The sequence below is a fragment of the Stylophora pistillata genome, chromosome 5, assembly GCF_964205215.1.
Source record: "Stylophora pistillata chromosome 5, jaStyPist1.2, whole genome shotgun sequence".
Classification (NCBI taxonomy): Eukaryota; Metazoa; Cnidaria; class Anthozoa; order Scleractinia; family Pocilloporidae; genus Stylophora; species Stylophora pistillata.
This window is the reverse complement of record NC_142523.1, coordinates 10999518-11060465: the sequence shown is the minus strand read 5'-3', so window position 1 is coordinate 11060465 and position 60948 is coordinate 10999518. Positions and strand designations below refer to the sequence as shown.

Genomic DNA, 60948 nt, shown 5'->3' with positions numbered 1-60948 from the left:
ATTCGTAAAATTTGAGTAGAAATTAATTTTGCCATCGGAAAGAAAAAACGGTCGACATTCTTACAAATTTCCAGACACTTAACTTAGTTACAAGATTTTTAAGAAATGTTTCTGTAGTTACCAGACTAAGTTAATTCCTGCCAATGAATTTTAGATCACCAAGTTTAGTCCTGAACAGTTTTTGTCGTAGTTTAAAATTGGATTTCATTTAGTTATATCTGATAGTTAGACATATTTGATGGTCTGCAAACGTATTGCAAAGCCTTAAGGAAGCATCAGATACATTTTTCGTGACACAACCAAATCCTCCAATCCCTAGGTGATAAATAATGACCAATTTCCTGAAAGACATGGTTGCCATGGCAAACTTAAGAGAGGTCACACCATTCCCTTACATGTCACTAATAACTTAACCAATTTTTGATCGAAGCTCCTTAGATTTCGCAAAGATATTAGAAAAAAAAAACTGATGGGTATGAGCTCTCTTAACCAAAAAAAGGAAACATTTGGGAACTTATTCTCTAAAAGGGCTTTAACAGACTCTGCTAATAAAAAAACAAAAAGAAATGCAAAAGCAACCGTAGAATGCATGCCTAGGTAGTTTTCAAAGTGTTCTGTTACTTTAGTAAAAGCGAAAGTCTCCGCTAAAGTTATCCTAACATACACATTTTTACTGAAATATGGATTTTTTTTTTTTTTTTTTTTTGCGTTTTTCAATTTATTTAGTGTTAGTCTTCAATCAGAACCATATGTTCCTAAAACAACTTCACCACTGCGGAATGGGAATACAAAAATTATCAAACCTTTTCAAAGGTGCTATTGGTAAAATGATAGCCGCAGTTTTATCATTACGACAAGGTTTGTATTAGTGTAAGGTTTGTGAAAGGGCACAAGGGGATTATGGGGGATAGGAGGGAAGTGGACAAAACCATGGGATTCTATCATCGGATATTCCGTTCGGATTAAAAAACTTCGAAAGTTATTGCAATGCTGGTTTTTTGCGTATGTTTCAAATCCGTCTCCTCTCCAAGGAGTAGTAATCTCCGCGATGTTTCCGTATGGCTTTTATAAACCTAAAGATGAGCCAGGATAGCTTTAAGACATAGAGGGGTTGATCAAACACAGACGTTAACGGTACAAAATCCACTGATTTTTTTTCCATTCATTTAGTTACCTTGTATCTATACGGTAGTCTCTCTTCCTTCGAGAGAAACTGTTTGAATGTCGCCACTCCAGCTCTTCCTTATGCTAACGTCTGAAAGACATATGCCATAGCACTGCATGGAATATCCTTCCTGCGCATAATTTGACACATAAATAGCACACGCACGTACATTAAAGATTGCGGCTTGGTAAACTATTATCTTTTTTCTCTTCAGTTCCTGGAATTGAGCAATGTCATTCTTCTCCTGAAATAAATTTCAACTCCAATTCTCAGCGAAGGAAAAGGAACAATTTTCGGTAACGCAAATTTAACCAGTGCTCGTAAATTTAATTGTTATGATATTATAGGAATTATAAGAGTACTTCAGTTCCTAAACGAACCCCGGGATCCCCCCTTTTTTATCTCAAAATTTTCTTTCCTATATGAAAAACAACCAAAAGGTAAAGTTTGACAAAAATCTCAGAGCAGGTTCTATTTCAGAGGAAAGAACTCAGGGACCGGTCATTCTTTATCCCCTGAGGGGGGAGGGGACTGGTTCCTGAATAAGAGATCTAAAACAGAGCAGTTTGACAACTTGCTCAATAGTGATAACAACTTGCCAAATTTTCGCCAATCTTCAAAGAAGCTGAGGCTTCCAAATTTTGGCAAACAATTTTGTTTGTTTAACCATTGAGCTGTCATTTTTCTTCAAAATACTTGGATCAAGTTACGGCGGGAAAAATTACTTTGTTCGCCTAACGCAGGTTAGCTTGTACGATGTCGGGACGAAATAGTTTTTTTCCCGGTCCATCTAACCGTTCTATTGCCATTCCATTCTATTCTATTCTAGGCCTTATGGTGAAACAAAGAACTGCATACCCGGCGTTTGACTGAATATCGATTTATTTCGAGAAAATCGATAACTGAATTTCGCCCAAATGCCACTTTTGAAGCTCAAAATGTCAGACTAATCTCGGAGCGTCGCGCCACAGATTGAAAACACTTGGATCGATAAAAACTACCAAATCTTGAAAAACAACATCAATACATAATTTTTAATCATTCATTTACACAACGTAATTGAATTTATCCGACCCTCTTCTAACAAGATTAAAAATAGGTCAAAAGTAACCCGTTATTTAACTATGCGCTAGACAAATAATCGACTGAAAATCTGCCTTTTGGAAGGCGAAGTGTGATTCTTTTCGATCTCCAAAGGATTTTTTTGGGGAAATGATTCAGTGAAGTTGGAAATGCGCTGATTTGATGATGCCGTCAGTTATTCGAAAATGTACACATTCACACTCAAACTCGATTGTTTCGCATTTTACATCCAATCTACAGCTTATTCAATATAATATCATCTTACCGTCCATACTGCTGTACCACAAAAGGGGATTGCATTCCTGAAATTGTTGCATTGCTCCCATAATAGCGATATAACGAGTTCGGGTTTTGGCCGAGGGTCGAGGGTCGAGGGTCGAGGGTCAAGGGGCGAGGGTCGAGGGTCGAGGGTCGAGGGTCGAGGGTCGAGGGTAAAATGTTGAGGCTCCGAGAAAAATGTTGAGGGTCCATAAAAAACTAAATATCGTCAATTTAAAAAAAAAATGAGATGTCGTGAAGTGTCAGAGGAAACTCAGAAATTACATATGGATAAATTCCTGACATGTTGTAACTTATTGTTTTTGTATACTTCCATGCTTCATTTACCCAGCTTCCACAAATGCACCCGCAACCGCAAATAAATAGATGCCGGCTGATCGAGGTCAAGGTTAACTTTGTGGAGAGCGTGACTAAGCAATTCGTCTATCGAAATATGGTTTTCTCTTAAGCGCCTAAATCTCGCGCTTTCTGGGTTTCCATCCCCCGTGAAGTCATAAGCAAAAAAACTCGAACTGAGGAACAGCAAATAAAAAATTATTTCGCAAACAGTGATGCGCTAATAAAGGGGCTTTTAGCAACGTCTGACAAAAGATTGACTAGAAAAACGTACAAATTTTTGTTGTTTGATTTCAATTTTTTGTCATTTTTATCGATGGTGTGTTTTAACATTTGTTCCCTCTGATCCTGCATAACGTTTTGCACATATCCGAAACTGAAGTTTTTACTGCTGCTGTTACTGTAGTTTTAGTCGAATTTGTCATGATTTCATCTTATACTCGGAGTGTTAAGAATCTTCTTTCTCCTGACATCATAATGACATATCCAGAAATCTGGGACATTTAGAGCCCGCGCACATCAGCGGTAATCTTACAGAAAAAAATGGCGGCCGTAGGCTCTTAGAGAAAGCGTTCGATCATAAATTACAAGGATTTGAATGAAATATCGTGTGTTGTTTTCTTTGACACTGCCAGAAAAAGTAAAGGGAAGTTTTATGAAGTGGATAGGCTCATTGAGAAGAGGAAAGTTGGCCATGTGAGTACATGTCAAAACGAAATGTTTTTTCGATTTATTTGATTTTGTTATTTTTTAGGGATGATCGTGAGATATGTTTGTTCTTTCATTGTCAGAAAGAGGAGTATCTTGTGAAATGGAAAGGTTGGCCACTGCAAGCCTGGAGTTGGGAGCCAGAAGATCACCTCGCACCACCCTTATTACGGTGAATGTTTGCCTTATATAACTGATTGAGTTACTCAATGTCCTTCTTCTCGTCTTTTCTTTCCCTTTTTTCACTGAGTTTACCATGTATAACCGTTGATGTAATACAGAAATAAATGCAGTTTTACCATCCACAAGCTTGTAGTTTTATTTTATTTCAAAATTCAGAACTTATGAAAAGCCTGTCAAGCCGGATAGCTACCGGTTAGAGGTGGCTGTAAGAAACTTCTACCATGCCATGCTAAGAGGTTTGAAAGGGAAGTCTTCCGCCCCTGTAGATGTACAAATTGACTTTGATGTGCAGAGGTATCTATGGAGAGATAGAGGGGTTGTATCTGAACACCCTGGATACAAACTTTACAATAAAGAAGACTTCTTCTGTTTCACCACCCTTCCTGAGAGCTGGTGGTATTACCTTGATCTCCATGGACAGGGTAAAGCTGTGGATTTCCCTTTGAAAATGAAACCCCTTTTAAGCTGGACTCCGGTTCAATACACTAAAGATAATGGAATGCTGAAGCAGGCACCACAAGCACCAGTTGAAAAAGTGATAATACACTTTTGCAAGAAAGCATGCAATATTACAAAATTGTGAAGCTAGTTAATAACAGAATGCAGAGCCACTGTTTTGTTCATCATCAATGCCTCTCCAATTGGCCCAGTTCCAATGAGAGATTGGACATTTCCAAGAGCTTCAATTAGAATTAGTGTATTGTCTTCAACTTTAAAACCCTATCATCAAAAATCAATCATTCGTATTGTCAGAAATAGCTTTCCTGAGAATTTCCCTTAGCTTGTCTTCTCTCCTACATTTCATAGCAATTCCCATTTCTTTGAGTTTGGTTTTTAGCTCAGGGATGGTCATTGTGTCCACATCATCTTCAGTAATTGGTGGTTCATCATCTTGTGTTGAGGCAACACACAGTCGTGGTCTCTTTCTTCTTTGCTCAAAGATGTCAGCTTCCCAGTACTCATCTTTTTTTTTGGTATACTGGTGTGGTTGCCTTTCAACATCTTGAAGATGTTCAATTCTTTTCAGGGCTAGAATTGCCTCTTTGCATGCATCATGCTTGTTGCATTTGTTGTGGTATATGGAGCGTACAGTATCATTAATTTTTTCAACTCCTTGGCCTGTGAATGATTTAAAAGGGGTCTCGTCTCTGATGAATCGGGGTAGGTGGTAAGCCAATATATGAAAGTATGGGGTGACAGAAGCATTTTCATATCCAATGACCTCTCCACCAAGTGATAGATACAATTTTATCCACTCTGTTGCCTGTTTAGAATTAAGTAACAACAAATTAGTTTATGTACAAACCTAGGAATTGTACTATTAATTAAATCCATAACCATGTTAGCAATTACTTGAAAGGAGTTAAAATGAGAGGAAAATTCAACTTACATCCTTACAGAAGGAATCTATGCAATTTTGACTTGGCTTCCAAGCTGATAATGTTTGGTATAGGTTGTCAAAGCCCTATAAAAATATAAGGATTGCCAAAGTTTTTAGTTTGTAATTTATTAACATACATCATTCTCTATAATCGAAAGGACAAATGTATGCAATTTATCATGTGTTTGAAGATAAGAGACAAGCTAAGGTTCTTCAGTATGATGCCACTGTGTCAACCTTAACAAGGTGCCATCGGCCAGAAAACACAAATGCATGCAAAAAACCATAGAGGTGATTAACAGTTGTGGGGTGAGCTTTAGTGTATGGGAGAAGCGTAATGCTGATGGAACATCAAGTGGCTTGTACGATTGGACAAGCATGGTTGGGAATGAGAAGAAAAAAGTGCTCCTAAGCCTTCCCGTGAAGTTCCCACAGATCCTTGATCCAGAACACTGTGATTCAATCACCAAAATATGGAAGGTGCTTTTTTTGTTTGTTTTTCAGCTAATAGCAGTTACATTTTCTCTGGTCTGTCTTTCTTGTCTTTCTCAATTGCATTGTTGAGAATGTTCTTCTCCAATCTATCTGTAAACAGACAGAAAAACACCTCTTCGTTTTCAGTTTTTAAAGTATTTTTCAAACATTTAAGCCAAAATTTCTGTTTCCTTAGAGTGCAGCAAGGACTTACTCTTATCCCCAGATTGTTATTCGTGAGCCAGGGAAAATCTGGGGACAAGGTTAAAAAAGACTACATCCCAGGAACTTTAACATACATGTTGATTCTATATGGATGAAGTACCTGTAACTCGAAGCAGTAAGTGAAGCTCGTCCACCCTTACGTTCTCAATTGGAATTTTTAGCAGAGCAGATCTAATGCATCCATAGTTGTTATTTGATTTATTGGCGAGATCTTTGTTTTCAGCCAGCGTTCTCCTATTCCCATCCATCCAGTAATAGTTTTCTGGCTTAGTTGTGTCCCAGCTGTTGAAATAAACATAATTTGTTATTTTAAACTTTTGTTCAGTTTGTAAGTTTTTGTTTTTACCGGGCATCCTTGTGTATTTTGCAGTATATGCAGGCATAGTCAGCACATGCACTGTTCATCCCAAGAACTAGAAGAAGGAACTAAGCAATATAATTCATAACTGATTAACACTTGATAATTTGTAAATTACAGTACTGCATTCACTTGAATATGTACTGCATTTAGTGCTTATTAAATCTGCAGTTGTGGTAAGTGCTTATTCAGGAGCAGTGTTTATTTTAAGAATGCACTTTTAATACTTGAATGAATACAATACTGTGTGCAGCCCAGGCATGACATCATGTAATTTCCTTGGTTGCATAAGCAATTTAGATTAGTTTTCTTTGCCACTTGAATCTCATCAATTTTAAAAATTTTGTTAAAGGGGTGCAACATGTACTGTTAAGTCCATATAACCTGTTGGAGTGTTTGGGGTGCTTATTTCAATGTATGGCAAGATTTCCATAATTATATAAATTATGTTTTCCCTTACCTTGTAATCACCAGACAAATAGAAGTCCAAAGGTACCTTGTGACCATCCACCTCAATTTCTCCTTCATTAACCAGCTTATTAATTTAAGCAAACAGATCTTTGCAGGAAGCTTTCAGAGTATCATAATCCTCACTTCCAGAAACAATTCCAACTGTGTGATTTCCTGTTAAAATGCATATAGTTTTACATGATTTGTAAAAACATTTATGCTTACTGAAAATTCCATAGCAACAGTTACCTTGCACAGCTTCATTGCAAATAAGTGACTTAGCTTTATGGATTCTGTGCCTAATAAAGTATCTATCTATCTAATGTATCTATCCATCTACCTTTGCAGGACAATACTTTCTCTCCATCAGATAGCAAGGCAAATGAGATAACAATGAAATTTGTTATCCTTGACATTTTAGCACCATCACCAGATATCTTGACTTGTTGTTTTCCAAGGTCACCATTTTCTCTCTAGAAAAGTGGGCAATGTGAGAATGTGCCAAGAGTTACAATTTTGCAGATAATTATGTTTTTGGAGCAAAATGAGAGTTTGTGTGGGAGGGGGGGGGGGGGAAGAAAGACTTGTTATGTGACACTATGCAACATTCATAACTAGTGTTACCAAAGGTAAGTTCCACCAATCTTACTGTTGACAAACCTAAGTCTAGGTACCATGCTTAGGTGTTATAGCAGAGCTGCTGAAGCTATAGCAGGACATACAGAGAGTGGTGGGGATAACAATTGGATAGGCTCCTTTTTTAAGAATTGCTTTTGCAAGATTATTTATTTAAACTATATATACCTTCTTTTTAATTTGCACTCGAAGCTCTTCTTTGAAGCTCATTTGGGCTCCTGCATTTTTTCCTGGTGTCTTTGATATGTGGAAAATCTTGTTCAAGTCACTTCTGCATTGTTTGATCAAATAGCTTCTTGGGGCATCATCTACAATCATTGATACTTCATGGTAAGCTGCATCCCCAACACAAAACTTGTCCATGATGTAAAGAAGGGAGCGCACGTTGTCTTGACCTTCCTGTGATAGATCATGAAATGATGTTCCGTTGTCTTTTCCGTAGCCAAGTTCAGTGGCTTTCCCATCCTTATCTTTGACTTTGACAGATTCCAGTGTTAAGCCAAATGACTCCAAGAACCACAGGGCCATCGAAGCCCTGGTTTTCACTTCTTTTATCTTTCGGTTCCCTTGGCGTTTACCAACCTCGTGTATAGGTCGGCCATGGTTTTTTAAGTTTCCACTGCAGTTAGTGCATATCATAACGTCCTCGAGGAAATCGAGGTATTCTGATAGCTGTTTGTTCTCTTCAACTGCCTTCTCTGATTCATTCTCTAGGTCCTGCATTCTAACCTCAGCACTCTGAAGTTCTTCTAAGAGTTCCTCGCATCGTTTTTCAAGCCCTTGAATTTCCGCTTCCAGATGCTCTTTCTCTTCCTCGCATTTTGCTGCTCTATTTTTTATCACACTGTTGCCATGCTCAAGCTCATGGTGGTACACCTTAATTGACCTTTCCTTCTCAAGAAAATTGGCCCTTGTGGTTCCGCGTAGCCCCTTCCCCTTGCCATATACTTTCGTAGCTACGGCTCTTAGGCAATTTTCCACTCTTTCTGCTTCAGGTTTAATGGAAAAAGGTAAGTGTACAGTGCTCAGATGGAGAAGATCGATGAACGATGCGTCTGCAAATGCATTCTTCAGGTCGCGCCACTTGAGCAATAACTTGTGGGATATTTTTAATAACAAAAATGAACCAGCCGCCCGTTGTTCGAATATATAGTGTATAGGTGATGACTCTTTTGAATTTTGAAGTTTTGTTTGCAGTTCTTCTTTCCACGACAGATTGTCAGACATTGTAGGTTTTGCATATATATTTTTCGCAGATATATATTTTTCGCAGATTTTTCGGTGCCATTCCGCGGGAATGGCACCGGCCGCTGGCCGGTCTCCTTTGTTTTGGGTTTTTAGCGGGCTCATGTTCAAAGCCTGAAACAGCTGCAAAACTCCGGTAAAAAATCAATGCACATGCCCCTACAAAGGCCGCTGTCCACAATGATTGTTATACCAACAAAACAAGGGATAGATGAGCTTTCCAACGATGGATTTTGAAACAAATTTGGAGCACATTTGGCGGAGATATCGCATTTTGAACTCAGCAATATTTAGGGATTTTATCGAGGGATCAGCAGGGAAATTTGTCGATCGGGTTTATGTGCAGTTTTCAACCAGAGCAAGTATACATGAAAATTAGTCTACGAGGACTATACGAGTGCAAGTAAGTTAATTTGTCTTATGTATTTACGATATCCACTTGCACATTTTTGCCATCGTGTCTCCAGCGTCGGCATTCGTAGTTTATTGACTATGATTTCGCTTTATTTCGTTAACTGTCACACAAATCCTTAGAAATTTTGCGGGGCGAATGGTAGATCTTAAACGTTCGCAAGTATACATGAAATTCATTTACTTTATTATGATCTATACATGTTTTTCCTCGTGGTATAATAGCCTACCAAGCTGCAGTTGCACAATTTTACTTTCTGTACGTCTTCAAGAGATATTCGCTTTTCAGTTGCATGTTCCATACAAACGCTTATAAATGTTTACATCCTGATCCGTCTGCCAGATGGCTCGAATTTGATTGCGCAATAGCCAATGTCTCGCATTTCTAGCTATGACTCGGGAATTTCAATCTGATTTAAAACTCTCAGAACTAACCTTCCAAGAAATGAATGCTAGTGAGTAAGAAGATTTAGCATATTGATCTTGGAACTCCGTAGAAGGTTCTTGTTTTTACACCACTTTGATTGGCAAGAGCTTGTCAAGACCCAGGTTTGTTATCACTGGTCGTCAGCATGATGCGCTCCAAGATAGGCACTACAGTTGGAGGTCAGTGGCAAGAACTTTGAGACTTGCCCGACTTGCGAGATGTTCACTAAAAAAAGACTGTCCCCTAGTCTCCTGTGAATACATTCGATTACTTCTTGCTGAGTGTCGTGAAGATGTCGACGGGCCTTGAGATAATGCCAGAAATTCTGTCGAAAAAATCGCCAATGTAGGCAGCGTCCATTATGGCGTCGCCTTTACAACGCGAAATAGGCTCGTGACGCGCGCGTCGGTCTCGTTCCGAAGATTTTCGGAAAAGCCCAGAAAATCGATATTTTTAACCTAGATATAAGAGGCTGTACTTTCAAGTGACATATATATGTTGAAATTTACAACCTGTATTTGTCGCGACGTAAGCTATATATAAGCAATATTCAACCCATTTATCACACAGTACAATATATATTTAGTGATACAACCGATATTTTAGTTTTCAACATTTTTGTCACGCTTGGCGTTCCATAGTCTTCCTCCGTTTCTGGTTTGATATCAGTGTCGACGAGAGAACACGTGCTCTTGCCACTTGTGCTTTTTTTTTTATCAATTTTGGTGGATTGACTTTGCTCCTTATTTCCAGGTTTGTTTGTAATTGTTGTAACTTGCACTTGCCATTAGTTTTAGGGCATTATTCGCTACCTGTGTCTTCGATCTTTGAATTTGGTCAGTGCACGATCTGTCGGCAGCATGGCTTGCAATTTACATTTATTTCAAAATTTCGTTCGACTTGTTCTATTCAGGTTTAAGACACAAAACGACCTTTGTAAGATTATTTCTTCACTTTACATTTTCTACATTTTCTACATTTTCTTTACAATCTTTGTCTTTTGGTCTATATAGATAAAAATGAATAAACAACTGAGGTTCAGAACTCAAGAAGCTGGATTTGAAGTGTGCTACGATCCTCCCAGGGATGGAGACTGTTTTTAGCATGCAGCTACTCGTCAGTTGGGTTCTTGCTGCGAGGCTGCCAAGAACAAAGTGTTTGAATACCTGAAAAGTAATCGTTTGAATGTGAGTCGTGATTAATTTATTGATCCCAATACTGAACATGCGTTTAAATCGTTGTGTATGTATATATGTATATTAAATATTTCTTAGATTGACATACAGCTGCAATTATTGATTGCTTTTATGCAGGCGCGAGGAGACGACCGCAACGAAGACCGATTTTTTATTTGCTGTTCCTCAGTTCGAGTTTTTTCGCTTATGACTTCACGGTGGATGGAAATCCAGAAACTGCGAGATTTAGGCGCTTAAGAGAAAACCATATTTCGATGGACGAATTGCTTAGTCATGCTTTCCACAAAGTGAACCTTGACCTCGATCAGCCAGCATCTATTTATTTGCGGTTGCGGGTGCATTTGTGGAAGCTGTGTAAATGAAGCGTGAAAGTATACATTAATAATAGGTCACATGTCTGGAATTTATCCATATGTAATTTCTGAGTTTCCTCCGACACTTCACGACATTTAATTTCTTTAAAATTTACAATTTTTAGTTTTTTTATGGACCCTCGACATTTTTCTCGGACCCTCGGCATTCTACCCTCGACCCTCGACATTTTACCCTCGACCCTCGACCAAAACCCAAGCTCCGATATAACTTGGCAGGAGAGTGAACACCTCCTGATAATGATTGTTTACAAAGCGTATGTCAAGGTTTCTCTCTTTCCATTTCGTTGAAAAGGAGGCTGTAATTACTTCACGTAAGAGATATTTGTTTAAATATAAGTTTTTAACTAAACCGCGAACCAAATGTTGGTGAAATGTTGCTTGTTTAGAAATATGTTTCTCATGTGCGGAATAACGCTAATCAATTCAAAATTATGGTCCACAGAAATCGACAACTCCGCAAAAATACAACTTTGGACTGTGAAGCACGTGGCTATAGGAACTAAGGTTGAGTGTTACATAAAGGAAACAGGAGCAAACAATTATTTAACTCTGATCCTTATTGAGTTCATATTTTTATTTTGTAAATTATTGTTTAGGTTGATAAAGCTCATTTTGGGACAAAAATTAAAAGACGAAAGATAAACCTAGTTCGGTGATTAAGACCTCTGCTTGCTAGAATACTACTGTATTTTACTGCTGATAAGTTTTCAACTTCCCTGCACTCTTACTAAATTTTCTTCTGTTGACGGTATGTAATATTCAAAATGAGTTACAGTCAAACCTACCAAATGAAACTCAGAGGGGTGTTTTTATCGTTAATCGCTGAAACCACACTGATTATCTATAGAAACATTTGGTGCTTACTTTGTGTAAGAAGGAACCGGTCGAGATGACAGTTGCCTCGAGTAGAGGTAAGGATTTTAAATAATTTACAAGTATTTTTTAAGACGCTGAAAAATTGAATCGTATTTGTTTCCTGTTCCTTACTATTTTAATCTCTATGGATTGTTTGATTAATTACATAAATTACTTTGAAACTGGCATTTTCGTTTACTAATAAAATGAATTGCAGAGAAAAGATGTGAACTCTGCAACAGCATTACATGTCGCTCTCCTCATAAGGATATCTGTTGCTCGTTAAAAACTATAGTAAGAGTACACTGTGACTTCGACAGACAATCCAGAAAACGAGAAACAGTAATTATACCTCTTCTTGCCTGTTCAAGGCAGATTGAGAGCAATTTCGCTAGTCTCGGTTTTTCCGGGCCAGAAGACGAAGTTGACCTAGTTCTTAGCCGAGCAGCCATATTCTCTCCTCCTGCTGACATACATTCCATGACAATTTGTCCCTCGCTTAGTGCAAAGCTTGGTTTGGGGTGAACTAGAGGCTCCAGTTCGAGGCGCAGAGTTCCTTCTGATATATCGAACCACGCTCAATAATATATCGCCATATGATGCATTGATTGGCTTTTGACTTCTATAAGAAGTAGTCATTCACTTCTTAAATTTATTATCTTGGAAGGAAAGATTTAAGGAGATAGGCAGAACATGGGTTTGTTTACTTTCTTTTTTCTGGTTAAACCTAGATGTCATTCTTTTCCCGATGGGCGTGAACATTCTGGTCTGACCAGACAACTGAGGCTTACGTTAAATTTTTCATTACGCATCAGCCACGCTCTATAATATTTCACCATATAATGCATTGATGGTTTTGGGTCCGACCATATTTGAAGGGTATAGATCACTACTTGGCTACCTTCTTGGGCAAGAATACTAAATAACTGACTGGATGAATTGATTTTTCAAAGCCACTGTTTCCAAAATGCAAGTATTTGATGTAGGTATACCGACTCGCACTCGAGTCTGCTGTGTCTGAGCTGGTGCAATGATTACTCGAAGCGTTTCTTGAGTTCCGAGATACGCAGAAATGGTTTTGTTTCCAGATGCCAGCTTTTTTGAGACCGCTGCTGGGAAAAGGTGGATGTGAAAAATGTGAATATGCTACCCGGGTCGTAGTCTTACCACCGGCACGAGTAACTTAACGAGGCACAGTAGTCTCTGGAGAAGAAGTAGTATAAATATAAAGCTGTTGAACGTTGGCTTTTACAAACATTTCAGCGAAATTTGTGGTTTTCCAGGTTTGACCCTTATAAAACTTCCTTTAAATAAACAAATATTCAAACACTACACTTTTCTTTGTTGCACATCTGCAGTGATGTATGGTGGGCTATGCCCTTTGCAGATCTTTCGCTATTTTTTGTCCTAAAATGAGCTTCATATCCCCCGAAGTGCCATGAAACATTCAATTATGATACATTAAATTATGATCGGAGTTAGATAATTGTTTGCTCCTGTTTCGTGTATGTAACACACGACCTTAGTTCCTGTAGCCACGTGCTCCGTAGTCCAATGTTTTATTTTTGCGTTTTATTTCAGTGACCTCATTTTGAATTAATTAGCGTTATTCTGCACGCGAGAAACATGTTTCTGAACTAGCATCATTCCGCTTACATTTGGTTCACGGTTCGGTTGTAGACTTATATTTAAACAAAGATCTCTTACGCGAAGTATTTGAACGAAATGGGAATAGAGAAACCCCGAGATACGCTTTGTAAACAATCATTATTAGGATATGTTGACTATCCTACCAAGTTCTATTGCTATTGAGGGAGCAATGCATCAATTTTAGGACTGCAATCCCCTTTTGTGATACAGCAATATGGATGGTAAGATGATATTATGTTAAATAAGCTGCAGATTAGATGTAAAATGCGAAACAATTGAGTTTGTGTGTGAATGTGAACATTTTCGAACAACTGGCGGCATCGCCAAATCAGCTCATTTTATCCAACTTTCAAATTTGATTAAATCGCACTGAATCATTTCCCTAAAAAATCCTTAGGAGATCGAAAAGAACCACACTTAGCCTTCCAAAAGCCAGATTTTCAGTCGATTATTTTGTATAGCACATAGTTAAATAACGGGTACGTTACTTTTGACCTATTTTTAATCTTGCTAGAAGAAGGTCGGTTAAATTCAATTAGATTGTGTAAATAAACGATCAAGAATTGCTCAAATTGCTGTGAACATATGTATTGATGTTGTTTTTCAAGATTTGGTAGTTTTTATCGGTCCAAGTGTTTTCAACTCGTGGCGCGACGCTTCGAGATTTGTCTGAAATGTTTGAGCTTCAAAAGTGGCATTTGGTCGAATTCAGTAATTATCGATTTTCTCGAAAATAAATCGATATTCGGCCAAACGAAGTATGCAGTGCTTTGTTTCACCATAAGGCCTACCTAACTTGAGAATATGAGCCGAATCGATTTTTTGGCTGTTGCCACCAAATGTTTGACCGTTGGTAACATTCGCTCTTACATGGTATAGCGTAATTTTTACGAAAATTGAAAGCCGTCATATCCTTGATACATTAAGACTACTTTTTAGGGCAAAAATATAAAAATGAACTATCACTAAGGACCACCCAGCCGATATCAACGGAGCTGAACTTACTAAAAATGCATTTTGACCATCGAAATAAAACGGTTAATTTCAGTAAGGATGAAACTATGGTGTTCAAAAGATATTTCGTGCCCCTTTTGAGAGACATCTGAGGCGAAGGTTTGAAGCTTAATTTCTCTACTACTGTTGTAATCTTGGGGAAAAACCGCACCGCGTTTAAATTTTTAAATACTCTGCCATGTTTAGTCAAGTGTTGCAATGGTTTCAAGAGAGCCTGCAAAAGTTCCTGAGATTTGAATATGGATTCAGCTCTAGCCGATCTTCCTTTTACAGATCGGTTGCCGCACGTGCCAAACGTAGCTGACCAAATTCTGATTGGCTTTTGACCGTGTAATATCAATTGCTAAAAGTGTGGCTTCCACAATAATTGTTTTGGTTTTTCTTTCAAATTTTCTGCATTACAATGCACCACAATTAGGTGTTGCTTGACTGAATCTGCGTAGGTATGCTGTCAAGTCAAGCCTTGGTATCTTTCTTTGAACTCTCATTCCGATTTGTTCTCCGCTGATCTACGAGTAATGAAATAATTTGGATATATCAACAAAGTTTAAATGGTAAATTGGCCACCGTAACGATTACAAAAGCTGACGTTTCAAGCGTTAGCCCTTCGTCGGAGCGAATAGAGGAATTGTGGGTTGTGTGTGCCTTTAAAGGCAGAAAATGGAGCTACGTTATTGGTGGGAACAAGGCAACGAGAAAAACAGGAATAAATTAGTGGAATGAAAAGCGTTCGTTGATCCCTGTGGGATTTAGACTGCCGGTTTGAAAGATGAGCTTTTGTTCAAGATTTTTACGGCTTTCCGTGCTACCTAAGTGTAAGGGAAGACCGCAGATTGCCATGTGTTGCTTAGAATGATTAGGTAAATTAAAATGTCAAGCGACTGGTTTCGATGTGTCCTTGTCATTCCTTTCCACGTCTCGAAGGTGTTCTCGAAATCGGTCACCTAGTCTTCTGCCTGTTTCGCCGATGTATATCTTTTTGCAATAAGTGCAAGTTATACAATAGATTACATTGGCGGAGGTGCACGTGAAGTGATCGGTGATCTTAATGGATCGTTTAGGTCCCGATATTTTATCAGTGTTGTGAATAAAAGGACACGTTTTGCATCGTGCACGAGCGCATTTAAAAGTGCCTGGTTGGTCATTAGTCTGAAAAGAACTTCTGACCAAAAAATTGCCTATGTTTTTGTCGCGTTTGAATGAAATGAGCGGAGGCTGCGAAAAGATAGTGTTTGTCTCTGGATCTACGAGTAATGAGCCTAACGTGCTGAAAAACTACGAATTTATGACCATTGAACTTGATGTACTATTAATGTTCAGTTCAACGTTCTCATAATGCGTTTTATTCAAAACAAACAGCTGCAATTGCAAGTCTCATCAAGAACCCGAAAATCTAACCTTCGTTTCACAAACAGCTCTAGAACGCTCTACATTTCCCCTTGATGTAGCTGAGCCGGACTTCTCTGAAAATTCGTTGGTTTTACGTCTTCCCGACTACGGTTTGAACTTTCAGAATGTTGTCCGAGTTAAAATTACAAAGCTTTTTTTCTTTTAATGAAGAGGTCCAGGACTATGTGTTCTTTCTCTTTCCTGCTGTAGCAGAGCAAGTGCAGTCTAAACGTATTTTACTTCTTTATCTAGCTTCAGGGCCAAACTTCTTCACATAAATCGCCAATGCAAGATTAAATCACTCATTTGCTTCCTGAAACTGACTCTTAAAAATGTGCACAGCGACCAGGTATCTGCCATCTGTAAGTATCTGTAAGTATCTGCCACCTTGACATGTTTCGGACCTAACATTTTAGGACGAATATGCATCGCCCTCTCTGTGACAGTCTTCTGCCTTCTTAAGGTCATCCAGCTGCTGATGGATAAGACCAAGGTCATTGTAAGACAGTGCCATATCAACATACTCAGGTCCTCTCACGTTTCTGCAATGGCCCCTGGACGAAACTTCTTCTCTCGCCGAAATTTTCATATTCATGGATAAACTTGCACTCAAAGGACTGAAGTAATATAGAAATCGGTGACAATCGAAATGGATTCTGTAACTGAGATTATGATAAACAACCAAAGGCTGGAAAAACAAACTTGTGAGCCCACGATCTTTCAAGATCGCATTATATACATGACCGGCACATATGGGAAGCAAATGTATTATAACAATAAAATTTTGGCGAATTTTTGACTTAATAATGTTAGAAGGAAGCCACACTTTGTCGAAAAATGCAAAAGTTTAGTACACGTGGGTCATATAATCGGCAGCCAGTCAGGGTTCTCACACGACTGAGTAACCGGCAATCGGATATTTTTCTGAAGATTTAGCAAATTGGAAGACCCTACACAATCCAAACTATTATTGTCAATGAAAAAGTTCTCGGCGATTCCAAAGTGATTTATAAATCTCACTTCCAACGTTCGGTCATGTCTAACGCAGGACTCAGGGTACGGAGCCACGGATATCGGCAGAATGATCATGCATGACACAAAAATTTCGTGAGTTCAAAATAACTAAATCACCGAAACTCAAAAACCTTTCGAAAAAATCAAGAAATCAAGACAACCTTTACGATCCAATCTATTATAAGTCGATGAGGAACTGCTAAGCGATCACGGTGAGGGGATTGATAAATCTCATATCTAGCGCTTGAATCAGTTATGCTGACTCAGAATAATTAGAAATGTTGCGCCGCCGGTCACAACCACTGTCCTGAGTTCTCTTTGGTTCTCATGGTATTTTCTTGTTTTAGAGCAGTTTCCAAATGAGTATCCAGATGAGTATATTTCCAAATGAGTAACTCATTTGGAAATGAGTTTCCAAATAAGTATCGAAAGTGATCCAGCATTGTTCTGGTTTGCTTTACTTCGTTCTCTGATTGGTCCAGAAAACTCGCGTCACCATCTCAACCAATCAAATCCATAAAACTAAAACCAATCCAATCTCGTCTTCCCGCGCTTCAAACAGGTTTCGCGTTTTTAATTTGAGTTCTCATTGGCTAATGATGATGTTAACCTTTGTTCTTACTGGCACCTGCGTTTACACGGTTGAGGTTTTCCGACACCATAACCCTTTAGCCTCTAAGAGTGACCGTCTTTTAATTTCTCCTCACATTGTCTCTCTTGAATCAAATGTGCAGGTCATGAGAATAAAGGAAATGATCACTAACTAGAAAGGCTCTTGATTATCGTACAAATTCTCCCTGTCAGCACCCTAGGAACTGTAAAGAGATCAGTATGGAGAATGTGCATACTGATATGTGAGGGCGTAAAGGGATAATTAAAACTTCTGTTTGATTGGTAGTTGCGATCACTGCGCATTTGCCTTCGGTTCTAGGGCGGCCAGTTAGTCTAATTGAGCTCTTAGAGAAAACAGTGTTTTATATCTGTGTGTACATATCATATAAAGTTACTAAGGCAAAGTCAGGACTGCAAGTAGATTAACTGATAAACAACTTCTACCGACCTCGAAGGTAAAATCCACATTTACGCGCGGCCGGGTACTGATTTCTCGGAGATCTCAGAAAGATTTTGAGTAACCGTACTGTGATACAAAGGGGATGGCGTAAAAAAGTTTTATTTCCATCCGATGAGAATTGAGCGAAAAGCATTCGGAATAGCCCGCACCTTTTTTTCAGAGTGGGTGATATATACTGGTTACCGGCGTATTGTAACAAACCTGCCTTCCATGTGGAAAGGTCTTATCTAAGATTTTTTACGTCGAACAACGGCAGGGAGCGAAATGTCTTAATTGAAACATACCCTGTCCGAGCAGACTAGATTCCGAAACATGCAAACTACGTCTGTCGATCGGCGCGGATCGCGTGTTTCAAGTCGGCAAGCAATGTGAACGCGAGAGAGGTCCGCAAGAAAACATTACATCTTTTTCGCTTCCATTCCTAATTCCCCATTTTCTATTGCTCATTCCTGATTTTACCGTCGCGAAGTTTTACCCGAGCTTGCCCTATCTTGCCCTAATTAATTCAGAATTTTGTGTCGCAGTTGTCTGTTTATCAAAATGACCGCTTGGTGAGTTGTCCAATAACGCACGAGAATCTTGAACTGGTTTTAGAGGCTTTTGCATAATGAAATCAGACGAGAGAAAAGAAGGTCGAGAGGAAATCCCATGATCCTTCTCTACAACCGGAAAGCATTTTACCAAAACCGACTGTCAGTCATCTCGGACGCAGCAAGAACACTCAGATGTTGTTTTGGACAGTGCCATATATGTCCTTTAATGATCAGTTGTGTTCACGCTGAAATTCATTTTAACGAAAGAAGTTTCAGAATTGATTGTGAAGAAAATTGAACGGGCTGCTGGTGAGCAAAACAAAGCGTAGCCCGCACTACTGTCGTCTTTTAGAGCGAGGTAAGATTATAAGCTCGTGACCGTTTATACGACGCCATGTTTGATTTGGAGTCAGAGTAGGGGGCGGGGGATAGGTCAAGATGCTCACTCCCCAGCCCCGGCCCCTCTCCTTTTTCTTTTCACCGTCACTCACCCCCTTGGTACAAGTTCCTTTCTCTCCCCAGCCTTCCGCTGCCAATAAAATCAAAGATGGCGGCCATTTCTCTCTTAGAAAATACTGAGTACTCGCTCGCCCAGATCACCCCCACTCTGCAGGCTTAACAAAGTGTAGCTCTGCTGTCCTACGCGACGGTGATGTAGGTGTCTTTGGAGGCACAAGCGTTGAAACTAAAGAAGGAGAGAGTTTGTCAGCTTACGATTCGGAGCTTGTTTATGCTTTTAGAGCTCTGCCACTAAAAATTATGATTCTGAAGAAGTGGGCTCCTTTGGATAAGGAACAAGTGATGGGAGTGCGCGAAGGCGAAGCAAACGGAAAAAGCTTGTTTCAGCAAGTGAAGTACTGAGGTATGGGTACATGACAGAGAGGTAGGGGTACCGTTAAAAGGTGTTAGTAGGGCTACTGGACCTAGCGGAATGAGTGCGGCCTTCTAGGCATGCAGAGAGGTAAAAACTTTGTGGGTGGGCTGTGTGGTTTTAGATCCTAGAAGTATGTTAGAATGATTAATTCTTTGAAGAAGCCTTATGAAACTGAGGGGAAAAAGAATTCATATACTGTAGTAGAAGGGTACCTTTTTACAAGTTGCCCACAAAGAGGCAATTGTGTTGTGTTCAAAGACATGACTCAGTGTGCTCTCACAGTTCCTCTCCCCACTCAAGAATGTAATTGGGTAACAGACAAAGCTGTCAGGGGAACTTGATGAAATACTGAGGGGGGAGGGGAAGGGGACTGAACTGCAGTGGACTGGCATCTCCTCCTGGGAAAGTGGCAATACTGTGCATTCTCCTTTATGTTAAGCGTGACAGGCAAAATAAATTTCTAAATCAGTTGAGCATTCCCTTATCTGTAGAATTCTGCATTAAATTGTACACAAAAACTGTAGCCTTACAGTCAAAACTCGATTATCCAGACTCGTTGGGGCCTCGGTAAATTGTCTGGATGATCGAGAGTCTGGATAATCGAAAATATGAATATTTATGACATAGAAAAGTAAACAAAAGTACACAGGGTGAAGAAAACATCATTTTAATAGTGAAATCTACACAGCCTGTATGTATTTACAAATAAAAACATTCAGTTCAGGCATTTACAAAGGTCTAAAATGTTCAAGCATGTTTGTTTGCTTCAAAGACTAGTAGCTTGATCACATTGCAAAGTCCATTGTTCGTCTTAGCTGCATTAACTGCACAGGGTCAATATCGCTCTGTTATTCCATCCACAACAAATATGTTTTGAAACATTGCACTGCCTCTTAGTCGATACTAGTTTCTCGTCCTTGCCCTTATCTTCCTAATCGCTACATACACTTCCGCTTTCTGTCTAATCTCTGACAATGGTGGCTAAAGTCTCTTCATCAGACATTTGCAGTGAATTCAGGAGCTCGTTTTCCAGATTAAGCCACTCTTCCACATGGCAAGCATTAGGCATTTCCTCATTGTCAAGTTGCTGTACATGTTCCAACATTTCTTAGTGATATTATCCTCTCTGAATTCGGGCTGTGAATTTGACTCATTGTTGTCCGAATTTTGAAAAGCGCATAGGACGGTTCGCTGTTTCAACAGTCTTTTGTAAGGATCATTGGACTCTTTGCTACTTTGAGTTTTCACAATCACAATTAGTTAATATTCATAAAAACATTGGGACCAGAGAAAAAAGTCCGGATAATGGAGGTCCGGATAATCAAGGTTCGACTGTATCAGTTTTCAGGTGCAACTAAAGGCAGAATTTGTGAATCATGAAATAGAATTTCCTTGAATCACATAATTGGATAAAAATTAGAAAAAAAGTAAAACAGCATTACTTATAGTTGTTATCAAACAACAACAAACATATGAAACATATGTGTGAACTGCGGTTATGAGACGTATATGAGAACGATCCTTCGCAGTAAAGCACTATTTGAGCAATAGTGGAAATCAGACCTGAAAAAAAAAAATTTCAGGCCTGTACGGGTCAGTTGGCTTGTTAGCTCAATTGGTAGAGCGCTGCACTAGTATCGCAGAGGTCAGTGGTTCGAATCCCGTACAGGCCTGAAATTTTTTTCAGGTCTGATTTCCACTATTGCTCAAATAGTGCTTTACTGCGAAGGATCGTTCTCATATACATATAGTTGTTATGTAAACACAGATGCAAAACATGTAAAGTATTGAATTGTGTTTTGATAATTTTCAGTTCCCCTTGTGAAAAGAAGCCAAAGGCAGCATGGAAGGCAAGCAGGTCAATTCTTGACTTCTTATATTAAATAAAAGGCATCATTTTTAAAAACAAAATAGTGATATACATAGAGAAACCATAATTTTTTATTTGTAGCAGTTATTTAATAATTTACAATTTAATCAAGAGGAGGAAGTTCAGTTTTATGCTCCAGAAAAGTATTTGATATTATATCGATCATTAGAAAGACATGAATGAAATTATGATGCTACCTTTTGCCATATTGAAATGGGAAGACTAACATAGCCTTCTGAAAATTTACTCCCAATTTTCTTTGAATGCTATCATAGATGCTGCTGCCTTAAATATTATTCATGACAGTTAAGGGTTGTTTAGTTAAGTCTCGATACTATTTTTGTCATCTTTTGGCATTCAATTTTAACAGTGAGGGAAACAGCTGTTTTTTTTTCTTAGAAGCACATTTCAAACCTTTATGGTAGAGATATATGGTTTGAGGAGCATTCTTCTCCTTTCAAAGAGATAAATTGTACATTTATTAATTAAAATTGTTTATCCTTTAAGGTATCTTAGCATCTATTTGTACTGCACAGTGTTTTTGGCCACTATCTTAAACATTGATATATTTTTCAGGTTTTGCCGAAGGTGATCAAAAGGTTGATCCACAGGAAGAAGATAAAATGAATTGAAGTACATGTAGTGACAATCAAACATTGGAAACTTTATTTAAGTAACTTTACCGGTAGCCATAATTTACATTATTATTGTTACTGTTAATCCGGGATTCCGATACCTGTTCAGTGCCTGTGCATGAGGTTGTTGTAGATTAAAGCCTTTAGAAACGAGGCCAAATGCAGTCTGTCTTTCATACGGTACATTTAACACCAAGAGGTGATTTAAACACAACTTCATGATGTATGATGCAAAGTTCTCTCCTCAGCAGGCATTCTGTAAATGGAAGGAATATGTGGAAAAAAGCCCTTAGTGTCATTTCTGGTAAAAGAAGGTAGATCAAGTCTGCACTAGAGCCCAGTGTCCCACCCAGTAGGAGATTATCTTCAGGCTGGTTTTCTTAGCATGAAGCAACTAGGAGTATCACTATTTCCCCCTTGGATAAGATGCTAGTCCATTGCAAGGTTATCCCCCAGCATTTCATCAGGCTTCTCCAACAATTCTTCAGTACTCAGTCTTTCTTCCCTTAGTTTTGATACTATCGGAAAGCTATAATCTCCATTAAAATTGATACCAAGGTATATCTCAAATGGAACCCAGGAAAAAATGGTTATGACATGAGTAGTTGTTTAGCTAGGGAATGTCATGTTAAATTCTCTCCTCAGTTCTGATATAGAATGCTATATTCTCCATCAAAATTGCCAAGTATTCCTTTAACAGAACACAGGGAGAATTGCTCATGGTATTACCAGAGCTCATGTCAAATTTTCCTTTTAACTGGTAGATGACAGCAGATCAAAGAATTGCCTGAAAGATTTAAATGAGGAGTTACTTTGCTGCATCTGTCGTGTACTGAGGGTATTGGCACACACTTTGCCTGATAACTCCCACACTTTCTGTTTTGGTTGTATCAGGGACTGGCTTTGGTAAGACACGTTACAGAACAGTTTTAGTTTCACTTCAAAATTCATAAAACCCTTTATCCCCAAGAGTGACTAACATCTATTTTCTCCATACAACATCATCCCTTTATTACACAACTACAATTTGTCGAGAACGAATAACGCCAATAGACGAGTACAAGTATCACACGGTATTTGTACTCTAGAGTACCGGTTAAACAGGTTTTCTCGCATCGCGCAAGCGAAGAATTGAATTGTGGTTACGAAAAAAAAAATGGCGGGGAATTTTAATTATATTTCCGACAATGAAGAGTCAGAATAGCTGGCGCATATTCATCCAAGTTTATTAGATGAGGTGGACGAACAAAAACAGCTAGATGACCTAGAAAATTCTTCATTTATTGAAGAAAATATAAACAGCAACACGACAATGCGCCAATTCCGTTCTGCTTCGCATACTTTTGTCTTACACTCCCCGTAAATAAATATTTGCGAAGTTCACCCTTACTGAAATAACAGTTTGGTGTGTTGGATAATAAACATCTAATAAGATATAATTATGTATCACACATAAAGATCAAAAGAGTTAAGAAAATGGTCACCAATGAAAGATGAGCTCTTCATTGTTAAACAAACTCTCCTTGTCAGCACCATAGGGAATGTATAGAGAACAGTATGGAGAATATGCATATTGATGTTAGGGTTTATGTAAATCTATTTGGTCATGTCAAACTATTTTACAGTACATAATTCTATTACACTGGTAAGAATATAATTGTTTTTTTATTCAGAAATATAAAAATAACCATAGGTTAAACAGTCATTCATAAGAAATTAATTGTTCACTTGTTTTCTGTGAGGAAAAGAACAAAGGCACAGTACTTGTGTTCTCTTCAGTTGCAAAGGCATGATGTGTGAACTGCCCATTTCAGTGCTCAAATTGAGTTTGCCAACCATTCACATAGTAGGATTTTGTTTAGGGACCAAAAAGTGTCAAGGTATTTACCTGTTTCTTCTTAGGTATTCAATAGACTGTTCAAACTGTGGAGCAAAGGCTTAACGTCTATATGTGATCTTATAATCAACTTTAGTTGCAAAACAATAGTTCTCTTTTTCCCAGGTGATGGTGTGGAAGACAAACTTTGATAAAGTTTTACGGCTTTTGTAAAGGAGAAATTTCAAGAACAAATTAGAGGATAAAGTAAGAGTGACTAGCAACTAATTTCTCCTTACAAAGTCGTAAAACTCTTGAACAAAAGCTCATCTTTCAAACCGGCAGTCTAAATTCCACAGGTATCAACGAACGCTATTCATTCCACTAATTTATTCATGTTTTTCTTGTTACCATGTTCCCACCAATAACGTAGCTCCATTTTCTGCCTTTAAAAGCACACACAACCCACAATTCCTCTATTCGCTCCGATCAAGAACTAACGCTCGAAATGTCAGCTTTTGTAATTGTTACGGTGGCCAATTTACCATTTCAACTTTGTTGATATATCCAAACTTTGATATTGATGAATTGAACTCATTTACACATAGAAAGAGCCCTTTCACAAATACAGCCATGTGTGAGGGTTCCTCAAGGAAGAAATTAGAAATCCTTGGGAAACTTTTGATGAAAAGTTATCGATAGGGCTGGACTAGTAGGGGTCCCCAGTATGCACGCAAATAATTGGAATTTCCAAGGAAGTCATAAGACTACATCCAAAGTTTTATGTTTATTAGTCCTCTGAAACTGATTACAATTTTTTTTTGTTTTTCTTGAAATTTTTTGTTTGTTTACATGTTTTAACTGACTAGGCTTCCTGTATGTGACCAGTTGGTGTGTTAACTCCCATGAGTAACCAGGACAGATTTTTTCTCCTTACAACATCAGTACAATATCAAACAGACAAGTGTTAAGATCGAGGAAAAAAGAAAATCAGACGACTATCAGTTGATTTAATACCAAATTCTCCAAACTTACATCATAAGAATTGTATGGGAAACAGTAAGGAGAATTACTAATTAAAGATATCTAGAGAGTGTAAGGGTTAAATTACTCTGAATGTTGTTTTCAGTGCTACGCTCTCACAGAAAAAGAGCACTGAGCATCTCCATCTGTAGCCACATCTAATACTCATGACCCCACTCCAAGGACTCCACCCAAAGCAGCTGCACCTGAGGTAAGTCTGGACAAGCTCTGAACTCAGGAGAGAGGAAATTTCAAGAACAAATTAGAGGATAAAGTAAGAGTGACTAGCACCTAATTTCTCCTTACATTATAATTATCACTCCTGAATCAAATATTAAGAGCACGAGAATAAGGGAAATGATCAACGACTTGAGAAGCCCTTGATTATTAAACTAATTCTCCTTGTCAGCACTCCAAGAAATGTTTAGGGAACAGTATGGAGAATATGCAAACTGTTTAAAGGGTTAACAGTTAGCCAGCTGAACACTGGGTCTAGAGCTCTGAGATCAAGACCTGGTCAAGTCATTGTGTTGTGGTTTGTAAAAGAAACTTTACTCTCAGTAACCTTCTCCCCAGTGGAGTATACTTGGTAAACTCATTGACTGTCAATGAAACCTAACAAAATGCTGGGAGGAGGGGAAGGGAGGGGTAAACTGCTTCTCAAAACAAAAGCAATCTTGGATTACCTTTGAAACTCAATTGATAGTTTTTTGAAAATGCTGAATATGTTAAAAAGGTTCTTAATTGATTTGTTTGATTTTAAAGGTCAGAGCTGGTACAGAGCCCAGTAATCTTGCTGTTGGTGACCCAGAAGTGGTGGAGGTTGGTCCTGTCATGTTTTCAATTCCTCAGGTACCCTTTAAAAACTATTCTTTTGGGACCTGTCATTATTTAGTGGGGGGACGGTGTTGAAGGATTTGGGTTGTGTCACAATAAAATTTAACTGATCCCTCCATAAGAGTCTGTGATATTCTGATGATTTCTCCTCCCCCCCCCCTCCTTCTCATTGGCGGTCAATTTTCCATAGCCGAGGGTGTTCATTAGGTATCGGAGATCGGAGAATTCTCCGGCAACTACACAGAATTCTCCCGCTAAATTGGATGGCCGGTTGGGCTGGATTATTCAATATTTTTCTCAGATGTGGAGCCGTTATGAACTAGGATTACATTTGGTGAAAATGCTTTCTTTCTTTAAGCAAAATGCACAGAATGTTTTAAACAATCAGTGTTCATTCAAAAAAATGTTTTTATTTTTGAGAGTTGTCACGGACGTAACACTCCGTCATAGTAATCATATTTTTATAAATTTTAATGTCCTGTTGACACGAATTTAACTTGAAGCTAAAGACTTTGAATGGCTAAACAAGTAGTGAATGAAACTATAAATGAACTTCATTCAAGTGCCAGGAGTATTAACCTAGAAAATAAAATTAGGTGCACAATGCGTACGTGTGGCTTATGAAATTGAGCCGCTCTCTAGTGTCTGATGTCTTATTAAGTTCCTATTAGAAGAGCTAATATCTGATTATGGTTAGATAATTTTCAATACTGTTCCTGTTCATCGATAAAATAAGATAACTGGCACACAATAGTCCTGAAATGTTCATTTTCAAGATGAGGGTTAATGGCCAAACTTTGTTATGGAGGCCTCATTTTGACAACAAAGGTTGCACATGTAACCTGAGAATTTTAGGAACTAAAAAGAGCGTCAGCATCATCTCCCATAGTGGACTAATAGATTCAGTCATGATTAAATTTTTGTTTAAGTAATGAAGTGGAATTGAGTTCTGAAGTTTGTAGGTTGATTGTCTTTTCCAAGGCAAGTGATGTAAAATTAACTCTAGGGAAGCATTTCATATGAATATTTTCCGAGTTTTGTGTACCAGTACATAAGGACAGAACTTGCCAGAAGGGCCGGGACATTCAGGAAATGATGAAATCTATGCTAGAAGCCATTGGGATCTTGATTCGGTTTGAATGTACGACTAATTTTGGACAATACATATATGTGAAGTAACACAATGCTGAGTGTAGGTTTCTCTTATCCATTAAGGCACAAAATTCTATTTTCAGTTGGTTGAGAGCAAAATGTTCACTCCAATTATTGTATTTGGGTTTTTTGGGACCGTATTTTCAATAAAGAACACAGAAAAATTTGGTTGAGGTAGGTGGATATGGCGTTGCAAATGGAAGAATTTAGGGAAAAAAGATAGGTGCACAACAAGATCAGAACACAAGCAATATTTTAATGAATCATATGTTCTAGGTGGTACTCTGAGGTAACATTACATTAAAACTAATAATTTTTTAAGCCAATAAGATTCACAATTTGACCTGGAGGTTTTATTTAACAGAAAGTTCAATAGAGATAAGTGTCACCATAATAGATTTCGGGAACAGTAATCAAAGACATAACTTAAACATAACACAGTTCAATGTACAGGCAAGCGCATGATGGTTTTATATGATTTAAAAAACCAGAATCTTTCAAGATTTCTTATTATTGATATTGTTATTTCATGCCAGTGTGTTTCCCAAATTCAAGCTATGTGGAGACATGACATGAAAAGGTGCACTTGACATCATCATGTAAATGGTCAGCTTGACATGCTATCAAAATTTGTTCTTCAGCTGAAATCTTACTCAAGAATGCAATTTTGTCAGTTTCGATGAATGTACCTAAAAATTTCAAAGCTTTTGTTTACTTTGGTCAGCTATTATGTGTATCAATCAGCAAAAACGTACTTTGTGTTAATCTGATTGGTTTCTAGCGTGATCTATTGTTGCTGAGCCTACCAGTGGATTACATTTGTACTTGAGTAATTACTTTAATTTGCACTATTGATACATGAAAAAGACACTTAGCTGTTTTCAGCCAATCGAGAGTGTAATTTTTCATGTATACCAGTATTGTGATGAATTAACCAAAACCAAACAAGTAACGGAAAAGAAGTTGTAGTCTACCAAAGAAAGGCCTAATACACATGTATTGTTACCAAGTTTAAATATCAATGCTCATCTGAACCATTATGAAGAGAATTTAGAAGACTGCCAAGTTTACAGCAAGTCAAGAAATGTTAAGGTCTGAATAATTCTGGACATTACTTGGAAAACGTAGTAATAATAAAGTACAATTTCAGTTGAACATTAAACTACTAGGCTTCTATAAGCAGTGGAATATAAGCATTGTAGAAAATCATTAGTGAAAACCAAAACATCACCTCATTCCACATTTTGTGTTATCTGCAAAAACTTGTTTCAATACTGGCAAGTAAAATACATTGAAATAGAGCATCATAAGCATTAAACTCCAACAATGATCCTTAAAATGTGATAAGATATCCTTTGTTTTTACGAAATTGTCATTAAAGCAAATCCTTATACGTATATGTGAACGATCCTTCGCAAAGCAAATCCTTGACCGGTATTGTACAATCGAGATTCCCATACTTACTGGTACTTTCGTCGTTTTGAAATATGCCTCCGTGAATTCTCGACAGTGCAGGGAATGCAACTACAGTACAACTTATTTCACTTTATGGCACTTCCAGGAGGTTTCAGACAGTTTCAAATACTTTCAAACTTTTTCAGAGACTTAGTGGTGCAATCCGCACCGATAGATTAAACCGATAGTTGTTGGCTTGCGAGAGTGCAATGACTTCTTTCAGTGTAGTACAACTTGTACCGAAGATTCAAGCTGTTAAGTGTTGTCTTTTAAGAGCGTAAAAGCTCTTGTACAAGCTGTAATTATAACACAAGCCGGATCAGGATGCGTTGGCTTGTTTGAGGAGAACTAACTCGTCAAACGATCACCTGAAAAAAACTACTCGAGACCATGCTTAACCGCCTCCCGGTTAGCTCAATTGGTTAGAGCGCCGGATTGGGATGTGCGGGAGGTCGAGGGTTCGGGCCCCGGTCGGACCGATACTCATGGTCTCAAAATAAGTGAGGAGAATTTGCTACCTTTCTATAATCAAGAAATTGATAGATATTCTAGTCTTCTCGGATAAGGACGAATAAACCGTAAGCCCCGTCTCCTGCGGGGTTAGGGGTAGGAGACGTTAATTTCCCACGCACGAGAATACTGTGTTGTGGATGTCCTCCCTTGGGGTGGGATGGGTGGGAATTGGCCCTAAAAAGCCCCCATGGGGAGTGGTCAACTAACGTATGTATGTATGCTTACAGCCAAGATGGCTATCTCATAGCACGCCGTACGACGCTAGACCACGTGACATGCGTTTGACTCTCGTGAACAAACAAATAAATAAATAGATCCGATCGTGCCATAATGTCGCTACACAATTTGTGTAAGCCACACAGAAATGAATTGGGACACGCAAATATATCGAAAAACTTGTCGACGACCTGCAGCTGCGTAAGTACTATTACGCACGAAAATTCTTGTTCTAAGAGTTAAAGAATGCGTTGGTTTAAAATTCCACATTTTTCCTGGGAGGTGGGGCGTGCCCCAGACCCCACCCTTGAGGGAAACAAGCAAAGCTTGTTCCACGAAAGAGCTTTGCTCATTCAGACTGCCTCTCCTGCTACTTCTTCCCATTCTCCTGCTACTCTGATTCTTAATGGAACCCTGATAGCCCCCCTTAATACTCTATTGGCGAAGACTGATCCCCCCAATTGTATCCTCCTCCTCCTTCCCCCCCCCCCCCCCCCAAATCCGGGCGATAAATGACGACTGTAGCGGCCGCCTTTACCGATTAGTGAAGGGACGCGAGAAAACTGTAGTGAGGCAACCACAAGTCTAACAAAATCAGGCTGGTCCGTTTATTTAAGGCTTGATTGGCGGTAACTTGATAAACACGAACTAAAGATTAAAAACAGTTCGATCGAAATTCAACCATACTGACCGTTAAAGACTGTTAGGTTCCAACACAAAACACGAGCGTGTTTCTCCTTAAATTCTAACTACATAAAGATTTTTTTCACGTTCCTAAAGCGGTTCAGGGTCCACGTGCGAATCCAAAATACCCGTATAAAGAGATCACGTGACGTAATAAAGCGAAAGCTGAGAAGGCCTTACAACGACCGCTCCCTTAGTTAGATTTTTTTTCAATGATTTTCCCTTTCCCAATCTTAATCTACCTGAAAGCGCTGCTCCTGTTACTTTCCGTTTAAGGAGGGTGAAAATATAGCGTCTTCCCTTAAAAATCCTGCAGCTCTTTCCTTTGCTCGCGCTCTGAACAATTTTGAAGATAAAATACAGGGTTGTGAATGGACTAGAATTTGAAGGCCCATTATTTCTTTGGGCACTTCACTTTTTCCCCGCAGCCCACGCAGTTTTTGCGTGACACAAACCACTCATGCGCAGTTTTTCGGCATCACAAACAATAAACAGGTGTTTTAGTGGGCAATTCGTGATGGAGTCGCTTCTTAAAAACCTCAAAGAACATGTAACATGTTCGATTTGTTTGGATACTTACACCAAACCCAAGACCATTGCTTGTCTTCATACATTCTGCTGTGAATGCCTGGAGAGACATGCACTAACGAGACAAAACCAAGGGCTTTATCCATGCCCCGAGTGTCAGGCACAAATTCGCATCCCTGAAGGAGATTGTTTTGATAATCTGCCGAGCAGTTTTCTGCACAACAGTTTATTGAGTCTTCTTGCCGTTCGACGCAGTGGCGAAGGAAATGAGATCAGCTGTAGTACATGCCAGAAGAATAGCGCTGAGATCAACTACTGCTTTGATTGCGAGAGGTTTATCTGCCCCGACTGTGTGAAAGCACACGACGTATTTCGAGATACAATGTTTGAAGGGCACAAAGTCACACCGGTGCGACAGTTTGAAGCGGCAGACTACGAGGCCTTGTTGAAACCGCAATCATTTTGCTCAGAGAAGTACCACAAAAAAGATGTAATTCGTTTTTTTTGCGTTGGCTGTCAAAGATGTGTTTGTCCAGTTTGCGTCGCCACTAATCACAATGGCCACGATGTTGTTCTGCTTGAAAATGCAGCGGATGATGAGAAAGCAAAGATCCTCGCTCGAACAGAGCAGGTGAGAGAGAAGAAAATGGTTTGCCGAGATGTTATCCGTGAATTTGAGAACACAGAGGTTGAGTTGGAAGCGAACATTACCACTGCTAAAGGCAAAGTTTCTCAAGCGGTCGAACAAATGATTAGAAAGCTTAAACAACTGGAGGATGAAGCCATTACTGCCCTCGAGGAGGCTCGCGTGTCGAGGATTGAGAAATTGCTTTCTGGAAAAGCATCGGTTGTCTCTTTGGAAAAGCAACTTGAGCAAGCAGTCGAGTTCAGTAACAATCTGGTTGAGAGAAGCTCAAGCTCAGACATAATGCAAAACAAGAAGAGTGTGGAAGAACGAATCGAAGACCTTATTAAGACTACAGTGCCAGTACTTCCGGTTAACTCGTTCGTGGAGTTTGTGTCAACGTGTGAACCAGAGAGTTTGAGTCTGGGATCTACGAACTTCAGCGAAACAAAAGTGTGGGAATCGACCGTGGAAGGACTGGATCAGAATTTCCAAGCTGGTGTGGAAGCAGAGCTGTTGATTTGTCCCAAATCAAGCGAAGGAGAAATCAGAAACACTCAGTGCACAGATCATGTTGAGGTACACATAGACCCCGCTGATCAGGTGAGAAGTTTGGTGACAAGTGAGAAAGAAGACGGACATTTCCTGGTAAAAATCATGGCGAAAGTACCAGGTGTTTGTAAAATGGAAGTAAAAATCAATGGACTTAAACTTGCCAAGAGTCCGTTTTCTCTACCGGTTAAAGCACGAGAGTTCAATGTTATAGGCAAGTTGGACTTTCAGGGGGAACTTTCCCAGGGTCCAACTGGCATTGCAGTGAACAGTAAAGGTGTTATTGCTGTGGCTGATAATAAAGGTCACTGTATCCTGGTATTCGATGAGACAGAAAAATTTGTGCGAAAACTTGGTTCCTATGGAGACAAGGATGGGCAGTTTAACAGACCAGCCGACGTCACATTCCTAAAGGATGACGAGATTCTGGTGGCAGATGAATTCAATCACCGAGTACAGCGGTTGAATGTACAGACAGGGAACTTTGTGAAAAGCTTTGGAGAGAGAGGAATTGGATACGGAGAGTTACACAATCCCACTAGTGTGTCTATTACAAGTGATGGACGTTTTATCGTTGTAGCGGATTTTAATAACAGCAGAATTCAGATGTTTACAATGGATGGTAAACCTGAGTTGAAGTTTGGAGACGAAGGTTCAAAGAGGCTAGATCATCCAAACGACTGCGCTTGGTACATGGACAAGTTCATTGTAACTGACAAGAATAATGATTGTGTAAAAGTGTTTGATAGGAAAGGAAAGTTTTTGCGGAAGTTTGGAGGAAAGGGAAACGGTGATGGAGAATTGAATCGGCCGTATGACTTTTGTGTGGACAAGTTTGGCAACGTGTTAGTATGTGACGCGTTGAATCATCGCATTCAACTGTTTACATTGGAAGGAACTTTCATTGGAAAGACAGCTACTGATCTAAATCTGGGATGGCCCTGGGGTGTTACCACAATGCCAGATGATCGGATTTTGGTCACAGACTACAACAGGAAAGAAGTTTACATTCTGAAATAAATGCACATTTATCAAATTAACAACGAATTCTTCGTAAGCAAAACTGAAGAGAATATCCTCAAGCGTTGTAAGTAAAGCTTTATTCACACAGTGTAACCCATTAAGCTCTAAGGCTGGTATCCATAGGGACCCTGTTTCTTAAAAATAATTTACATCAAGATTTTCAATTATATATTATATTATATATATTATATATATGACTAGAATTTTAAAACTACATTTACAGCCTAAGACTACAAAGCCAAAACACAATTAATACCTAAAATAGTAGATAAAATATCAAAGTTAAGATAAAAAGAAATGTCTTGCTCGGCGGCAGAACGTTTGAATGTTACTAATTTTAACTCATGTGTTGTAAAAAACTCGAAGAATCGACAGATTGCGTTAAATTCCAGAGGAAAGTCTAAATATTTCTGTGGATTCATTACTTAATCACAGAAATTAATCACAGAATCGAAGCCCTGAAATGGGCTATGATCTGTTCGGCCCTCTTCACAGCCCAGCAATCAATTAGTCGTCATGTCTTGATTAATTCAAAAGAACATATTTTAAGCGCAGATTAATCGGATCGCTGGGCGTAAGAGAGTGACTGTACATGTCTGAATATTAATCAAACTTGAAATAAACATGAGATGTTACATACATCATACAGGTGAACAGACCTCAGAAGAAAAAAATTTCACTTTTTAAGAGATAAAACATGTCAACTGCTCTAAACCCTAGGAGTATTGTGATGGCAAAATAGGTATTTTTCCTGAAAAATAACTACACGGTGGCGCTGATTAGTGTAAATTGTTGTAAATAGTTTTTACTTATCAACTTTACAGTTCTTTGAGCAAGTTTAAGTAGAGCATATTTTGATAGTCCTTTTCTAAGTTTGACAACAGTCTGCTATTCGCTCGTTAGCTGGAGCATGTTTTTATATCAACACATTAAATTAAGACTTTGACAGTAGTTAGCTCTATAAAAATGTAAACGCTTTGGCAACTGTGTAGTTCTAATTTGGTTGTGAAGGAATCACACTTAAAATGTGATCGTTAGAAATCGTCTTAAGACTGTCGAGTTTTTGAATGCAAGAAGGTTACCTATGTAGCTTTTGTACACTAGTGTAAATTGTTTTTAAGTAATCAAGTTTTTCAACATTTATTTAAATCAGATGTTTTCGTGGATTTTTTTTTGATATTTGATTACTGTGTCTAATCCTAATTCCATGAAACGAGAGAGAGTCTTATCTGAGCTCATTATAGACAACTTCACACATTTGATTATTATGAGTATTGTAGAATCCTTTAAGCCGAGTATTCGGTGAATTTAATCTAATGGTAATATGTTGAAGGTTATCCTTTCGATTTCGTTGTCATGAAAAAATGAGTTACTGTCTCTCCAAGAAGAATGCAATTAACTGTGAGAAAAAATTTTAAAGGAGCTTTTAGCCTTCCGCTGTTCTGCCCTGCATTGTAATAGCAGAGAGCACATTGTGTTTTGGCTGTCGGGTGAATTCACCACCTTTCGCTCCATGAAGAATGTCAAAGAAGCCTTTATTTTCTTTAAGTTTAAACCAGAGTTCTTAATGGTTAACATTGTTCGAGACTTTAAACTATTTCACATACCACTGGTTAGACCTCGTGTAAATAACGTCGGCCCATCGTGTCGTGTGTTTGTGTTAATTCATCACCATTTCCTACACGAAGGAGGATGTTGTTATTTTCTTTAAATCAGAGTTCTTAACGATCAACATTGTTCCAGACGTTAAACTATTTCCCGTTCCCCTGTTCTTCGTGTTTCTTCTCCGTTTACTGCTCCCATGTTCGAGTGTAGGAGATAAGATGGATCATGAACGAGGAAGGAAGAACAGTAGTTGATGCAATGAAGAGAAAATGAGTAGATTATCCTTTTGCTTACGTTTATAGCATGTTTTATTAGGTGACACAGAGTCGAGAACAACACATTCGTCACGCTCTAAAATCTGCATAATCACTCAGTGAGAGAGAAATCAGACAATAAAATGATAATTGTCAGAGCAAAGATCACGATCCTAAACATGTCTGACTCGTTGCTTTAAATAGAATGCTAATTCAATTTCACTTTCTCGGAATCACAAGCAATTTCCGAGTGTGTTTTAGTCGGCAATTCGCGTTTAAGTCGCGTCTGAAAAACCTCAAAAACATGTAACATGTTCGATTTGTCTGGATACTTACACCGAACCCAAGATTATTGCTTGTCTTCATACGTTTTGTTGTGAATGCCTGGAGAGACATGCACTAACGAGACAAAAACAAGGGCTTTATCCATGCCCTGAACGTCAGGCACAAATTCGTCTCCCCGAAGGAAATTTTTTCATAATCTGGCGATAATCTGCTCAACCCGAGCCGGTGAAAGAGAAGAAACAGGCACGCTAAGGTTTATTTGAAAAGTCGGAACTTAGGTTAGAAACGAACATTTCCACCGCTAAACGCCAATTTTCTCAAGCATTTGAATATAGATAATGGAAAAGCTTCGCCAATTGGAGCGTGAAGCCATTACTACCCTCGATAGGGTTCGCAAGTTGAGAATTGAGACATAGCGTTCTGGAAAAGCATCGGTAGTCTCTTTGGAAAAGCAACTTGACCAAGCATTTGAGTTCAGTAACAATCTGGTGGAGAAAAGCTCTAGCTCAGACATAAGGCAAGACAAGAAGAATGTGGAAGAACGAATCGAAGACCTCATCAAGACTACAGTGCCGGAACTTCCGGTTTACTTGTTTGTGGAGTTTATCGGCATGTGAACCAGATAGTTTGAGTTTGGGGAATTCGCGGAATTCAGCGAAACAGATGTGCAGGGATCGACAGTGGAATCATCCCTTCGGTTGCATTTGTCACGTGGACAAGTTTAATGTAACTGACAAGAATAATAACTCTGTGAAAGTGTTGGACAGTTGAATTTGCCTTATGGTTTATGTATTGACAAGTATTTCAATGTATTAGTATGTGATGTGTAGAATAATCGCATTCAACTGATTGCATTAAAAGGAACTTTTATTGGAAAGACAAGCACTAATGTTTACCTTCGAGAGCTGTGGAGTGTAATCACAATGCCAGATGATCGGATTTTGGTCACAGACTTCAGCGGGAAAAAGGTTTGCATTTTGAAATGAATGCCCATTTTTGAAAGTAACAATTAGTTCTTCGTAAATAAACCTGAGAATATCTTCAAGTTTTATTTACTTATCAATTTGCGGAAAATCATGTTATGTGTCGCAAGAGAACTCGAAAGAAAATGGTTAGAATCGGCAACTGCCTTAAATTTCTCACGGAGACTTAAAAAATTTCTTTTGATTCATCACTTCAGTGATCAGATTGTTTCTGCTGTAAATTGACCACGAAATCGAGGTGAGGAATAGCTGATGATCTGTCAGGTCGTCTTAACTTGTTAATGTATTATTTCAAAAGGATAAGTCAGCGTAGAAAAATCGTATCACAGGCCGTTAAGAAAGTCAATTTTTTAGGTCCAAATGAAGTGAAGTGCATTTTTGGAATTTTTGCGTGCAGGAGTTTTTTTTTCTTTTTTTGTAGAAAAGAATATCTTACTGAATGCGTTGTCAATAAATTGACTCTTTTGATTTGCAAAGTTACTTTATCATAATTGTAAATAAATTCGCTTTTTCGATGTACAAAAACTCTCCTTTGGATGAAGCAGGCTATTTAGGATTATCTTTTGACTTCGCTAGATTGCATCAGTTAGAAGCTAACATGTAGTATCAATTACACCATTGACACTGATTAGTGGATTATAAGTTCTTTATTTCCTCGGACTGCAGTCTTACTTGCGTCCTTTGAATGAGCACAATAAATTTAGCTTTCTCTCTCATCTGTGGGGGGGCCTAAGTCCGTGGTAGGGGTGAGGTAAAGGGGTGAGGTGGTTGGATGGAGGAATTCTGGGGGTTTATAATCCCATTTTATGACAAAAGATCTCTATACCATTTCAAAAGTTCGAGTGAGCCCCTTACCCCTGACTTGTTCCGTTTAAGAGACAAGCCTAACCAACCTATTTTCTCGCACATTTTCATTCTTTAGAGACAGAGCAAATTAGATGAAGTAACTGGGAGGACTGCGGAGGCTGATGGTTTGGGAGGCATCCCAGCTACACAGCCTCCCCTCACTACACCCCTGGAAAGAAGAGATATTCCTCCACAGCTGAGCATGACACTGGAGCACATTGTGGGCCAGCTGATGTGCTAACACACGTTTGTCGTAGGAACATTTCTGGATAGGGAATTACTTTTGAAACCAAGAGCCTTGGGAGAGGGGGTGGGGGGTGAGCACCTGTCAATGACCCCATCGCGCTGTCACGCATCGGGGAGAATACAAGGGAGTGGGGGGTTATGTTAGGGGGAAAGGGGCAAAATAGTGACCCAATAAAAATTAACACATACCATAACATGACTATGAATCAATATCCATTTTAAAACACCTATGATTGACTGAACAATGCACACAACTTAAAAAACGTTGACGCGGCTTAGTGTACTCAATTCTCGCCAGTTCCTTTTACCAATCTTTGAGAAGCATGGTATTTTATGGGGGTTGGGGAAGCAATATAGTCGCGCAGTCTCTCCCCTCCCTCTGAAAAAAAGGAATACCTGACCGTAGGTTGGAGCTCATTTCGGAATCAGCGGTTGGCTATCAAGCGGGGCATGGCCCAGTCGGGAAAGCGATCATGAACAGACCCGTATATTTTTTTTTTTTTGCAGAGGTACAAGGAAACCTTTCGTGCAACCTGGGGATGTATTAGCTTACGCTTAAAAGCCAAGTTGTTTTCCTTTTTTTAAGACATTTTTGGAGGGAGACATTGTCATATTTATTAGTCCATTTTTTTTGCAGACAGTTTCGATTTTGGAACAAAGGCTAACGATGACTGAGAATAAACTACGAGAATGCTTAGACAACGAACAGAAAAGAACTCTTCAAATCAGACCTAATGAGTAGCGAAACACAACGCCAATATCTAGCGACCCGGTCATTAGGCCATTAGACATGTTCAGAATTCTGTGAGGACTAGTCTTTGTGCGATGATGGTGTGAACTATTGAAGTAATTTTCAACTGAATGTCGAAAGTAGTCATGGACTACATTGGTTTAGTCTGTTATTGGTTTAGGAAGGTTACGCCGCCCTCTTGAACAATATTAGTGTTAACAAGACCAGCACTTTTTCCAGTGCATCAGACATTGTGCCAGTTTTTGCGTTAGGTTCTCTTATGTTTCTTATGATATTTTCTTTTGTTTGAGTAGTTTCCAACTTTGTATCGAAAATGATCCTGCATTGCTTCGGTTCCGCCTTTCTTCGCTCTGTGATTGGTCCAGAAAACCCGCGCCACCATGTCAGCCAATCAAATGCAAAAACTAAAACCAATCACGACTTAGTCACTCTCGTTTTCCCGCGCTTCAAGCAGGCTGCCTGTTTCTACTTTGAGTTCTCATTGGCAAATGATGATGATGATAATGGTAACTTTTTTCTCTTAGCAGTTGTGATCACGCTGTGAATTTGGTTTAAGGACACTTGGCCGAAATGCGTTCTATGAGAAAACAGTGTTTTATATCTGCGTGTACATATCGTTTAAAGTTACTAAGGCCGTGTCAGAACTGATAGTAGATTAATTAACTATTTCACCAACCTTTCTCCATATTTGTATCGGGAATTTGTTCTACATTTAGTCGGAAGTTGAAGCAGCTTTTCTGCGAGCTGACTTTGTCTGTTCTCCGCATTCGATGCTCTGAAAATGTGTTGTAAAACTGTCTTTGGTCTAAATGCATAATCAGTAATTATATAATAAACAGGTCATTACTTTCCCGCTAGTGGATACGACTTTATAATATCTCTCACAAGTGTAAAGACGGAACGAGTGAGAGATATTATCACTGACCAACACTCAAAGATAAGATTCGTATTTACCCGCGGTCAGGTGATTCTTTCTTACTATTGTCTAAAAGGTTTTGAGTAACCGGGCTGTGATACAAAGCAAGCGGCACTGAAATTTTGTTATTTCCACCAGTATCTTACGCTTCTGTGCTAAAAATTTGAGCCACAACCATTCGGAATAGCCTGCACCTTCTTTCAGAGTGCCGACTAGTGTAACAACCCTGTCGTCTAGATAGATAGAACCTCTTAACTACAATTACATTAGGTTTTACTTTTCACCTTAAGCTTTAAAACTGCGAACAATGATACTAAGGGGAATGAAGTGCGAATGAGTGATTTGTGTCACGCAAAAAACTGCACGGGCTGCGAGTAAAAAGCGAAGTGCCCCAAGATATAATGAGCTTTCAAATTCTAGGCCATTCACAGACCCCTTAGCTTATTTTTAAGCATCTACGAGTGCGAGGAAAGGAAAAAGCCGCAGGGTATTTGAAGAACACGAACCCTTTTGAAACAGCTACGGACAGAAGGGGAAATCACGCCAGCTTCTGACCCTCTGATAGGCTGTTACCGAACGCTTCAAAAGAGAAAAGCTTAGTTAAGAGGGCGACTCTTCCATCCTTTCAATAGCGTAACTGTTTTTACCCATTGTCCCCTCACCCCCTCCCCCTTCCCCCGCTCCGTTTACATTTGTTGAACCGGAGGGCTGATGTTTGAAAATTGCATGGTTATAAGAATAAACTGTGTGGCACAGAAAAGTTGCAGCCGAGCCTTTTTCTTTCTTTTTTTACTTTAACGTACATTTATTTGACACTTTTACTGCAACAATAGCCCATTTCCAAATTGCCTTTAGCCTCTTTTTCAAAGCGAGTCCTGGTGCTCATCCTTTCGTATGGTAATAAGTTTTCATTCACATTCAAATTAAACTCATTTTCATTCGTATGGTTGAGCGCCAGGCCTCGTTTTGAAAAAGAGGCCAAACGTAATTCGGAAATGGCTTATTGGCTGTCTCTCTGGGCAACTGTGGCTGTCTTTTGGTTAGGGGAGGGATGAGTGCGCAGTTTCTCTAAGATTCATCGTTGTCCACGATCCATACCAAGTACGATACACAAACGAACTAAAATAGGTTATAATCTTTTAGAGAGCTAGTTTCCGTTCTTATAAAAAAGCAGGTTTTACCTTTTCGTCAATATCACAGATTTCTCTATCATGACAGCACAAGAAAACCAGATATTTGTTTATTGTTATACTCACGCGCTTCCTTAGAAAAACTGCGAAATATCGGACTTCAAAACTGAAGCTATTTCATACAGCTTGAGAGAAGACGAAATGTCTTCCGAAGAGAAGTGATTGGCTGCTTAAATTCGGATACTGATTATTTTTTTTCTAGCAGACAAGTTTTTCGGAATACCAGACTCACTATACGGCGGTAAATGTAGCGATGAGAAAATGAGGTGGTTGATCTGTTTCCAAACATTCGTAGCATGTTCTATCTGGTGACAGACTCGAGAACGGCGCATTAGATCACGCAATGAAATCTTTCTAATTACTCAGTGACAGAGAAAGAAGACAACGGGTGGATAAAGTTTTAACAGCTTTGCGTTGATGATTCATCACTCTATTGATTGATTTTTGTGTAAGTAATTCTTTGAATTCTTTCATAGCGTGACCGAATGCTTTACGCTCGTTACACGTTCTTTGAGGTTTTTTATAAGCCATTACATCACGAAATGGCGATTAAACCACACCCGCATTGTATTTGTGATTCCGAGAAAATGAACCTAGAGTAACATTCTATTTTGAGCAGCGAATCGGATCTCTCTAGGATCGTGTGATCTTCGCATGGAAGTTCACCGATTTGCATTAATCCCCACGCGAAGATCGCGTGATCCTAAAGTGATTTGATTCACTGCTTAGATAAAATACAAATTTAAATCTCTGTTCCTTGAAACAAACAATACGTGGAATGTGTGTTATTTTCTTCAGTTTCGTTATTGAGTCGCTTGGAGTCGTTCGTTATGGAGTCGCTTCTTAAAAACCTCAAAGAACATGTAACATGTTCAATTTGTTTGGATACGTACACTAAACCCAAGACCATTACTTGTCTTCATACATTCTGCTGTGAATGCCTGGAGAGACATGCACTAACGAGACAAAAACAAGGGCTTTATCCATGCCCCGAGTGTCAGGCACAAATTCGCATCCCTGATGGAAAGCGTTTTGATAATTTGCCAAGCAGCTTTCTGCACAACAGTTTATTGAGTCTTCTTGCCGTTCGACGCGGTGGCGAAGGAAATGAAATAAGCTGTAGTACATGCCAGAAGAAGAGCGCTGAGATTAACTACTGCTTTGAATGCGAGAAGTTCATGTGCCCTGACTGTATGAAAGCACACGAAGTGTTCCGAGATACTTTGTTTGAGGGACACAAAGTCACACCAGTACGACAGTTTGAAGCCACAGACTACGAGGCCTTGTTGAAACGGCAATCATTTTGCTCCGTTAAATATCACGAGAAAGAAGTAACAAAGTTTTTCTGTGTTGGCTGTCAAAGCTGTGTTTGTCAAGTTTGCATCGTCACAGATCACAAAAGCCATGACGCTGTTCCGCTTGAAAGGGCAGCGGATGATGAGAAAGCAAACATCATTATCCGAGCCGAGCTAGTTAAGCAGAAGAAAGAGGTCTGCCGAGATGTTATTCGTGAATTTGAGAAGACGGAACTTGAGTTGGAAGCGAACATTACCACCGCTAAACTCCAAGTTTCCCAAGTAGTCGAACAGATGATACGAAAGCTACGCCAATTGGAAAGTGAATTCATTAATGCCTTCGAGAAGTCTCGCGCGTCAAGGATTGAGAAATTACATTCTGGAAAAGCGTCGGTTTTCTCTTTGGAAAAGCAACTTGACCAAGCATTTGAGTTCAGTAACAACCTGGTTGAGAGAAGCTCGAGCTCAGACATAATGCAAAACAAGAAGAATGTGGAAGAACGAATCGAAGACCTCATCAAGACCACAATGCCAGCACTTCCGGTTAGCTCATTTGTGGAGTTTGTGTCTACATGTGAAGCAGAGAGTTTGAGTCTGGGATTTACGAAGTTCAGCGAAACAGATGTGCAAGGATCAACCGTGGAGGGACTGGATCAGAATTTCCAAGCTGGTGTAGAAGCAGAACTATTGATTTGTCCCAAATCAAGCGAAGGAGAAATTAGAAACACTCTGCACACAGATCGTGTTGAAGTACACATAGAACCTGCGGATTGGGTGAGTAATTTGGTGACGAGTGAAAAAGAAGACGATAGTTTTATAGTAAAATTTGTAGCGAAAGTACCAGGTACTTATGAAATGGCAGTTAAGATAAATGGACAGAAACTTGCCAAAAGTGAAATTTTGATTCCAGTTAAGGCGCGACAATTACACTTCGCAGGCAAGTTAGACTTTCAGGGAGCAGTGTCCCAGGGTCCAGCCGGGGTTGCAGTGAACAGTAAAGGTGTTATTGCTGTGGCTGGGTGTAAAGGTCACTGTATCCTGGTATTTGATGAGGCAGGAAATTTAAGACGAAAACTTGGTTGTCATGGAGACAAGGATGGGCAATTTAATCAACCAGTCGACGTCACATTCATAAACGATGACGAGGTTTTGGTGGCAGATTCAGGTAATCACCGAATACAGCAGTTGAATGTACAAACAGGGAAGTTTGTGAAAAGCTTTGGAAAAAAGGGAAGTGCAGACGTAGACTTAAAGAAACCTGCAAGTGTTTGTATTACAACTGATAAACGTTTTATCGTTGTCGCGGAGTTTTTTGGCAGAATTCAGGTGTTTACAATGGATGGTGAACCTGTGGCGAAGTTTGGAGACAGCGGCTCAGAGAGGCTCGATCATCCGTTGGGTTGCATTTGTTACGAAGACAAGTTCATTGTAACTGACAAAGATAATAACTGTGTGAAAGTATTTGATGGTAAAGGACAGTTTTTGTTCAAGTTTGGAGAATACGGAAATGGTGATGGACAGTTGGATTGGCCGTGTGGGTTAAGTGTTGACAAGCATGGCAACGTTTTCTTATGTGACAGGTTGAATAATCGCATTCAACAGTTTACATTGGAAGGAACTTTCATTGGAAAGACAAGTACTGATCTGGAACTACAAGAGCCCTGGGGTGTTACCACAATGTCAGATGATCGGATTGTGATTACAGCGTACGACGGGAAAGAAGTTATCATTCTAAAATGAATGCATATTTACGAAATTAACAATCAAACCCTCTTAAAAAAAACTTAAAAACTAAGATATTCTCATCGGTTTTGGTTTAAGAGGATTAACATTATTTTATTAAGTTACGGACATTCTTGACACACTTCATGTGAAGCAAAAGAATTTGAAAGAAAATGGCTAGAATCGGACTTGCTCTCAAAATTCCCGAAAAGAGTCCAAATATTTTCTTTGATTCAGGAGCAGAGTAGTGTGATTGGTTTCCGGTAAACTGACCAAAAAAAAATCGATCACAAAAGTCTCCCAGAGAATCTGTCCGGTCCCCTTCGTAGCTCTGCCTTCAGCTTGATAACAGGTGTTTACTCGTCGAAGAGCAGTTTGAATGCAAAAAGACATTCCCGAAAAAAAAAACCATTGTACACTAGCACCGATAAGTGTAAATTGTTGCTGATGTGAGGCCAACTTAAAACATGCATTTTTATCAGCACAAATGTATTTTAAGTAGCCGTTTGTTCTTGTTTGATAACAGTCATTCGCTCGCCCAACGAAGCGTATTTTTTATTTCGATTTTTCAAATATATACGTATAGACAATAGCTAATAGGAATGAAGCTAAAAACTGTGGAAATTGCCTAATACCTATGTACTTTTATCAGCATCGTAATTTCAAAAGAGATTGCCTGAATTCAAGGAGGGAAGTATTTAGACATAGTTTACTTAAAATTGATAGAAGCTTAGCCGAAAGACCTAAAAAAATTTATAGGTAGATAGGTAGCAGACAGAAAACATTTTCAATGAATTCACCAAGAAATTGAAAGGGATACGACAAAAACGTTTCCCCGTATGTATACCTTGGCTGTTAGGCATGAAAGAGTTTGAATAAGTTTTTGCGGCTTGGTACTGAATTTCAATTTTATTCAAATTTTTTTTAGTGTATTTTTGGTATTTTTTGCAAGCAGGAGTTTCCATGACTAAGCTCCTTGAAATATCATGAAAATGTAAATTGATTAAATGAATTACTGATATTGTGGGATACTTTTCACTGTATAACTGTTCCGACACTTGGGAGGCTTGCTAAGCACTCAAGAAGCTAGAGTCCGCTCTCGGCTATCGCCTCGGGCGACTCTTCTCTTACGCTTCTTTCGTGCTTAGCAACCTCCCGCGTGCATCCATAATTATTAAAAACTGGATCATTAGATAATGTAATTCAAGACTTTTTATTGGCTTAGCCATTATGGTATATAAACCAATATACCATAATCTACAAATACGGTAAGCAGTACGCGCCAGCTTAAAATTAAAAGGGAGCTAAAAAATTTAAGATTTGGTAAGATTTGTCTAACATCTTATGGGCGTTTTTAATAAAACAATTATTCCACTCGCGCTTGTTGGATATGAGATGATTAATCATCTATTAATGATCTATCATCTCTTATTATCCAACTACACTTCGTAGAGTACAAATAACGCCACAGACGAGTACAAATATCACGCGGTATTCGTACTCTAGAGTACCGGTTAAACAGGTTTTCTCGCACCGCACAAGCGAAGAATTGAATTATAGTTACGAAAAAAAAATGGCAGACAATTTGAATCATATTTCTGACAACGAAGAGTCAGAATGACTGGCAAATATACATCCAAGTTTATTAGATGAATCGAATGAAGAGAAACAGCTAGACGACCTGGAATTTCTTTAGTTATTGAAGAAAAAAGAAACAGCAACACGACAACGCGCCAATTTCGTTCCGCTTCGAATACCTCTGTCACGCACTCCCCGTAAATAAATATCCGCGAAATTCGCCCGCACCGAAATAACAGTTTGACGTGTTGGACAATAAATAACTTATTAGACGTTTTGTTGTGTAGTATCGCTGAGTATTTTTACTCGTTATATGTATTTTGACCCGTCCTACGGGCTCCTTAAAATACGGCACAACTCGTAAAAATAATCAGCGATACTACACAACAAAACGTCTAATAAGACATATATAAATATATATCCGACGCGCGCTCGTGGAATAATTGTTAAATATAACTCAGTGTACGATGGTGTTTATCATTTGTTAATCCGAGCTTCTCCGACCTTGCCCGAATGATTTCCGAATTTCGTGTCGAAGTATTCTGTGTATTAAAATGGCCCCTTGCAGAGTTCTGCGAAAACTCTGCAAGAATCTTGAACTGTTATTAGAGGCTTTTGCACACTGAAATCAGAGTAGAAAATGCTCTGTTTGCAGAGGGTCGAAGGGAATCCTATGATCCATCTCTGCAACCGAAAAAAATTTTGCTAAAATGGACTGTCACTCGTCTCGGACGCAGTAGTGAACACTAGGGGTGGCGAATGGTAAATGCGAGACAATAGGGTCTAAAAGTATTTATGAGTGACCACGAGTGACCACGAATGACCACAAGTGACCACGAGTGACCACGAGTGACCACGAGTGACCACGAGTGACCACGAGGGACCACGAGTGACCACGAGTGACCACGAGTGACCACGAGTGACCACAAGTGACCACGAGTGACCACGAGTGCGATTAAATCATAATACAGTTGGACCCCAATAATTCAAACTCGGATAATTCGAAGTCCCCGCTAATTCGAAGTAAAATTCAGTTCCCTGGTTTTGCCCCACTTTTCTCAGTCATTTTACCTCGGATAATTCGAACTCGGATAATTCGAAGTCCCCGCTAACTCGAAGTAATTCCTGTTTCCTTAGGTCGGATTTTACCCCGATAATTCGAAGTTAAGTTACCAGCTGAATGAAAAAGAACAGACGCTGTCGGAAATTAGATTATATATTCATGTAATAACAGTTTCGAACGTTTCGCAGCTCGTTAATCCCTTTATAATTGTGTAAAACAGTTCTCTGTGCATTAATCCCTTTACTGTATGTGCGGTGCTTTATAAAAGTTATTAACATGTCGATTTGATGAAAATCCATGTGCCTAAAGAGTTGACGAAAAATCCAATTTTAGTCTTTCAGCTTTGTGACTCTCTTTCAAGAATACAGACGTATTTCTTCTCTCCTTCAAACAAAAGTTTTCATAGCACTTGCGTCGCCAAGATTAACAGGCATGCCTGTCACAATAACAGTGCATGAATTTCTATTATCCGCTCTCAGAATTTAAAAGATTGTCTTAGCGAATCGTCCACTCTTTCCCTTCTTCAGATGCCCAACAATGGTCTCTTGATCTTGCATCACACAATATACGGCATATTTGACCACTGGATTATCGTGCTCTCTTCTGGTTGAAAGTTTTTCATTCACTGTTGGTTTCCAGATTTCCTGGTAGTCGTTATATCCCTTTATGTAGGAGTTAATCTGAAGCGAAGCAACATTCCTTGGGCAAACCATTATTTAAGCAGAGCTTGATTAAGTAAATTCAAAGCCGATATATAGCAGTTGAGTGCATGCGTCTAATGACAAGGACGCGATATGAGTAAACAATACACGCTAAATCACACTTTTAGCGGAAGTGGATCACTTTGTCGGTATCGTTTTTTCAATTTAGGCTTTTTACCGAGGTGTTAATTGGCATGTATTTCTGTGCTGTAGCTTGTGCGGTGATCAAACGGCTCTAGAAAATCGAACTCAGCTTCGGAAATTCACTAATATCGCGAAAATAGGGTAACTCAAGTTATGCAGAGGCAAAAATTACGTATTTATTTTTGACCCCTATAATTCGAACCTCCGATAATTCGAACTATTTTGCTTTTCCCTTGAGACTTCGAGTTATCGGGGTCCAACTGTATCTCAGTTTTCTTACTGTGACGTCATTACGGAATCATTTTCACTCAATTTCATGATGACTTACGAAAACTAAAGTTATCCACTGTATAAATGCATAGCAGATGATTTGAAAAACATATGAAAAACAGGTGCGATAATATTCAAAGACTTGCAGTGTGGACTATACATTACAGATTGCACAGTTACGATAGGTTGAGACTGAAAAACGATTTTAAGAATAATTAACAACTATTCACCGAAGTGGAGGTGGTTAGTGGTGGATATTTACCTCGCCGCTTCGCGGCTCGGTAAATATCCACCGCCAACCCCCGACACTGAGGTGAATAGTTGTTTTAGTATATACTAAAACAGTGAGATAATATACACCACCAAAAATTGATTTTAACTCATACATTCCAACATTTTCCCGCGCGGAAAGGACTGAAACAGCAAGCCGCTCGGATCGCGGTAAGTGATTTTTTGTTGTAAAAACTGCAGTCTCGTTTTCCCACTGACAGATAAAATTTCTGAAGACATTTGTTTAGCTCTGGTGGCGACATTTCTTCAAATGGTGTTGCAGACTCTCTCTGTATCTGAAACCAATTCTGTTGAAGATATCATTCAACTTTGATTTTCAAGTGAACAAGTGAAGTTACGCAAGATTAATTTACATTTGTAAAGAAAAACATTTCTCATTGGTTTTTATCGATAAACTCCGGGTTAAAACTTAAACCATTACCTTTAAACACAGCTAAACCAAATTTAGTCGCTTTCTTCGTGTTTTCGGGGACTGCTTCGTCATTAATTTGAGTAATTTGTTCGCTTGTCACGGATGCAAACCGGGACGCCAATTTTTCCCGAGTTGCTCGGAGGTATATAGCAAAGGATATTTGGAGTTTGACTAGCCAATCATAGCGCGCCTTCAACCTTCAACACTGTCCACTGTTTTAGTATATACTAATCATAAATATCACATTACCATTTTATTTGGCTTTATTTTAACAACCCAATGACGTCAATGATCAACCCTTCACTTTGGAAAATTCCATTCAACTTTCAAATGTACTGCCAACGAGATGTCTGGACAAGTACTTCATCGGGTTTTACGTCGTAAACTCAGTACTCCTAGCGTCAAAGTAATAGCTATTTTCTTAGCTTATATATCGCTTGGGTTGTGAAAAATTCGTATGAATATATGTTTATCATGACAACTTTTTATTACACCTAACCTCTCCGTATGATTCCAAAAATAGTATACAACAATAACCGTGGGAACTAGGCAGCTAGACACGATGGGGGGCATTTTGGGCGTTTCCGCGCGCTTTAGAATGGGTTTGCGTGTTTCTTGTCAAGTTCGGTAATGGCTGACTTATTAAACAAGAAGCGTAAAGACTTCACGCGCTCTGAAGTTGTATTTTTGTTTATACGATCGAGCAGAGGAGGAGTAGATGAGCAGTGGCGGAACGTTGGTTGCGTTGTGTCCGAAAGGAAATATTCAAATCAAACGCTTAGCGTTTTTTCAAAAAGTTAAATAACACTGTGATATAATAAAATATACAGAGTGCTGTAGTTATGGTTTCTTAAATATATTTTTTGGAATTTTTTTCAATTATCGGACGTATGTCGCGGAAAATATTCAATCAATAGTCTCCTTTCTAATAGGTATTTGACGAAATTATGTGAATTTGACTGCGTGATGACGTCATAGTAACAAAAGTGAGATATTTTGATTTAATCTCACTCGTGGTCACTCGTAGGTACTTTTAGACCCTCTCGCCGCGCCGCCAACAACATTTGTCCCGCGTAAACCTTGGCAAAATGGACTAAATAAAGAAAACCGTGATAAACTTGTCGATCCTTTTTCGTAAACGCTAACACTCATGTGGTAATTTAACTGATTTCAGTTTATCAAATCATGATGATTGCAGTGATTGTCTTTCTTTGCGAAACTCGCGAAGTTTACAATTTCAGTCAACGTATATGAGCACGATCCTTCGCAGTAAAGCACTATTTGAGCAATAGTGAAAATCAGACCTGAAAAAAATTTCAGGCCTGTACGGGATTCGAACCACTGACCTCTGCGATACTAGTGCAGCGCTCTACCAATTGAGCTAACAAGCCAACTGGGAGCGGGCCATCAAATTAATTCGACATAAACCCGTAGATGATAAATCAAACAACAACATATGGGGCGCCAACCCAGTCAATATTCCCTCTGTATTTCTGTGACCCAGTCTACTTTTGACATGGTCGACTCGACTTTTTATATGGTCAACTCGACTTTTTATATGGTCAACTTGACTTTTTAGATGCTCAACTTTTTACTTTTTCTATGGTCAACTCGACTTTTTATATGGTCAACTTGACTTTTTACATGCTCAACTTTTGACTTTTTCTATGGTCAACTCGGCTTTTTTTATGGTCAACTTGACTTTTTACATGCTCAACTTTTGACTTTTTCTATGGTCAACTCGACTTTTTATATGGTCAACTTGACTTTGTAATCTCCACAATGCATTGCGTTAGGACTCTAACAAAATGACCGACAATAACGAAGACTTGCAGCATATCTCCTCGGCGTGTGCCATAGCTAAGCAGGCCCTCGAAGCCATCGGCAATCTACAGAATAATGACATTCGAAATGTGGCAGCGTTCACAGCTACCAACATTGCTTCGACTTCCTCTGTTCCATCATCAAGCCCTTCGATTGCAGCAGAGCTCGCTCGTCGATTTCCAACTTACAGCGCACGTGGGGTCACCGCAACTAGAAAACGAACTTCAGCGAGTGCTATTATGAGTTCCAAGTCACGAGGAAACAAGACTGGGCGTCCCAGTAAGACAATTTTCCACAAAGACCTGGTAATAATTCCAAACCCTAATACAAACCAAGTACCAAGTCACGTCAACAAAGTGAAGCTCGAAGAGAGGGGCTTGATTATCCACCAGCTTCCTTTTAATAGAGACTGGTCTTACTTAGACTTGAAAAGAAATATTGAAAGTCAACTTCCAAGAGAGGATATTATGTTTGAATACCTCAAGGTAATTTTTTGGTTTTTCTCCTGCTCGGTGAGATAAAGAACTAATAGTGAAACTGAGTATATTAATTTAGGAAGTACATGAAGTTGTAAGGCAGACTTCAAGAAGAACTCCTACACTGTAGATAAGGTCTAGTTCTAAGTGGCTAACTCAGTCGTGCATTCTTTGAAAGGTGTTTATGAGAACTTGCTTCATTCTTGTGATTGTAACTGTATTTTTTTATAGGCTTGTTATGGAACTCTAGTAACGCCAAAACTAGCAAAGGGAGTTAGAATGGATGGTGAGAGAATAATAAAACTCTCAGGTCAAGGGAGTGTGTATATCAGATGTCTGGAGCCCTTTGAAGAGATAGATAGGGATGAAGATGATGAAGAGCTTATGATACCATCATTTACTCAATTCACTGGTGACCTCTCAGAAAACCTCGTTGATGGAAGTTCCTCATCATTGCAACATCAAAACAGTGAAGCTGTATCTACAGACCCGGGGGAACTACTTATGACTGAAGATCCAATGTCTTACTTGCCAGAAATGGAGAACAATGAGTCAGTTAATAATTATGAAGTTGTAGTTGATGTTAATGAAATATTTCCACCAACTTCACCATCAAATAATGGTGAAGTGCCAACTAAAGTCATCAGAGTTCACAGGTCAAATGTAAGAGCTGATATGCTTGACATCTTTTCAGATCCTTTCATTTTTAAGTCCAGTTTAAATGCCATCATAATAAATCAGCTTGGCCATGAAGAGGCTGGTCAGGGAAATGGGGTCCTAAGGGAAGCTTTTGCCCTCTTTTGGAAAGAATTCTACGAGTCCCACATGCTGGGGGAGACTGAAAGAGTCCCTTATATTAGGCATGATTTTGACCGCAATAAGTGGGAAGCAGTGGGGAGGATACTTGTTAAGGGATATACTGAGAGTCAGTATTTTCCCTATAAATTAAGCAAAGCCTTTCTTGCTGGTTGTATTTTTGGGGAGGGGAGCATTACCCCTGAAATGTTGCAAGATTCCTTCAAATGTTATGTTTCTCCATCTGAAACTAGTCTTATAGAAGGCTGCTTGGCCAATAATATTGCATGTGACAGTGATGAGATGCTTGACTTTTTATCAGCATTTGACTGTAAGAGAAAAGTCACACACAGTAACTTTGTAGAAATCATGAAAGAGGTTGCTCATAAGGAAATAGTGCAAAAACCCAAATATGTAAGTGATTGCTGGCAACCAATTCTTGCCCACCTCAAGATTTATTTTTCAGATGTGAAATCTTTACATCAATTATATTCTTCAATTATTCCAAGTAATGTGAAAGTTATTGGCCTACTTGAAGCCAGTCCAGCTACAGCAGCTGAGACAGAAACACTGGCCCACCTCAAGAGATTTATTAGAGGGCTTGACCAAGCTAAGCTTACCTCATTTTTGAGGTTTACAACTGCATCTGATGTTCTTGTCACTGACAGGTTGACAATATCATTCACCCAGAGCGAAGGTCTACAGAGAAGGCCTATTGCCCACACCTGTAGCTACACCTTAGAGGTGCCCAGCACATATGCTAGCTTTTGTGAGCTCAGAGAAGAATTCATGGCCATTTTAAATTCAGATAGTTGGGAGATGAACATAGTGTGAGTAAATAGCATAAATGTGTACCAAAAGGGGGTCTCACCATGTATAGCTTACTCAACTTCATTTGTTCTCAGACTGTTCAGTTTCTATGTAATTTTACGTTGAGTTGAGTCTTTACAAGATTGGTTTGCTTACTTACAACTGAACACACTCATTTTATCTTGTTATCAAGGCTTCTTAGCATGAATTTTGTAAAAAAAAAAAGACATAAGATGGAAATTATGTTAGGGTTCTTTTGTTGGGTTTAAAACATTATGTTATATTGTTAGATTTATTTAACATACAATGAATTCCATAAGTATTTAAAGTTCTCTTTCAAAAACATAAAGTGCAATGAAAAGCGTTGTGTTTTGTGCATTTTGTAGCTTGTAGTAGTGATTTCTTAAACAAAATACAAGTTTGCAACTACTGTCAGTTCAGTTGATATATATCCTGTGAAAGCAAAGAATACAGAATTCTTAAACAATCTAAGTATGTATTTTCTCCACTTCTGTCATTTTCTTGTAAGGGGTTGCAGTGACTTTCTAGGAATGCTATCTGTTGACCAGAAAGTGGGACAGTTGTTTCTGGAACTACTACCTGATAATTCTCTTCTTCTAAAGGGACAGGGGCAGAGGGATCAAATCCATAATCATGCATACTACAAGCATTAAACACGCTTTCAACTGCAGCATATCCAGAGTGCTCATTTTCAAGCATTCCAGCTGTATATAATTGAATAGGAGAAAGATTTCGTTCTGAAGATAGTGGATGATTTTTCCACTGACCCTTGAATTCTTGTAAACACTTATTGATTCTGGGAATGTATGTATAATGCAATGCAAATAAATGCAACTCATTTATTGGATCCAGTAGCTCATTATCCTCCAAGCAAGAAAATGTTCTTGCAAAAAAGCAAAGTACTCCTGAGTAAATATCTCTGTGCGACCTCTCTACACGACAGTTGTGTACAGAGCTACCAGTTATAATGCTACCTCTGTCAACACCTCTCTGCTCTAGCATGAACTCTGCCACTTTGAAATTTTCCATAGCATAATCACTTCTCACTCTAGAAGGCAATCCATAACTGTTGACACCTCCAATAAATTGTTCCAGGACTGTGTCAGCTTTATTGTTATTGCAGCAGTGGGCATAAATTATAATTCGGGAATACCCATCAACGCACACGTGAGTTATTAACCTCCATCGTATGAGTTTGTGGTTGCTGTCAATGTGCCACAGAGCATTTGGCGTAGGAACGTTGTATTTTCTTCTGTAAATTGCAGATCGCCACCGTAAAACTGTCCCAACAGGATCGAGAGTTTGAAGACAATTTCTCACACGCCATCGTAGAATATTTAGCCCCCTGCTTCTCAGAGCACCAACCAGTCGGGCCTGTCCAATATTTGGAGTTAGTTCTTGAATTTCTTTCACTATGTTTTCCAAATCAGAATCTGATATCTGAGTCCAACTTGACTCTTCTTGGTCAGTCATGCCATACATTAATCTCCTCCTCCAGAGGGTACTCTCGCTCACACCAAGTAAATCAGATATCTTTTTCCAAGAAAAATGCGTTTCTCTTAAAAAGCGTATCTGTTCTTCCTCAATGACATAAGGTGGGCGCCCAGGACCGTTCCTTCTTGAATCAGGTGGGCTACTATATGCCCTTTCACTGTGAAAATCTAACATCCCATTTCTGTATTGCTGCAGCTGATCAATCAAGTTCCTAACCTTAATAAGAGACAAGTTTAGGATTGATGCCACATCAATGAAATCTTCGTTATTCCCAATCTCTGATGTGAGTAACTGGATGGTCTCTGCAGCAGTTCTCAATCGATCAGCTGCCAGGTCAAGATCCTCAAAAGACAAGTTATTGCATCTTTCTGCTTCTTCAAATGAGGATATTGTAGACAGCAGTAGCTTTAGATTGTCAAAAAATAGAAATAATCCGTACTCGTTGCGTTCTCTAGAGGGGTCTTGGACCATTCTTTCCTCAAAAGCCAAAGAGTGGAGCATTGGCAGCCATCTTTGTTAGTGATTGGGCGCAATGCATTATGGAACGATTCAAAAGATTACCACTTGACCATGTAAATAGTCGAGTTGACCACATAAAGAGTAAAAAGTTCACCGTATAAAAAGTCGAGTTGACCATAGAAAAAGTCAAAGGTTGAGCATGTAAAAAGTCAAGTTGACCATATAAAAAGTCGAGTTGACCATAGAAAAAGTCAAAGGTTGAGCATGTACAAAGTCAAGTTGACCATAAAAAAAGCCGAGTTGACCATAGAAAAAGTCAAAAGTTGAGCATGTAAAAAGTCAAGTTGACCATATAAAAAGTCGAGTTGACCATAGAAAAAGTAAAAAGTTGAGCATCTAAAAAGTCAAGTTGACCATATAAAAAGTCGAGTTGACCATATAAAAAGTCGAGTCGACCATGTCAAAAGTAGACTGGGTCACAGAAATACAGAGGGAATATTGACTGGGTTGGCGCCCCATAACAACAAACATATGAAACATATGTGTGAACTGCGGTTATGAAACGTATATGAGCACGATCCTTCGCAGTAAAGCACTATTTGAGCAATAGTGAAAATCAGACCTGAAAAAAATTTCAATTTTGTTAGCTCAATTGGTAGAGCGCTGCACTAGTATCGCAGAGGTCAGTGATTCGAATCCCGTACAGGCCTGAAATTTTTTTCAGGTCTGATTTTCACTATTGCTCAAATAGTGCTTTACTGCGAAGGATCGTGCTCATATACGTTTCATAACCGCAGTTCACACATATGTTTCATATGTTTGTTGTTGTTTGAATTTCAGTCAAGTTAAGATGAAACCTGATAACTGGAGTTTGAATCCATACGAAATTTAAATACTTCAGACCCCTTGAAAAGTGATTGAGATTTATGTTTTAACACAGTGAATTAATATTTAGGGCCTATCCGCAGTAGCGACAAATTTTCTGTCATCACCGACACTGTGTAAGTGGGGTGTCACGAAAACTCAGTCCTCAGTCCTCAGACCCCGAAAACTCAGACCTCTCGAAAATCCAAGAGATAAGCTCGACTCATGATCAGTCCTGGTAATACCGCGTATAGAGGTTTCCCGCTGACGTCACGTATTCCGTAGCAACCATGTTGGCCGCCATCTTGAAGGTCAGGTTTTCCAATGTTAACAAGCGATTATGACCATGTCTGCGAAAAAAACTTTCTTTTCAACGCTCGATCCGCTCGATAAAGAGAAATATTTGCAAAAAATAACTTGTATCGACGACATTGATCCGTTTGAGATCGCAAATAAGGAATGATCGTCAAATGTTAGCGATTTTCCACCGATAACTTACGTGGACCTCGTGAACTATCTAGTCCTAAATTCACTGGACAAAAAAATTAGGATGCATATGAAGACAGTTTGAAAAAAATTTCGTCTCTTTAGATTTTGCAGACGAAATTTTAGGCCATGAATTCTAGCCAAAAGGTACTTTGTATTGCTTCCCAATAATGCTAGCTGAGTGGCTGCAAATCCTTTAGAAGATCAATTGTAAGTTTAAAGTGCTTTGACAATCTACAATCCAAAAATGTTTGATGGTTTTACTCCCTCGAAATGCGTATATTTTCAACAGAACTGGGTTTCTTTGATACAGCGACGTTAACTCATATAGTGATTTTTCTCATTGCTTTAATTTCCACATGGTTGGCTCTTGAAACAATGATTTCTTTTGTTCCAAGGTTGGAAAAATTTGATGGAACATCAAAAGAAATTTGATATTAATGTTTGTAGACCAGATACATCACTATAAGTGATGAGCCAGCTCTAAGAGACACTCAGGTGTAATACACTGATGGGTAGACCCTTAATATATCAGGTTTATAAGGAAACATTGGGTTACACAACAACCCAAAATGACCCATCAAGAGGTTCAGGGAAAAAATCCTTGCCAAAATGAAATGCCAACCCCTTCCCCAAGGAACAAAATAGTTGGACCCTTACAGTTATTACCTAGAAAATAGGGCTACACTGCACATGGCATGTGTGTCACATTAAGAGCAGCCCCTTTGCAACAGCTCAAGGAGCACTTCTAGTAGGTTTTCTTTTTTTGGCAGCCTGTGTGTTGCCTCTAAGAAAGCACTGGGTTACATCACCATTCGCTGGTGCCCAAATTACACAGTCCCTAAAAAATAGAAGTCACACTCATCAATACTGCTCCCAATAACAATAATAATTCATCCACTCCCAATAATTAAATTTTTCAGTAAAGCGCACAATCAGTGCATTGATATTTATGGGAAATGCATGGAAACACAACCCCAAATAGAAAACAAAACAAAGCAAAACAGGTGATATTTTGGTACAAAAAATTCTGCCCCTGAAAATGAAATAAACCAGACACAAGACTGGCAAGGCTCGCTCCCTGCCAAAGCTATATAGATTTTTAATTCCAATATGCATTGACTTGTATACAAGTCCCCACGACACTGCAATGCTTCCATGGGTATATGCTCCAATTAACTAGTAATTTCAAGGTTTATCTATCTAAATTAACCTTAAAAGTCAAACTTATTCCAGTGAAAAAGTTTGCATGCAAACTATTCTGGTTTCTCATACTAGAAAGTTCAATTTCGGGAAAGCCACAAATGAAACATTGCTCACGTCCGAACACCAGAGAAGCACGGACTGGCAAGATGTGCCATTTTTCTAGCTGCCAACCTTCGATGTGCCATCGAGAAAGCTTTCAGTGCTTCAATGGGTATGCTCTGACGAACTGGTAATTTCAACGTTTACATCTATCTCCAACCAGCTTAAAAGTCAAACTTACTCAAGAGAAACAGTTTCCATGCAAACTATTCTTGTTTACAATACTAGAAACTACAATTTCAGTAAAGCCACAAATGAAACATAAGCACTGATTGGCAAGACTTAACAAATTTTAGAAAGCCTTCAGTGCTTTAATAAGGACTGCTTAGGATTTCAATTTGCGTCTTTTAGACGAAAGGTCGAGTGCTTTTTCTCCTTGATGGACGATAACACTTGGGAAACAATATCTCTTCTTGTCGCAATTTGAACGGTTGGCACAACCGAAAACAGAACAAAAATTGACCATCTTTACGTCAGCCCTTCAGTTTCTCTTATGTTTTCCGCGAGAGGTTGACCCTCAAGATGGCCGTCAATGCGTTTCTATGGAAACGTGACGTCATGCGGGAAACCTCTCTATTTTGACCTTTTGGGTCCTGATCCAACAAGCAGAAAAAACAAGGCCACAAGTTGCACGTTTCGCGAAATTGTCCGATCGTTGAGTATTAAAACATTTTAGAGTGACACAAGACTTCATTTAGCTTAGATTTCCTACCTTTTTCCTTTAGTTTTGAGCTTTTCATTCACAGTTAACTGGATCAAATGCGCTCGCTTTAACACCAAAGTATTAAAATGTGGCGTGATTTTGACGAGCCGATAGGGACGTTAATTTGTTTACGTTTTTGTACTTCTTTGCACAGATCCTTGTCGCTCTATTAAAATTCTTAAATATTTCGCGATAATAATGGAGAGTTTTCGGGTCTGAGTTTTCGTAACACCGAAAACTCAGACCCCGAAAACTCAGACCCCGAAAACTCAGACCCCTCGAGGTGCTCTACAAACTTCCCAAGTGCTCCACAACTCGACATTTCAAAGCTAAAAGCATGAACCAATTGTTTTATAACAGAGCCGGTGAAATTATGCAACAAATCCGACGCGAAAGACGGACAACAATATCAAGAGTAATTGTTCAGTGAAGCGAACAATCATTCATGAACTGTAGCCCAAGGGTCGCAAAATTTTCTTCGTTTTGGCACTGCTGGGTCAAGTCTCTGCTTGTGTCCCTTCGGGCTCGTCAAAATACGGCAAAACTCGTTAGGATACATATAGCTTATTAGACGTTTTGTTGTGTAGTATCACTGAGTCGAAACTTCAGACCCCTTTAAATTTCGTTTGGATTCAAACTCCAGTTACCAGGATTCATCTTAATTTGTTTGGGTTGTGTTACTATGAAACCGATATTCGGGGTTCATCCAACAATAAATATGAAACTGTCCGGCTTTAGAATTGCCTGACATATATCATGAAACGATTTTTCCTACCAAAAAGTCGCAATTTTAAGCCAAATAGGCAATCGAAACTTGGAGCTCTATGTTCGAAGTTCCTGACCGAAGTAAACCAATTATTACTTGATCGAGTGATAACACATTTGCAATGCAAATCAAACATTCTGTTACCTCACTGTGTGTCTTCCAAATGACCTTGCGACGATAAGGGTACGTAGGTGTGATTTCTGCTAGTGATACTTTTTGCTGCAGCGAACGGTAATTTTGTCCAGGAAGAGTTGCTCATATGTTACGGGAGAAAAAAGAAAACAAAACAAAATGACAGAATTCAAAAAGGGAAGGACAAAATTGAGAGTAAAGAGAAAGATAACTTATTAAAAGCTTTTAAGTTAAAGAGTAGAAATCTGAAAACCTTTTCCCAAAAGTAAGAAAACTAGAAATGTGATAAGTGTAATGTTTACCTGAAAAAAGCACCCCGGAATCTAACCAAGATTTGATGACTTGCATGATATCTGTTTAGATGGACTTGTTGAGGATGATGTGAATTACACAAGACACGATTATAACATGATTATAACACCTGCACTCCACTTAATTTCAGACTTTCCGGTGTACAGAGGAACTTAAAAAAGGCAAAAAAAAAAGAAAAATAATAATAACAATATGACACTCTCACCAGCGCAATCTGTAAGGGTCTATACCCTCAAACAAAGGGAAAGGAATATTATTCGTTAGGAAGCAGCTGTTAGCTAAAGAGCGGCTGCGAAGGAGACATGCCATTCTCAGGCCACGGCAAACACGAGACATGCGCGCAGGAGGATACGGCGAACCACATACGACAATCGTCCTCGGTAATAGGCTCTATTCACACCAAACTAAAGCCCAATTGCTCTGTAGAGAATGACACAAATTCTTAAACCATCGTATTGGTTGATTGGGCATCGTACGTTAAAAACAGCTTTTTCCATGCTTATGGAAACAGGGGTTTTTTAGGTTGGGAAGTAATGGCGTAGCTGGGACTTCACATGTTCGATTTCTGTGCTCCTTACTTAAACTGACTTACACTTTGTATATCAGCAAACTCGAGTTCATGCCGCAAAAAAGACTGACAAATGGAGTATGATTAGCTAGAGCCATGTGGATTCTGTGCATTCGCGCGGTTTTTGCCAAACGGAAGTATGGGGTTTACCTATTGTTCCAACAAGAAGTCTTTTTAACCACCAAAACCCAACACCATCAACTACATAAGTGCCATTACGTAACTCCTTTAACAATCAGCCTACATAGTTGAAGATCGTTCTAAGTCTTTTCGCCACTAATCATAAAATTACAATACCTGCGACAAGCCAAAAGTTACTTTGGTTCTAAGGATTTAAACTAAGAACAATTTTCAAATTTAAAGGATTACTTCGATATCAAAACTAGAATATAAATTTACTAGGTTCTAGAGGAACCATATTCCGAGAAAAGTCCAACGTCACAGACGACATTTCAAAATCCTGACAGCCAGTGACAGGTTCTGATTTTGTATTACATAGACAGCAGAGCTGAATAACATCTGCGCATGTCACATAGACGCCTTTAAACCCATGACAACAGCGTGTATTAATTGCTATAACGTCATTTTTAAAAAAAATGGGAAGCCTTAATCGCTGATTCTTTAAGGCCACTTTTTTATTGCAAAAATATGAAAAACCATCGCTGAGGACCGCCCAGCTCACGTGTCGATATCAGCGTAGCCTAACTTACTCAAAATGCATTTTGACGATGGAAGTAGAACGGTTCATTTCAGCAAGGATGAAACTATGGTGTGCAAAAGATATTTAGTGTCCCTTTCGAGTGACATCTGAGGTGAATATTTGAAGCTAAATTTGTCTACTAGTATCGTAACCTAGGGGAAAAACCAAACTGCGTTTCAATTTCTTAAATATTCTGCCGTTTTTAGTTTAGTCTTGCTATGCTTTCGAGAATGAGCCTGCAAAAGTTCCTCAGATTTGAATGTGGTTTTCAGCTCTGCCTTTTACAGATCGGTTGTCGCACGTGTCAAACGTAACTGTCCGTACTGATTGGCTCTTTAACCTGTAATGTTAATCGCTAGAAGTCTGGCTTACAGAAAAATTGTCTCTCATCTCGGAAATTTTCTACATTATAATGCATCACAATTAGGTGTTGCTTGACTTAATCTGTATAAGTATGCTGTGAACTGAAGCCTTAATATCTTTGTTTGAACTCTCAAATCCAATTTTTCATTCACTGAATAACGAGCCTAACGCCCTAAAAAATTACGAATTTATGACTACTGAACTTTATGAGTCACTAATGTCCAGTTCTGCTGTAACAAATCTCATCCGTCATCTTCAGGGCCAAAGTTCTTGACATAAATCGCCAATGCATGATCAAAACACGCTTTTGCTTCTTGGATGAGACCGCAACAAAGGTGCAGGGCCGCCCAGGTTTTGGTACGTAACATGCGACCTTGACGTGTTGTGGACCAAACATTATAAGGCGAATATCCAGCGCTCGCTCATGACAGTCTTTTGCCTGCTTTAGGTCACCCAGCTATGCGTGGAGAAAGCCCAGGTTACTGTAAGACGTTGCGACATCAACATACTCTGGTCCGAGCTTTTACTGTCGAACATCCAGCGCTTGCTCGTGACAGTCTTTTGCCTGCTTTGGGTCACCCAGCTGCCAGTGGACAAGGCCCAGGTTATTGTAAGTCGCTACGACCTCAACATGCTCAGGTCCGAGCATTTTCAGTCCAACATCCAGCGCTCGCTTAAAAAAGTCTTTCGCCTGATTTAGGTCACCCATCTCCCCGTGGATAAGGCTCAGGTTATTGTAAGACGCTGCGCCATCAGCATGCTCAGGTCCGAGCTTTTTCAGCTGAACATCCAGCTCTTGCTCGTGAAATTTTTTTGCTTGCGTCAAGTTACCCATCATCCGGTGGAGAACGGCCAAGTTATGGCAAGACGTTACGACATCAACATGCTCAGGTCCAAGCCTTTTCAGCTAAACATCCAACGCCCGCTTGTAAAAGTCTTTTGCCTGATTTGGGTCACCCATCTCCTGCTGGACAAATCCCAGGCTATTGTAAGACGCTGCGACATGAACATGCTCAGGTCCGAGCCTCATCAGCTTAACATCCAGCGCTCGCTCGTAACAGTCTTTTGCTTGACTCAGGCGACCCATCTTCTCGTGGACAAGGCCCAGGTTATTGTAAGACGTTGCGACATCAATATGCTCAGGTCCGAGCTTTTTCAGCTTAACATCCAGCGCTCGCTCATGACAGTATTTAGCCTGATTCAGGTCACCCATCTTCTGGTGGACAAGGCCCAGGTTATTGTAAGAGGTTGCGACATCAACATCTTCAGGTCCGAACTTTTTCAGTTTAACATCCAGCTCTAGCTCATGCCAGTATTTTGCCTGTGTTGGGTCGCCCATCTTCTGGTGGACAGAACCTAAGCGTTTATAAATAGCTGATTTTCGTAATTCATTACTAGGGTCTCTTAACCCGATGATGGCTAGGACTGCGGTAAAGTAGCCTTTGACGGCTGGATATTGAGAGTACTCGAGGCACATTCTTCCGAGAACTTCGAACACGTCAGAATAGTCCTTTAAAGTCAATAGACCAGTTTGAGAGACTTGCGATATCCCTTCTTTAGAAAACAAATGTTCGGCTTCTGTAATCATTTTTGCCAATTGAGGAACAATTTTAGTTCCAATGACCATAGAATCTTTTTCTTCATAACTAGAGAAAGATGAAGCAGCCCCTAGAATGAGGGTCGTAAAGGTTGTACCAAATCCCAGTTCCCAGCCTAAATTTGGCCCAAATCCCAGTTCCCACGCTAATTTCTGCCAAAGTCCCAGTTACCAAATTTAAAATCCCACTACTAATGATTATTTGCAAAATCATGCGCATAATAAATTAAAAGCACTGATTGACGCTATTTGGATACACGTCCCTTCAACTGGACTGAAGAAAAGCTTTCATTCTGCTGGTGAACACTCTTTCTCTTCCAGCCCTTGTTGACATAACCATATGAAAACCAATTCTATCATCTGCACAATCCTCGTCTGACTCACTATCTCCGCTTTCACTGCAGCTGTAGTCGTCACGTTGATCGGAGCAGGTGATAACCCCTACAGGATGTTCATCAGT

At 39.2% G+C, this 60948-nt stretch overlaps 5 protein-coding genes and 3 long non-coding RNA genes across 11 annotated transcripts; 5 read left to right on the top strand and 3 right to left on the bottom strand.

Moving 5' to 3' along the window:
* The first annotated feature begins 3350 nt into the window (after window positions 1–3350).
* LOC148730249 (uncharacterized) lies at window positions 3351–3879 on the top strand. The gene is made up of 2 exons (XR_016001911.1): window positions 3351–3559; window positions 3655–3879. It is a non-coding gene; the product is annotated as an uncharacterized LOC148730249 (long non-coding RNA).
* On the bottom strand, window positions 3865–8538 carry LOC148730248 (uncharacterized). 3 transcript variants are annotated; one of them, XM_088761645.1, is made up of 6 exons: window positions 7447–8538; window positions 6653–7115; window positions 6181–6260; window positions 5935–6116; window positions 5145–5720; window positions 3865–5018 (listed from the first exon to the last, which is right to left on the bottom strand). In XM_088761645.1, exons 1-2 carry the CDS (start codon window positions 8503–8505, stop codon window positions 6954–6956), a joined length of 1221 nt encoding a protein of 406 aa, XP_088617771.1. In that variant the 5' UTR covers window positions 8506–8538; the 3' UTR covers window positions 3865–5018; window positions 5145–5720; window positions 5935–6116; window positions 6181–6260; window positions 6653–6953. The 3 variants fall into 3 exon arrangements, with proteins under 3 accessions (XP_088617771.1, XP_088617770.1, XP_088617772.1); XM_088761644.1 differs by having other exon boundaries at window positions 3865–5720; XM_088761646.1 differs by lacking the exon at window positions 6181–6260 and having other exon boundaries at window positions 3865–5720.
* Window positions 8539–18980: 10442 nt separating this feature from the next.
* On the top strand, window positions 18981–21991 carry LOC148730247 (uncharacterized). Its single transcript, XR_016001586.1, has 3 exons — window positions 18981–19320; window positions 21146–21190; window positions 21779–21991. It is a non-coding gene; the product is annotated as an uncharacterized LOC148730247 (long non-coding RNA).
* Window positions 21992–24425: 2434 nt separating this feature from the next.
* Window positions 24426–28749, bottom strand: LOC148730246 (uncharacterized). Its single transcript, XR_016001587.1, has 2 exons — window positions 28130–28749; window positions 24426–24904 (listed from the first exon to the last, which is right to left on the bottom strand). It is a non-coding gene; the product is annotated as an uncharacterized LOC148730246 (long non-coding RNA).
* Window positions 28750–29870: 1121 nt separating this feature from the next.
* On the top strand, window positions 29871–32985 carry LOC148730245 (E3 ubiquitin-protein ligase TRIM45-like). The gene has a single exon (XM_088760951.1). It carries the CDS (start codon window positions 29994–29996, stop codon window positions 32256–32258), a length of 2265 nt encoding a protein of 754 aa, XP_088617077.1. The 5' UTR covers window positions 29871–29993; the 3' UTR covers window positions 32259–32985.
* A 1340-nt stretch (window positions 32986–34325) lies between these two features.
* LOC111342698 (E3 ubiquitin-protein ligase TRIM45-like) lies at window positions 34326–43556 on the top strand. 2 transcript variants are annotated; one of them, XM_088760952.1, is made up of 2 exons: window positions 34326–34393; window positions 40149–43556. In XM_088760952.1, the coding sequence occupies exons 1-2, from the start codon at window positions 34326–34328 to the stop codon at window positions 42370–42372; spliced, it is 2292 nt and encodes a 763-aa protein (XP_088617078.1). In that variant the 3' UTR covers window positions 42373–43556. The 2 variants fall into 2 exon arrangements, with proteins under 2 accessions (XP_088617078.1, XP_022805535.2); XM_022949800.2 differs by lacking the exon at window positions 34326–34393 and having other exon boundaries at window positions 39384–43556.
* A 4893-nt stretch (window positions 43557–48449) lies between these two features.
* On the top strand, window positions 48450–51096 carry LOC148730244 (uncharacterized). Its single transcript, XM_088761600.1, has 2 exons — window positions 48450–49122; window positions 49345–51096. The coding sequence occupies exons 1-2, from the start codon at window positions 48622–48624 to the stop codon at window positions 50740–50742; spliced, it is 1899 nt and encodes a 632-aa protein (XP_088617726.1). The 5' UTR covers window positions 48450–48621; the 3' UTR covers window positions 50743–51096.
* Window positions 51097–51150: 54 nt separating this feature from the next.
* Window positions 51151–52883, bottom strand: LOC148730243 (uncharacterized). The gene has a single exon (XM_088761601.1). The coding sequence runs from the start codon at window positions 52732–52734 to the stop codon at window positions 51151–51153; it is 1584 nt and encodes a 527-aa protein (XP_088617727.1). The 5' UTR covers window positions 52735–52883.
* Window positions 52884–60948: the final 8065 nt, after the last annotated feature.

Excerpts from the sequence above, each read along its gene's own strand:
- LOC148730248 (XM_088761644.1), bottom strand. The coding sequence starts at position 8,505 with ATGTCTGACAATCTGTCGTGGAAAGAAGAACTGCAAACAAAACTTCAA. Across the intron at positions 7,116-7,446 it reads GAGTGCAAATTAAAAAGAAG|AGAGAAAATGGTGACCTTGG; the intron begins GTATATATAGTT and ends CCACTTTTCTAG.
- LOC148730245 (XM_088760951.1), top strand. The coding sequence starts at position 29,994 with ATGCGCAGTTTTTCGGCATCACAAACAATAAACAGGTGTTTTAGTGGG.
- LOC111342698 (XM_088760952.1), top strand. The coding sequence starts at position 34,326 with ATGCTAATTCAATTTCACTTTCTCGGAATCACAAGCAATTTCCGAGTG. Across the intron at positions 34,394-40,148 it reads TGTTTTAGTCGGCAATTCGC|TCGCTTGGAGTCGTTCGTTA; the intron begins GTTTAAGTCGCG and ends TTCGTTATTGAG.
- LOC148730244 (XM_088761600.1), top strand. The coding sequence starts at position 48,622 with ATGACCGACAATAACGAAGACTTGCAGCATATCTCCTCGGCGTGTGCC. Across the intron at positions 49,123-49,344 it reads TTATGTTTGAATACCTCAAG|GCTTGTTATGGAACTCTAGT; the intron begins GTAATTTTTTGG and ends ATTTTTTTATAG.
- LOC148730243 (XM_088761601.1), bottom strand. The coding sequence starts at position 52,734 with ATGCTCCACTCTTTGGCTTTTGAGGAAAGAATGGTCCAAGACCCCTCT.